General features: G+C 42.9%; 1 pseudogene; it reads left to right on the top strand.

Moving 5' to 3' along the window:
• Positions 1-62,662: 62,662 nt before the first annotated feature.
• Positions 62,663-62,780, top strand: LOC126103404 (5S ribosomal RNA; annotated as a pseudogene).
• Positions 62,781-72,089: the final 9,309 nt, after the last annotated feature.

The following is a 72,089-nucleotide window of genomic DNA, read 5'->3' as shown; positions in this document are numbered from 1 at the left end:
CATACTACACCGCCTTGGCCCATCATCAGGCACTCGCTCCATCGACGACTGACATCACCAACGACATATCAAGATTGCAGATCAAACAGCATAGTGTGTCAGGAACCAATGTTTGCATACTGTGCGACATCCCTCCGGCTAGAGTGAGGATCCCCATACCAGCCACCATGCGCCGTGCATTATTTGACGAAATTCACAATTTGACTCGCAGGTGTGTCCAACTGATGATACTGCTGATGGCTAAACGATTGATGTGGCCTACCATCAAATGGGACTGCTTTACCTGGGCGCAGGCCTGTCTGCCATGCCAACAGAATACATTAACCGTAATCGACCGAGTCTCTTGCTGGGTCGAGACAGTACCTGCCAAACACATCCCAGTTGAATCCACCACCTGCGAATCCATCGATGTGTGGGTATCCCCTTTTGGCTGCTCTGAGGCAATCACTACCGACCAAGATGCCAATTTGAGTCGACTCTCTCTGAAGCCCTATGTCATCTCTGCAACACAAAATGAAATCGAGGGATGGTGTACCATCCGCAAGATGGTGGAATGCTGCCACCGAAAGCTTAAGACTGCACTCATGTGCATCACGCCGGCCAGAGTGGCCGAGCGGTTCTAGGCGCTTCAGTCTGGATCCGCGCGACCGCTACGGTCACAGGTTCGAATCCTGCCTCGGGCATGGATGTGTGTGATGTCCTTAGGTTAGTTATGTTTAAGTAGTTCTAAGTTCTAGGGGACTGATGACCTCAGAAGTCAAGTCCAATAGTGCTCAGAGCCATTTGAACCATTTGAAACATGTGCCTCACGGACAGCTCGATGGAGGCATTACCCTGGGTCTAGCTCGGGATGGGCACAGCTGTTAATGAAGATCTATAGGCCTCTCTGGTGGATGTACTGTATGGGGAATTTTCACCCTTCTGCCAAACTTCATACGACCAATAACTACATCTGCTGTTCAGAATCTCCCAGCTGTGGTATGTGGCTTGAAACAACACATAAACAACTCTCAAATTCCATCCTCGACAGCACACATTACACCAAAAATGTTCGTTCACAAACCACTGTGAATTTTTGATGCTCCGTGATGACACCATTCGCTCATCATTACAGCATCCTTACATGGGACGATTCGGATTCGCCAGACGAGGACCACAGATCTTAGACATCGCCTTCAAGGACAAACCGACTAATCTACAGACTTAAGTCAGTGTGGACATTGTGGGAACCTGCCAACACCGACGTGGAGAACAGAGTTACGCCACTACCTGACAATGACAAAACTGCTCGCTGAACCAGTAGTACTCACTATCGCCGTTCAAGAACCCCAGCCGCAGGACCTGCGCGTGAAAATAATCGATGCTCACTTCATTCAGAGTACGCTAACAACTTCATCAATCCACCTACTCTCACACGACCATCGCCGAACCTCTAACGTCGACTACGCGGCTCTATTATCGCACCTGTCTTCGAAGAGTCTCCGCACCTACCCCTTCCCCCGACATAATATTGTTGCTCAGAAGAAGATATTAATGTTTTTAAGCTAGCAATATTAAACTCGTTGTTATTGAACTAATGTGTGTATTGTCTCTGTTTGTATGTCTGTGAAGGAAAACAACCCAAGAGGCGTCGACTACTCCTATAAAACTGCAGCCGGATTTACGCAGCTTGTGTAATCAAATACCAAATATGGTTTATTACGTACTATGCCTCAACAGAACAAATAGTCCTGTCACGGAAAAGCCACGTATTACACTACCATCTGCTACTACTATACCATAACCTCAAAGCTGAAGGCAGTTCGTATAATGAAATTATTATTATTCAAGTAATTATAGTATGAAGAAGCAGAGCAGTGTGTAGTGTTTCCTTTCCTCGGGGCTCTGCCGTGAAAATACAACATATAAAATCTGATTGGGTATTGAACTTTGATGGAATAAGTTACGGATAAGGCGGACTTCGTATTACTGATTGAGATAGTGCTGTAATTTGACCGTGAATGGCAGACCGGGTCAGCAACACTACAAAAAGCGACTCTAAGGAGATAGCATCAGAAATAAGCTGAAATTTACCTTATAATTCTGTCAGAAACGTAGTATCTACTATAATACAGTCTTCGTGGCTGTGTCTCGAATACTTCTTAATTTTCTTGTAGGATGTCCTTTTTTCATTATTCGCTGGTCCTCTTGTTCTCTGTCTGATGAAAATTTCTTGAAGTTCTCACTGTCTGTATTAATTTATAAATTGGGCGATAACCATTGCGAATCACTACTGAAATAACTTGAAGACGCCGTGTGTTCGTTTCGTAATATAGTTTTAATTTTTGCTTAAAATCATTCTTTAACACAGCGCCGAAAAAATACACGTCTTGAACGTATGAAGACAAGATAACAAGAGAGTAATGAACTAGTTGTTAAAACAAGCACCTACGCAATGGTAAAAAAAAATCAAAATTACTTATGAAAATCTGTCGCTGGCGCAGCGCTCATCTGCACGAGCGATCGTAAATCACATCTTTGTTCTGGCGGAGGCGCGGTAGTCAAAGTACCGTTACAATGCCTCCTCTACTGACACGCTACGCAAGCGAGCGTGGCAGTATAGAAAATTCACATACATGTATATGAGAAACTAAGAATTTTACATATTACCAAAAATATTTCTGAGCACAATGCTCTTTGCATATCAGTCTTTGTATACAGTCTTCTTGGTGCGTATCTTCTTTAGGAGTCGTAACATTAATGTATTTGCACTACGGCGTATTATCGTTGGTTAGTACAGCGTTTGAATTCAGTTCACGCGATTCGTGTTTACAATGGAATTAATTCGAACAATAAATGTTTCTATTATATTGATCCAATGTCTTTAAACGTAGTATCGGCCTCTGAGTGTGTGTGTACTGCCTGGATCTCTTGCATGCGACTTGAAGAAAATCCAAAGTTTGTTCATCGTATCAAAACGAAATTGTGATCTCCAGCTGTCGAATTTTGGTGGCGTCCACCGGGGAATAAATGGTCAATGAGGGCAAAGGAAACACCTCACTGTCTACGACAGGTGATGAGCTTGTCCTTTACAGCAACCTGAAGACCTGCCGGCTTCCACTACACCGTACACTTCAAGGCATATTGACACTACGTAAATATTTCTAGACCAGTGTTCTGTCACGTTGGTTTCTTCTTTGCATTTTCAGTTCCATTTATATGAATCATGTGCTACATGCACAAGTCCTTTGCAGTTCATTAACATCTCCTTAAAATACGTTTCTTGACATAATAAGTACATGAATATACAAATATTTATAATAAATCATTACATGGGATATTTACATTGTTGTCATATAGTACATATACAGAATTAAATGAAAAATATAGTAAATTTTTACGTTACATTCAATATCATTGTGCTGACATGTGAATTACATTACATTCAGATTGAAATATACATTTTATTTATTTTATTTGTTAGTTCATTCTTTTTCCTTTCTTTCGTTTTTTATTCCTTTCCCTTTCGTTACACTTGCAACATTTTAAAATAACTGTGGCAACTCTCTGGAATATTCAATTCATTTTGCTTCCAGGAATAAAATTTACACATATGTCAAGCTTCAAGATAGTCTTCTGTAGGAGGATAGGTTCATGGGATGGTTGCTAACTACTTCATAAATACTAGTGAAGTCATCTCCTACAGTGGACTACACAAAATAAAATATGATAGACAAAATACATGTTAATATAATGTAAGATTTCCTATACCTAATACCGTTTCTGAGTGTGGTGTCCCCACTATTGCCATTTCTAAGAGTAGTACCCCCCTAAATGTCTTAGGATCCTACAAGTATGTACATCAGTGTGGTAAGTGTATATATACCTAGTTTAAGACAATCACGTTCCTATAAAGTTTGTGTAATTCATCTCCTTCCTGTCATGAGTATCAAGAAATATAAATAAATGTGGTACTTAATAAATAAATAAATCTTATTAGTTCTTGTCAGATAATTGCTGCTGCATTCCATGGTGTATATCTTCCCGGCGGGGTCAGGGATTTTCTCTGCCTCGTGATGACTGGGTGTTGTGTGCTGTCCTTAGGTTAGTTAGGTTTAAGTAGTTCTAAGTTCTAGGGGACTGATGACCATAGATGTTAAGTCCCATAGTTCTCAGAGTCATTTGTACCTCATTCATGGTGTATATCCATTCTGTACTTACATTGTGGTACCTGTAAAATTCTATTCATAAATAAATATGTGTGTATGTCTCTCCATACTGTCATATAATCACAAATTATATGGTGTCAAATACACTCCTGGAAATGGAAAAAAGAACACATTGACACCGGTGTGTCAGACCCACCATACTTGCTCCGGACACTGCGAGAGGGCTGTACAAGCAATGATCACACGCACGGCACTGCGGACACACCAGGAACCGCGGTGTTGGCCGTCGAATGGCGCTAGCTAAGCAGCATTTGTGCACCGCCGCCGTCAGTGTCAGCCAGTTTGCCGTGGCATACGGAGCTCCATCGCAGTCTTTAACACTGGTAGCATGCCGCGACAGCGTGGACGTGAACCGTATGTGCAGTTGACGGACTTTGAGCGAGGGCGTATAGTGGGCATGCGGGAGGCCGGGTGGACGTACCGCCGAATTGCTCAACACGTGGGGCGTGAGGTCTCCACAGTACATCGATGTTGTCGCCAGTGGTCGGCGGAAGGTGCACGTGCCCGTCGACCTGGGACCAGACCGCAGCGACGCACGGATGCACGCCAAGACCGTAGGATCCTACGCAGTGCCGTAGGGGACCGCACCGCCACTTCCCAGCAAATTAGGGACACTGTTGCTCCTGGGGTATCGGCGAAGACCATTCGCAACCGTCTCCATGAAGCTGGGCTACGGTCCCGCACACCGTTAGGCCGTCTTCCGCTCACGCCCCAACATCGTGCAGCCCGCCACCAGTGGGGTCGCGACAGGCGTGAATGAAGGGACGAATGGAGACGTGTCGTCTTCAGCGATGAGAGTCGCTTCTGCCTTGGTGCCAATCATGGTCGTATGCGTGTTCGGCGCCGTGCAGGTGAGCGCCACAATCAGGACTGCATACGACCGAGGCACACAGGGCCAACACCCGGCATCATGGTGTGGGGAGCGATCTCCTACACTGGCCGTACAGCACTGGTGAGCGTCGAGGGGACACTGAATAGTGCACGGTACATCCAAACCGTCATCGAACCCATCGTTCTACCATTCCTAGACCGGCAAGGGAACTTGCTGTTCCAACACTGTACTAGTGCCGACATTGTGCATGCTCTGTTGCCTGTGTCTATGTGCCTGTGGTTCTGTCAGTGTGATCATGTGATGTATCTGAACCCAGGAATGTGTCAATAAAGTTTCCCCTTCCTGGGACAATGAATTCACGGTGTTCTTATTTCAATTTCCAGGAGTGTATTTCATTAACATGTATAAATTTTTCTAAGGGAGAGATGAGAGTGTGAGCCGCAACAAAGGACTGACGTTTAGTTCTCTCCTTATTCACCTTTCTATTTAATGGTGCATTAGTTCAGTACAGTAGATGAGCGTTAATTATACCATTAGATGACTGCTAAATATATTCTCTTAAATAATTCTTCTAATCTGAAGTGTCAAGCCTACATAACTCCGAAAATTTCATTACAAGTTCCCATTAGATTAGTGTTATAGTGTTATAGATTTAAATCTTCTGGTATATTTTCCATAGTGGCTGCTGTAAATAATTATTTCCACATAAATCTATACTTTCACCTTTAGTTATAAGAGTATGTAAGACATCACATAAGTTATTATCTCAGGCATACCAATCATTCAATAAATAATACTGCTTCCACTACTTTCATTCTGTATTCCATGAGTACATGTGATATGGCGTTCAAATCTAGTTTCTCTCCTCTCAACATATTCTCAATTACTCATAACATTCTCACCTATCCATTATTCATTCTTCACAAAAAACATATACTTATTCCTCAGCATTATATATATATATATATATATATATATATATATGTTATTTTGTGAAGTATATATATATATATATATATATATATATATATATATATATATATATATATATATATATACTTCACAAAATATATATATATATATATATTCCTATTATTCACCATCACTTACTTTTTTACTTCAACAATAACAATAATAATACCCTTTTTTCATTTGATATTCCATTTACCCCTCTCCAAATTACTATTTATCCTCTTATTAAACTAAAATTACATTCACTCATCTCATTCAGTCACTCACATCACTCATATCAACATTACTATTATCACATGCCTCCTAAAGAAAATAATGCTCTTCAGTTCTCTGCCTCCTCTAATGTGTATATGCCTCAATAGCAACTCCTCTTATAACCAAATATCTAATTAGCTATTGGATGGTTCACATTGCTTTCTAGACATACCTGCATTCATAAGATTGTAAGTATCTGTATAACTTCAATGTAGGCTCATCATAACTGTACATCATATTAATTATCTTCTTCTCATTAGCTGACATTTTACTGTATGTATTTTTTCAAATGTCTGCGTGGATGCAGACCTCTGGGTTCTAATGAATAACAGCCAGGGTGTGGAATATTTGCAATTCGGTATGGTCCAGAGTATAAGACCTGCCATTTCCTGTTTAAACGTTTTCCCTGTGTTAACTCTATTGTCAGTTGTTGTTGGTTTACAGTTAAATGACATTTCCCTTTTCCTAAATCTATGATTGCTTGATATTCATTCAAAAAGTCAATTCCTAATATGCAGTGCATAACTAATTTGTATACTACCAGAAAATTGTTATTGAGTGGTATATTTGAAAATGTGAAGTTAATGAGAACTTGAAATTTCACATTCTTTGATTTATTACTGGTGGCACTTATACTGTGACAATTCTGTACTGGCAATGTTTGTATGTCCATTATTCGTTTTAGTTCATTATATAAAGACATTGAAATGACACTTTCTGCTGCTCATGTATCTAACATTACTTCCACTTCATAACTACCAATCATAACTCGTGTTATAGCCTGAATAATCTTCTTTGCTTTACTGGTACTATTAAAATCTACATCCTGATATAATTATTTTTCTATTTTCTTGCAGCCATCATATCAGAGAAAACAAATCGTCGGTTCCGTTATGCTCTGCTCCCTAAAGACCGTAACTCGAGCGCTTTACTCGGTCGTCTTTCATTTTCCGGCAAATTCGTCTGTTGCTGCGGGTTGGTTTCATTGCCCAACTCAATAATATTTACATTTCTGTTGCGCGTCACCCAAGTATCAGCTGTTTGGTTGTTGACATTGCCTCGCGTCGCATTGGGAGTTCCGTTAGGTAGGAATTGAGGGTTGCTGTATTGCATGTGTCGTGGCGGTGGTCCATTGTGATTTCCCCGTGCATTATTTCGCCCATGAATGTAACTGATATTGTCATTACTGTTATTTCTGCAATACATGTTTGGATGTTGTTGTCTGTTGTTTCTCCGAAAATATCCTGGATGGTACCTGTTATCCTCTCTTCTTTGATCTCTGTAATTTCGGTTCTTTCTTCTGTTGTTATTTGGAATATAACTATTATTGTTCTGATTGTAATTACTGTTTGGCCAACCATTATAGTAATAATTACCGCTTCCTTGCCAATTCTGCGAGTTGTTTCTCCTAATATTGAATGGATTTGTCCCAGTGTAGTGTGAATTGTTTCTTTGAGTGTTTTGTTGTGGTATCGGAGACGGATTCCAATAGCCTCTGTCATTTCTGTTATTGTGCATACGCGAATTTCTTGGATGGATCAGATACAATTGACTGAAATTCCTGATCTCATCTCAGTAAACAACATCTATCTCATCAACATAACTGAAAAAATTCTTTATGCTGTCCTCGGACACTCCTATTAATTTATCACGGTATGGAAATGGTAAGTGGCTTTTAAGTGTTCTAACTACGTCTGGTAAATCTGCTGGTTTTGTCCAATATAATGTTTTGTCTAGGTAGCGTTCAAAGTACTGACGGAAAATTTCTTTCTTCGGGTTGTAAATTTGTTTTAAACTTTGCTATTCTGTGATCGACCAGAATTCCTCAAGAAATGCTTTTTCAAACTGTTCAAATGTTAAACATCGTCTTTTCATTGCTGCTCCCCACTTAGCTGCTCTTCCACGTAACAAATTTGTAACATATCGAATTTTATCAGCTTCTAACCAATGTCTCGGGAAAATACCGTCAAAAGAGCGGATGAAAACAATCAGATGCACTTTGTCTTTCTCATCACATGAAAATGTCTGAAAGTATCCATGTCGTACTAATGTTTCATCAGCTACTCCCGATGGTATTATGAGTCCTTCATTTTGTGTCAAACTGTGCATAGTATGTGGTGATGTCTGATAGTAATTTTGATCTTGTGGAAGCATTGAAAATGGTTCATTGGCATTGTATCACTCATTGGTAATTCTATTTTCGGATGTGTGCTGGGCCTAGCATTTTTCGGATTCTCGTTTGTGTTTTGGTTGCCTGTTATGGGTTTTGGTATCACTGACAAATTTGGTATTACAATTTCTTTAAGTCTACGCACCTCTTTCTGAATATTACCTGTTTCTCCCTTTATTGTTCCTTTGCCTTATCTGAAATGATCTATGTCATTGTCTCAAACTTCTCGTCTAAATAATCATCACATAATTTGCATTCATGTACAAGTTTCTCTGCTAGAGTTGTGTCATTCTTTAAAGATGCTGCATCTGCTCTGTCTTCAAGTTTTTCTAACTTTTCCTGTAAGGATTTCTGCTCCAGTGTTACATCATTTAATCTGTCTGAAAGGTCTGTAATCTTCTGGTCTAAGTGTTCTTGGTTTGTTTTTACGGAATTGTGTGACTGTCGTAATTCGTCAACTTCGGTACTGGTTTTCTGTTATTCAAACACTACTGTTAACAATTTCTCATTACATCGTCGTAAGTCAGTTCTTGTCTCGTCGCTGAATTCCACAAATACCTTTTCTTGTTTCGTAACCTTGTATGATAAGTTAGTAAATTTCCTTCCTAGACTACTGGTGGTTTCTGTCAAGTCGACAATTTGTCTCGATTGTTTTTCAAAATTTTGTTTTATGTCCCGTGTCAGTTCATCGAATTTAGTGTCAAATTTCCCAATGTCACGTTTTACATTGTCATTTTTCTCGTCTAAAGTGTCAAATCTTTTGTATAAAGTGTCAAATTGTCTGTTTTGGTCAACAAGTAACTTCAGAATCTGGTTGAGCATGTCAGAGTCCTGTGTCTTAGTTTCGTCATTTTTTCGTGTCTGATTGATGTCTGGTTCTGAAGTTGACGTTGTCAATGTCGCGTTTTGTCGCGTAGTACTCACTCTCCATCCGCCTGTATATCTGTTTAAATGTAGGGGTTGTTGTCTTAATCGATCCGGTAAAATTATGTCTTCAACATCCTCACTATTAAGTTCAATATTCATTTGACTGTCGGACATGTTTTGCAATCTGTCACTTTCACTAAGCTCGTCAGCGGAAACAATTTCTAAGCGTCTAGCGTTCATATTGCGATTTTCGTAATTAATTGAAAATAAAATTTTCCAATGGCAAAAAAATTTTAAAATATGATCTGTTGAAATCTGAAATTTCTCTTATGGAAATAGATATCTATAGATGATTATTAATTAGAAATTGAATTATTAAACTCGTACTGAAATTTCCCTCTCACATATAAATGACTGTGAATATGCTCTTCACATATCATTTGCAACAAAAGTAAATCAATTTTAACTACGATTTGGAAAAATAATTTCAAAATAAAGGGATCGGAATAAAGGAAGTACAAATGGTTGCTTGAAACTGGAAAAAAAATGTAAATTTCTGTAGTCACAATATTTTTTTTTTGTTCTTCAGTCTTATGTTGCAAATGTAGCGTCAGATATAGTTTTCAATCCAAAATTTTTTCTTTCGCGACCATGCAAATTATTTTATGGAACGTTATACTTCTCCTTTTTTTTAACAAATTAATTTCCTCAGCATGAAAAGGAAAATTAACATTAATTAATAAAAGGTCAAACAATATTGTTGTAAATTTCATGCACGTAACGTTACAATTGAAATGAATGAAAATTAGTCCAAATTCATTTTATAATGCTAATAAGTGATTAAAATTAGTTAAAATGTCCAAAATTTATAATAATTGCACTTGTTTCAAATCCAAAGATTGTAAGTCCTGTCACCAGGACGCCAATCGTAGTGTTTCCTTTCCTCGGGGTTCTGCCGTGAAAATACAAAATAAAAAATCTGACTGGGTTTTGAATTTTGATGGAATAAGTTACGGATAAGGCAGACTTCGTATTACTGATTGAGATAGTGCTGTAATTTGACCATGAATGGCAGACCGGGTCGGCAACACTACAAAAAGCGACTCTAAGGAGATAGCATCAGAAATAAGCTGGAATTTACCTCATAATTCTGTCAGAAACGTAGTATCTATTATAATATAGTCTTAGTGGCTGTGTCTGGAGTACTCCTTAATTTTCTAGTAGGATGTCTTTTTTCATTATTCGCTGGTCCTCTTGTTCTCCGTCTGATGAAAATTTCTTGAAGTTCTCACTGTCTGTATTAATTTATAAATTGGGCGATAACCATTGCGAATCACTACTGAAATAACTTGAAGACGGCGTGTGTTCGTTTCGTAATATAGTTTTAATTTTTGCTTAAAATCATTCTTTAACACAGCGCCGAAAAAATACACGTCTTGAACGTATGAAGACAAGATAACAAGAGAGTAATGAACTAGTTGTTAAAACAAGCATCTATGCAAAAGTAAAAAATAATCAAAATTACTTATGAAAATCTGTCGCTGGCGCAGCGCTCTTCTGCATGCGCGATCGTAAATCACATCTTTGCTCTGGCGGAGGTGCGGTAGTCAAAGTACCGTTACAAGTGTTACCCCACGAAAGGAATTTTGTTATGTTGACCGTGTTGTACCTAACGGAGGTGGCTTGTCGGAAGTGAAAGTCAGAATTACGTAAATATTCAAACAGTAACAAACAATATTTTATCTATCTACACTGTTCAAAGAATAAGGAAAATGGTCGCCAGCCTAGTTTGGCAAGAGAATGACTGACATTCTTGTTTAAGAAAATAGGTATGAGAAACTTCAACGGACAAACACAACCTGTACTTTGCCACACTCGAGTGCAATGAACTCTGGCACATGAATACAGCGTGTTCATGTTAAGGTTGGAGTTAACAGATCAGAACAAACTACTGGCATAAATATAATAGATAAGAATACACACTATTACTTTTCACATATTTTCCTAGCTGACATAAAATTGTAAATGTTGTTCAGCGCAAAATTATGAACTGATCTCTCAACTAAATAGAAATCTAGAATCTATCTAGAATGAAAGTCAATTGGAATTCACTAACAGGTTACTTCTCACTGTCTTTTGAATAAAGAAATTATTGTTTTCATAAATAGTGGTCTTTCTATTAATTGTTATTTATCATGAGCATAAATGATAACCTGCGGATCCTATTACGCTATTAATATTCACTTTCAATAGCCAAAAGAAACAAGTGCTATGCAAACATGAGTATATAACTTTCCATATTGCAGTGTTCCACTTTTACTACAGTAAGACACAAAATTAACATATTTGTAAGATACTGACTCACCTTCTGCGATTTACAACAGGCAGTAATGTGATCATTTACTAAGCAAAACTTTATAAGCCTCAGTCTTAAGAACGTTTAATTTTGTTGGCAACAACATATTAATAAGCAGTTTAATAGGAAAATTATTTTCAGCAGGCATCATTGACTTTAACTCACTCTCTTGCCACATTAACCTCAACTTTCTTTTTACTATGTTCAAGAGGTAAAATTAGCAAAACACTGGGCTTTAATGTTCTTTCATTAAGGACACTCGGTGATCACTTTAGTTCAAACAGAGAGGAACCTGAGAGGTGTTATGATAAGGAAAAAAATCAAGGTAGCTACATAAATTCAGTTATAAATTACCTTGTATTTGAGCACACTAACACATCCAATAAGCTGATCCTTCACTGTACATTTTATAGTGTTCTGTTACAGTGATTGCGCAATGTGGTGACAACTGCATGTTGGTAGGTGGATCTGCAGGTAGAATTGCTGGACTCTGTCATTTCTTGGTGGCGATGATAGATACCATTTCTTGGTGGCGACGATAGATACCAATTTCAGAAAAATTCCAGCCCTTCATCCATTCATCCGAGACATTTGAATGCGTCAGGAGAAGCCTCTCTCGGAACCAGCACAATATACAACTTTTACATGGGCAGTTCACAGTTTGGTAGCTCGTCCCCGACTCACTCTTCGTTCCACCTTTTCTACCTACGCCAACCACAATTTGCGCGGGCTACTCAGTTCCGCTCCGTAGGGGAACCACAACACCTTTTACATGTGACATAACTAAGAACTCTAAGTGAAGGTCAGCAGTTTACATAACAGTAAACAAACATTTTAAATAAAACAGAACCTTTGCACATATTAAAATTTCTATAAAAAATTATTTAATCAAAGTTACAATTATATACAGTAAGTTTTGTCTCCCTCCAAATGAGACAAAGAATTTAAATGATAGATACACTACATTGCATAGAATCAACCATAACATCAAAGTTTTCTACACAAAAAAGAATAAACACTGTCATGATATCGATTCAATCCAACATTTAAAGAGGCTGAACGATGCAATATTAAATAATACAACAGGCAAAATAAATCAGTAGGGCATTAGAGATATGGTGTAACACTCCCACAGCGTACGTAATTTCATGCACGTAGACAAGTTACTCTCGTGCTGTAGAAGCAGCTGCCGAAAAAAATTATCGAAATGTAAGAGAAAGAAAACTTGTATAGGATCTTCTCGAATTGGAATACTGCCATTCCCATTTAGACGTACGATAATTCTCTGCGAGTGAAATGAGTTCGTTTACCAGAGAAAACTTTCTGTATGCTTTTGTCTGTGTTCTACAGAAAACATCGACCACCAAATGAAGGGCTTATTTCAATAGCGGTACAAGTCCATTACCTACACTTTTCTGTCTATAATGCTTCTGATATTAATGATCCAAACAAGCAGAATGAAAGGTACGTCTCCAGCAAGAAGTCATATGCTTGGATATTTCTGGTGTCTCAACTGTAGATTTTTCAGCGCTCATTTAACTTTAGGACTCTGTATCTCAAGATGAACGAAAATGGACTTGTACCACTACTGAAATAACCCTTTGAATGTTCGAAGTCCTGCATAAGCTTGTCATACGAGACAGTTCATCACAGAATCCATTGATCAAAAATAAATACGAGAAACTACCATTGGAATGCAACAGACTGTATTATGACTGTTACTAAACTCCACATTATCATTACATATCGCCCGTGAATCTCAAAAAACACAAATTATACAATATCGCGGCTAACAATGACTGTTTCATTGCGCACTCCATACACGTCATCTCGTTATCCTGTCTTGCATTAAAGTCCCGTCAGATCACAATTTTCTTACTTTTCTTTGGCCACCGTGGAGCAACGCTAAGTCAAGGAATAAATATTTCGCTCGCGCAGGCTAAACGCGCCACCTCATGATATATACACTCCTGGAAGTCCCACAGCCACACTTCCAAAGTGAAGGAAATTTTGTGCACCGTCGCCGTCAGTGACAGCCAGTTTGCCGTGGCATACGGAGCTCCATCTCAGACCCACCATACTTGCTCCGGACACTGCGAGAGGGCTGTACAAGCAATGATCACACGCACGGCACAGAGGACACACCAGGAACCGCGGTGTTGGCCGTCGAATGGCGCTAGCTAAGCAGCATTTGTGCACCGCCGCCGTCAGTGTCAGCCAGTTTGCCGTGGCATACGGAGCTCCATCGCAGTCTTTAACACTGGTAGCATGCCGCGACAGCGTGGACGTGAACCGTATGTGCAGTTGACGGACTTTGAGCGAGGGCGTATAGTGGGCATGCGGGAGGCCGGGTGGACGTACCGCCGAATTGCTCAACACGTGGGGCGTGAGGTCTCCAAAGTACATCGATGTTGTCGCCAGTGGTCGGCGGAAGGTGCACGTGCCCGTCGACCTGGGACCGGACCGCAGCGACGCACGGATGCACGCCAAGACCGTAGGATCCTACGCAGTGCCGTAGGGGACCGCACCGCCACTTCCCAGCAAATTAGGGACTCTGTTGCTCCTGGGGTATCGGCGAGGACCATTCGCAACCGTCTCCATGAAGCTGGGCTACGGTCCCGCACACCGTTAGGCCGTCTTCCGCTCACGCCCCAACATCGTGCAGCCCGCCTCCAGTGGTGTCGCGACAGGCGTGAATGGAGGGACGAATGGAGACGTGTCGTCTTCAGCGATGAGAGTCGCTTCTGCCTTGGTGCCAATCATGGTCGTATGCGTGTTCGGCGCCGTGCAGGTGAGCGCCACAATCAGGACTGCATACGACCGAGGCACACAGGGCCAACACCCGGCATCATGGTGTGGAGAGCGATCTCCTACACTGGCCGTACACCACTGGTGATCGTCGAGGGGACACTGAATAGTGCACGGTACATCCAAACCGTCATCGAACCCATCGTTCTACCATTCCTAGACCGGCAAGGGAACTTGCTGTTCAAACAGGACAATGCACGTCCGCATGTATCCCGTGCCACCCAACGTGCTCTAGAAGGTGTAAGTCAACTACCCTGGCCAGCAAGATCTCCGGATCTGTCCCCCATTGAGCATGTTTGGGACTGGATGAAGCGTCGTCTCACGCAGTCTGCACGTCCAGCACGAACGCTGGTCCAACTGAGGCGCCAGGTGGAAATGGCATGGCAAGCCGTTCCACAGGACTACATCCAGCATCTCTACTATCGTTCTTATTTCAATTTCCAGGAGTGTATCAATGTCAGAAATGAGAGAGCCGCAGCTCCCAAGTGTTAACATCTGTGGGGCCCGAGACCAAAGACAACTCAGCTTCGACCCTCGCATTGTGTAGAATTCTTAAATGTGCTCTCTTCTAATAAAGTGAGGTCTATTCATTTGCGGGTCGACTGACTTCTTGGTCCGAGGAGACCAACCACTACTCCTTAGAAATGATATTTCAGTGGTATTGGTTGTGTAGATCCCAGACACATTGTTTTTGATAGCAACAATGGACACTCATGTGATAGTATAATTAAGTGGGGCGGCGTTAATTTACTTGGAGCGTTACTTCCAATAACCTGTGCTTTGGGTTTCACAGTAAACGATTTAACAACAATTCGTTCACAGCCCACCCCTTAAAATGTGGAAGATCGATAAAAGTTACTTTCTGTAACAAGATCCACACCTCCACTGTAGTCCACAGTCCCTCCCTATCTTTCGAGTCGAAATAAAGCTATTATCTGCTGCAGGAATAATGCTGCTGAAGTTGCTGATGATTCTCTTCTTTCTGAAGTCTTGAATTCTCCGTTCTCCTGTTGTCTCAGTATATCTTGTTGATAAATCTCCAGATTTTACTTTTGTCTCGCCAGGCCTCCTATTCTGTTGATAATTTGAAATCTCGGTGTCTCTTCACAAAATTTGGTGCTTCATGGCAACAATGGCGACATGATAAACTTCTGACAAGATCTTCGATCTACATGCATCTAAACTGCAAACACTTGCTCAATACTTTATCTCTTTTCTCCACGTAACGCCATCCACCTATTACCACAAAGAAAATGATTTATTCCGCAATATACCACTCCTTCTCTCGACTAATAGTCTGCCTCGTCTTCCCATATGTCTTTATACCTTACTCGGCTGTTAGCAGCCATCCGTATCAGGTTTCCGATGCGCCTCTGCTCATTTCACAGTCCATCCCTTACTACAAAGGAAAGAACTTCTTTCCGCAAAATAAAGCTTATTTCTCCACCAATAAAACGACAGGTACATTTTAGCATCCTGTCTTCAAGTGCCTTGCTCCGCGATTTAATAGCACGGTACATGAGGTTTCACCCAACAACACAAAGCACTTTCTATTACATCGACGTTACACAAAAACAACAAAACATGAACAACATACACTGACGTTATGCTGAGGTGACAAAAGTAACAGAGCATCGATATGCACATATACATATGGCAGTAGCATTCTGTCCACAAGGTATAATGGGGTAGTACACTGGAGGATCTGTCATTTGTACCTAGGTTTTCATCTGAAATGGTCTCCGATGTGATTATGGCCGCACGATGGGAATGCGGAATGGTATTGGAACTACATGCAAGGGACATTCCATTTGGGAAATCGGCAGGAAATTCAATATTCCGAGACACACAGTGTCAAGAATGTGCTAAGAATAGCAGATTTCACGCATCACCTCTTACGTAGGACATCGCAGTAGCCTGTAACGCCGGAAATGCATATCCTCCTATTTCCATCTATTGCACTGCAAATTTTTTTCCTTATTTTGTTACCTGAAGATATAAGATTTCTGTGTCTTTGTATATTGTAATTGTTTTACTATTTGTATTTATATTCATTTATGTCGATGTATAATTGGTTTGTTTTGTGAATATTATTTGTATTTATACGCTGGGTCTGGCCTAGGGAAAACTATACTATCGAACGAATACATCGATAGGTCGTGTGGAGAACGAAAGTGTTTAGGATATTTGGTAGTGTTAACTCTGCCGCGTGGAGTGCGGGCTGAGCAGAGGGAGTCTGGCTGGAGTAGCGAGTGGAGCAGGTGTGTTGTGTGACGCTCCCGCGAGTTGCCGCGCTTTCGGGGTTGGGCAGCATGTAATTGCGCTCGACTTGCTATGATAGTTTCTGACACGGTGTCGCGGACGGGAAGCATTAGCTGGCGCACATCAAGAGCCCGTTTCGCCTGGTGACCGTGTCGAGAAGCACATTGGAAGCGAGTATTCGTGATCGCCTTACTGGCGTATCACCTGGCGTGATGGTATGGGTTGCCATTGGTTACACGTCTCCGTCACCTCTTGTTCGCACTGACGGAACTGTGAACAGTGGACGTTACATTTCAGATGTGTTACGACCCATCGCTCTACCCTTCATTCGATCCCTGCGAAACACTACATTTCAGCCGGATAACGCACGGCCGCATGTTGCAGGCCGTGTACGGGTCTTTCTGGATACAGAAAATGTTCGACTGCTGCCCTGGCCAGCACATTCTCCAGATCTCTCATCAACTGAAAAAGATTGGTCAATGGTGGCCGAGCAACTGGCTCGTCACATTAAGCCAGTCACTACTTTTGATAAAATGTGGAATTGTGTTGAAGCTGCATGGGCAGCTGTACCTGTACACGCCATCCAAGCTGTTTGACTCAATGCCCTGGCGTATTAGGGCCGTTATTACGGCCAGAGGTGGTTGTTCTGAGTAGAGGGACAAGGTTCGTGCAGCACAAGTTGCATTCTTGCCAAATTTATTCAAGAAGGTGGCAATGACGTCATCCAAGATGGCGGCATGTAGACTTGGCTACATCGCATGACGTCATCCAAGATGGCGGATTTTGGCGGGAGAATAGGTCAATTGTGCTACGTCCACTAACCTAACCTCAAGGAAAAATGGCAGGAATTTTTAATTTTGGCACAAAAATAATCCAATTGTGCTCCGTCCACTAACTTAAGCCACCAGAATAAAAAATGGCGGGAAGTTTGAATTCCAACAGGATAATGCATGCAAGGACCGTACTTTTCTTTTTATTATTATCGATTATCATTCATTAACATTCATTATTATTTATTATTATTTATTATCATTCCTTATCATTTATTATTATAGGCCTACCTCAACTGGAAAATGGCTCCAAATTCAAATTGCAACACGATAATGGCTGCAAAACATTACTTTTGTTAATTATTATTCATTAATATTTATTAACATTCATTATCATTTATTGTCATTTATTATCATTCATTATCCTTTATTATCATTCATTATCCTTTATTATTATTATATTTATTATTATTATTTATTATTATAGACCTACACCCACTAGAAAATTGCGCTAAATTCAAATTCCAACACGATAACGTCTCGAAAACTGTACTTCTATCTATTATTATCATTTATTATTTATTCAAGATGTTTGATTTTCTCGGCGCGAAAGCCATTTTCCTTACATCCATAACATAATGAATGATAATAAATGACAATGAATGATAATGAATGTTAATAAAGTCGGAAACGTGATGGTACGCATTTCTCCTCCTTACACGAGGCATCACAACAACGTTTCACCAGGCAACGCCGATCAACTGCTGTTTGTGTATGAGAAAAATGTTCAAATGTGTGTGAAATCTTATGGGACTTAACTGCTAAGGTCATCAGTCCCTAAGCTTACACACTACTTAACCTAAATTATCCTAAGGACAAACACACACACCCATGCCCGAGGGAGGACTCGAACCTCCGCCGGGATCAGCCGCACAGTCCATGACTGCAGCCCCTCAGACCGTTCGGCTAATCCCGCGCGGCTTTGTATGAGAAACTTTCCTCATGTCAACACGTTGTAGGTGTCGCCACCGGCGCCAACCTTGTGTGAATGCTCTGAAAAGCTTATCATTTGCATATCAGAGCATCTTCTTCCTGTCGGTTAAATTTCGCGTCTGTAGCACGTCATGTTCGTGGTGTAGCAATTTTAATGGCCAGTAATGTATAACAGCGTGAACTGTAACGTAAAAATCACGCTTTTTTGCCTCACTCTGCAAATTAGCTTTACGTCTGTCGATTTTGTTCTCTTACGAAGAGCATGGCAAGTTCTCTCTGTAGGGAAATCCCGCATCCAGTATAACATCTGGTCCATTGCTCAGTAACATCGTATTTTATTCACTAAATACCAGTGCGTAACTGTATCAGATGCCTTGTGTAACATTTCCTGGAAAAGTTTAGTGCAAAATATAAGTGAATCGTGTCGTATTGATGTAAACAACAGACAAGGAATCTAGGAATTTAATTTGAGTGTGCAAGTAGCTGTACAAGTCGCATCTCTAATGTAACCAAACCCAAGAATACTAAAAGAAAATTATTTCTTTTTTAATGTAGAGACTATGGTCTTCTTTGTGATCTTTCTGCTTTTAGTCTTATCGCCGCGCGTATTGTATTATCTTCTGTATTATTTTGCTTGGTTCATAAAAGGTCTGTACCTCTTGAAATTATGTATTTGTTATCTTTAAAATCTAACTTATGATTGTTAACGCGAAACGTGATTTCACTTATGTAACAAGTAACATCCTCTCTCTGAGTATTGGCAGCATTAATTTCAGATGGAGATTTTCATTGCAGACAGCTATTATTGCCTGGCTTACTAATTTGTTTAAATATGGCCGATGTGGCCAGCTCATTCACAGAAAAAGTACGTTGGTAGCCACGACGAGATATCATGCAAGAAATACTATTAATACATTTCCCAAAATCTCAGCAAATTTTAGGTGCTCCAGACTGCAGATGGCCGAGTGTGCTCCAGCATTGCCGTAGCTGACATCTTCTGTCAAAAGTATTAAACGCTCTCTTTAGATTCAAGCAAAACCTACATTACATCGGCAACACATATAAATGACCATATTTTCCCTGTAAATAAGAGAACATTACGCTCTTGACTGAAAAATTGCTGTTATACCGAGAGGGCAACGTCTCAGAGCATTGCTAGCCACGTTTTAGGAAATACTATTTACTGTGAGATGAACAACATTACATTAGGAGTTCATATAAAAGTACTGTAATTCCATCTCTCTTATAATTATGCGGGCATAAACTGTTGACACTTTGTGTATAAAAGTCCGCAGCTGCAAATAATGTTAAACTATTTCACGAATATAATTTCACATTATTACATCCCCCCCCGCCCCCATGAAGCATGTACCACGCCGTTGGTGGGGAAGCTTGTGTGCCTCAGCGATACAGATAGTTGTACCGTCGGTGTAACCACAATGGAGGGGTATCTCTTGAGAGGCCAGACAAACGTGTGATTCCTGAAGAGGGGCAGCAGCCTTTTCAGTAGTTGCAAGGGCAACAGTCTGGATGATTGACTGATCCTGGCCTTGTAACACTAACAAAAACGGCCTTGCTGTGCTGGAACTGCGAACGGCTGAAAGCAAGGGGAAACTACAGCCGTAATTTTCCCGAGGGCATGCAGCTTCACTGTATGGTTAAATGATGATGGCGTCCTCTTCGGTAAAATTTTCCGTAGGTAAAATAGTCCCCCATTCGGATCTCCGGGCGGGGACTACTCAGGAGGACGTAGTTATCAGGAGAAAGAAAACTGGCGCTCTACGTATCAGAGCATGGAATGTCAGATCCCTTAATCGGGCAGGCAGGTTGAAAATTTAAAAAAAGGGAAGTGGGTAGGTTAAAGTTCGATATATTGGGAATTAGTAAAGTTTGGTGGCAGGAGGAACAAGACTTCTGGTCAAGTGAATAAAGGCTCATAAATACAAACTCGAATAGGGGTACTGCAGGAGTAGGTTTAATAATGAATAGGAAAATAGGACTGCGGGTAAGCTACTACAAACAGCATAGTGAACGAATTATTGTGGCCAAGATAGATACGAAGCCCACGCCTACCACATTAGTACAAGTTTCTATGCCAACTAGCTCAGCAGGTGAAAGTATTGATGAAATTTATGATGAGATAAAAGAAATTATTCAGGTATTGAAGGGAGACGAAAATTTAATAGTCATGGGTGACTGGAATTCGATAGTAGGAAAAGGAAGAGAAGGAAAGTAGTAGCTGAATATGGAATGGGAGTAACATCGAGTATAGATTTAAGTGACAGGAAGTCGTTTCTGATAGTATTTGTATGGGCTGTAGCCATGTATGGAAGTGAAACAAAGACAATAAATAGTTTAAACAAGAAGAGAATAGAAGCTTTCGAAATGTGGTGCTACAGAAGAATGCTGTAGATTAGATGGGTAGATCACATAACTAATGAGGAGGTATTGAATAGAATTGGGGAGAAGAGAAATATGTAGCACAACCTGACTAGAAGGAGGGATCGGTTGGTAGGACACGTTCTGAGGCATCAAAGGATCACAAATTTAGCATTTGAGGGCAGCGTGGAGGGTAAAAATCGTAGACGGAGAGCAAGAGATGGATACACTAATCAGATTCAGAAGGATGTAGGTTGCAGCAGGTACTGGGAGATGAATAAGCTTGCACAGCATAGAGTAGCAAGGAGAGCTGCATCAAACCAGTCCCTGGACTGAAGACCACAATAGCAACAATACCATTATTACATTAGTAAAATGCTTTTTAAGATTACACTTCCTGAAATCAAAGAATACTGCATCAACTTTGCGCTGTGGTTTATGGCTCTCTTGAGTGAAGTATGTTTTACAAGATCTCTGCTTGTGGGATCCTGGTTAATTTTTGTACATGGGATTTTCTTTCTCCAAGAAGCTATAATACGTGTGAAATGGACAAATTATGTCCCAGTGAGTTTCTAGGAAAACACTAACATGGAAGGATTTGATACCAAGTTGTTCAACGCATTCACTGTTTAATTTCAAACATATACTTCAAGCATACAGTAAACACGAATGTAATTAAACAATTAATGAAAAGAATGTAGCTTTACATCATCAGTCAATCTAGGATTTGCTCTACCAATCGCAAGATTATGTAGTGTGACTAATTAATAACATCAAAATCGAGATTCACAGGTCGACTAATGGACAGAATGAAACTGTATCAAATTTTTTTAATTTAAAAACAAATTAAATTCAGTTACCATGTGGAACCAGCCCCTCAAGCAGAACTAATAGAATAAAAGGTTCCACCATTTAAGAAAACTACCGTGTCAAATTCACAACAACTATTAGCATTTTATCAACAATATTGCCTTAGAGACATAACATCATTGTATAATTATGCCTGGGACTGTAAAACAACTGATCAACACAAAATAAGACCTTATACAAGAACATCAAACAGTACACGAAGCTGTAAAAGCCTCATTCAATCAATCATTAAACTTACAAAAATTTTTGCCTTTAAAGTTCGTCGTCATACAATTGTGATATGCAAAGATTCTATGGGACGTGTCATATATGTGATGTTAGAGAGCTTTGCCAATGTATGTTTGTAACTTATGTAAAGAAATATGTGAAATACATAATTTACTAAACCCTTTTTACCCTCCAAGTTGCCATCCAATACTAAATTGGTGCCCTTGATACCTCAGAACATGTCCTACCAACCGATTCCTTCTTCTAGTCAAGTTATGCCACAAATTTTTCTCTCCAATTCTATTCAATACCCCCTCATTAGTTATGTGATCTACCCGTCTAATCTTCAGCATTCTTCTGCAGCACCACATTTCAAAAGCTTCTATTCTCTTCTTGTCCAAACTATTTATCGTCCATGTTTCACTTCCATACATGGCTACACTCCGTACAAATACTTTCAGAAACGACTTGACATTTAAATCTATACTCGATGTTAGCAAACTTCTCTTCTACAGAAACGCTTTCCTTGCCATTGCCAATCTACATTTTATATCCCCTCTACTTCGACCATCAACAGTTATTTTGCTCCCCAAATAGCAAAACTCCTTTACTACTTTACGTGTCTCATTTCCTATTCTCATTCCCTCAGCATCACCCTACTTAATTCGACTACATTCCATTATCCTCGTTTTGCTTTTGTTGATGTTCTTCATATATCCTCCTTTCAAGACACTGTCCATTCCGTTCAACTGCTCTTCCAAGTCCGTTGCTGTCTCTGACATAATTACAATGTCATCGGCGAACCTCAACGTTTTTTTTCTTCTCCATGGACTTTAATACCTACACCGAATTTTTCTTTTGTTTCCTTTACTGCTTGCTCAATATACAGATTGAATAACATCGGGGAGAGTCTACAACCCTGTCTCACTTCCTTCCCAACCACTGCTTCCCTTTCATGTCCCTCGACTCTTATAACTGCCATCTGGTTTCTGTGCAAATTGTAAATAGCCTTTCGCTCCCCGTATTTTACCCCCTGCCACCTTCAGAATTTGAAAGAGAGGAGGCCTATTCCAGTCAACGTTGTCAAAAGTTTTCTCTAAGTCTACAAATGCAAGAAACATAGGTTTGCCTTTCCTTAAACTTTCTTCTAAGATAAGTCGTAGGGTCAGTATTGCCTCACGTGTTCCAACATTTCTGCGTAATCCAAACTGATCTTCGCCGAGGTCGGCTTGTACCAATTTTTCCATTCGTCTATAAAGAATTCGCGTTAGTATTTTGCAGCTGTGACTTATTAAACTGATAGTTCGGTAATTTTCACATCTGTCAACACCTGCTTTCTTTGGAATTGGAATTATTATATTCTTCTTGAAGTCTGAGGATATTTCGCCTGTCTCATACATATTGCTCTCCAGATGGTAGAGTTTAGTGGCTCTTTCAAAGCCGTCAGTAGTTCTAATGGAATGTTGTCGGCTCCCGGGGCCTTGTTTCGACTCACGTCATTCAGTGCTCTGTCAAACTCTTCACGCAGTATCGTATCTCCCATTTCATCTTCATCTACATCCTCTTCCATTTCCATAATATTGTTCTCAAGTACACCGCCCTTGTATAGACCCTCTGTATACTCCTTCCACCTTTCTGCTTCCCTTTCTTTGCTTAGAACTGGGTTTCCATCTGAGCTCTTGATATTCATGCAAGTGGCTTTTTTTTTCTCCAAAGGTCTCTTTAATTTTCCTGCAGGCAGTATTTATCTTACCGCTAGTGAGCTAAGCCACTACATCCTTACGTTTGTCTTCTAGCCATCCCTGCTTAGCCATTTTGTACTTCCTGTCGGTCTCATTTTTTAGACTTTTGTATTCCCTTTTGCCTGCTTCATTTACTGCGTTTTTATATTTTCTCCTTTCATCAATTAAATTCAATATTTCTTCTGTTACCCAAGGATTTCTACTAGCCCTCGTCTTTTTACCTACTTGATCCTCTGCTGCCTTCACTCCTTCATCTGTCAGAGCTACCCATTCTTCTTCTACTGTATTTCTTTCCCCCATTCCTGTCAATTGTTCCCTTATGCTCTCCCTGAAACTCTGTACTACCTCTGGTTTAGTCAGTTTATCCAGGTCCCATCTCCTTAAATTCCCACCTTTTCGCAGTTTCTGCTGTTTTAATCTACAGTTCATAACCAATAGATTGTGGTCAGAGTCCACATCTTCCCCTGGAAATGTTTTAAAATTTAAAACCTGGATCCTAAATCTCTGTTTAACCATTATGTGATCTATCTGATACCTTGTAGTATCTCCAGGATTCTTCCATGTATACAACCTTCTTTTATATTCTTGAACCAAGTGTTAGCTATGATTAAGTTATGCTCTGCGCAAAATTCTACCAGGTGGCTTCCTCTTTCATTTCTTAGCCCCAATCCATACTCACCTACTATGTTTCCTTCTCTCCCTTTTCCTACTGTCGAATTCCAGTCACCCATGACTATTAAATTTTCGTCTCCCTTCACTACCTGAATAATTTCTTTTATCTCTTCATACATTTCATCATCATCTGCAGAGCTAGTAGGCATATAAACTTGTACTACTGTAGTAGGCATGGGCTTCGTGTCTATCTTGGCCACAATAATGCGTTCACTATGCTGTTGGTAGTAGCTTACGTGCACTCCTATTTTTTTTATTTATTATTAAACCTACTCCTGCATTACCCCTATTTGATTTTGTATTTGTGATCCTGTATTCGCCTGACCAAAAGTCTTGTTCCTCCTGCCACCGAACTTCACTAATTCCATCTATAGCTAACTATAACCTATCCATTTCCCTTTTTAAATTTTCTAACCTACCTTCCCCATTAAGGGATCTGACATTCCACGCTCCCATCCGTAGAACACCAGTTTTCTTTCTCCTGATAACGACGTCCTCTTGAGTAGTCCCCACCCGGAGATCCGAATGGGGGACCATTTTACCTCCGGAATATTTTACCCAAGAGGACGCCATAATCATTTAACCATACAGTAAAGCTGCATGCTCTCGGGAAAAATTACGGCTGTAGTTTCGCCTTGCTTTCAGTCGTTCGCAGTACCAGCACAGCAAGGCCGTTTTGGTTAGTGTTGCAAGGCCAGATCAGTGAATCATCCAGACTGTTGCCCCTGCAACTACTGAAAAGGCTGCTGCCCCTCTTCAGGAACCACACGTTTGTCTGGCCTCTCAACTGATACCCCTCCGTTGTGGTTGCACCTACGGTACACCCATGTGTATCGCTGAGGCACACAAGCCTCGCCATCAACGGCAAGGTCCATGTTTCATGGGGATATTTTCCTTAGATTAATTAAATGAAAATGTTCCGTGTATATACGACGGAAAATGAGAAACTCTTTGCCCCCTTCTCTTTTGTTAGCCAAATTACGGCTGTGAATGCGAAGTCAACATTTCCTTTCCCAGTGTTGCTGTTACTTGTTAAAGATGGCGGCTGTGCTTCACACGTACACAGCGTTAGAGCAACGAAGTGTGATTCGTTTTATTTGGAGGAAGGAGTGAACGCCCATCGTGATCTACAGGGAAATACAGGCAACATATGGGGAAAACAGTTTTGCTTTGAGAACAGGGAGGCGGTGGTGTTGTGAATTCAACAAAGGCCATGAAGTTTTGTGTGAAAATGTGCGGTTGGGGACTCAGCGTCTGTCTCTGACTGACGACAACATTTCTCAAATGGCTCTGAGCACTATGCAGCTCAACTTCGGAGGTCATCAGTCGCCTAGAACTTAGAACTAATTAAACCTAACTAACCTAAGGACATCACACACATCCATACCCGAGGCAGGAATCGAACCTGCGACCGTAGCGGTCGCTCGGTTCCAGACTGTAGCGCCTAGAACCGCACGGCCACTCCGGCCGGCCAACATTTCTCACGTGGATGCAATGGTGTAAGCCGATCGGCGTTTGCACATCTCGGCCTTTTTCTGGGAGCTTGGCATATCATATCGGAGAGCTTAAACCATCGTTCAAGGGTTCTAAAGATACCGGAAGGTTTCATTACGGAGGGTGCCTAAGCAGTTGGATGATATGATGAAAGGCAAGCGAATGAGGTCCCCACTGAATCATGCGGAACGGTCTTACATGTGTGTGACCGGTTCTGCTCTATCTTCCTACCACATTACGCAAGGATGCTCTGTGAGTGTTTTAGGAATTTTACATAAGTGTGACTGGTTCTGCTCTATCTATCAAGCACAGTTGCGCAAGGATGCTCTGTGTGTGTTTTCGGGATTCATGTTGAACCTACAGCTTGTAAGGTTGGAAGACACCAGTTCACCATGCAGAGCTCAGAAGAATGCAGCAGTATGGGCAAATCGGACATTGATGCCAATGTTGGTTCCACTACACTCCCTGTATAGGAAACGTTAACGCTAACAGAAATTAGTGTACGGGTTCAGACGTACTATACGTTAGCAAAAATGAAAATCTTAGATTTTCGTTATTCAGGTTGATATTTTAATCTAAGTACGAATTTATGACATATCAATCATAATTTTAATATGTACAGGATGATAAAATATTTACATTGGGTGTTCACAACTATTAAGCGAAATTGCTAAGTATTCTAAGGATCTTTAATAGTAAGATGGTTGACGATGGGGGTCGATAAAATACAAACAAATTAAGTACAGTTGGGGCCAGAGATATCAAATGGCTCTGAGCACTCTGGGACTCAACATCTTAGGTCATAAGTCCCCTAGAGCTTAGAACTACTTAAACCTAACTAACCTAAGGACATCACACACACCCATGCCCGAGGCAGGATTCGAACCTGCGACCGTAGCAGTCCCGCGGTTTCGGACTGCAGCGCCAGGCCAGAGATATCAATTAAGCTAAAAGGCACAATAAAAATAATCAAATAATGGATGAGGATTGGTAAAAAGCAGTCAGAAAGAAGTACATAAGTAAAACAGTTCAGTAACTTCAGAGTACAAAGTATTCTATAGTGGCTGATCATTTCCTTTCGTTAAATCGGATATCTCTCGTTATTGCTTCAATTAAGCTGGACGATCATGAATAAGTTTAACTAAAGTTCGTGGCTGAATGTACGAAAAAAAAAAACTGGAGAAGAGGAGACGAACGCAGTTCTGAGTGTCAACTGAATATCACTTGCTGGTGTAGCCCGAGCGCGTGTGATTACCTTTCGTCGTTGGCGGCAGTGGCTGCTATAAGCACGAGCTGTGAACCTGAGAATCTATTCTAAATCACTATAGACTGCTAAACACCAGTCTGATACCTTTCCTGCGTCTTTGGCGAAGCCGACACTCCTAGTTGTTTCCTATTTACGTCAATCGGCATGATACACGCTATTTGGCTGGAATAGCGCATACGTCATTCCCCTCAAATCGCTCGCAAGCGTTAACTGTCAGTGCTCGGTGCAATTCCCCAGACTAGGAGACTTTGCAGTTTGGCCCCTTAACAGTTCAGAGGAGCCCGTGAACAAGTGTTCACATAATTACTCTGGCCATCGTCTCAGTATGGCGCGAGTCGCCTTGCTCAAACACTCGACTATTTTCTGCAAGAGAAACAGCGAATTTCTCTGTCTGTTTTCCTGTATCAAAGCTGGTGGCCACGCTCTTTCTTTCTGGCCAATCAGAGCATTCGTACTTGTTATAAATCCACCCACTAATGTTTCTGTAGCCCATCACAGGCGTCGTTTCTTTCGTAGGGCAGAGTTTAATTTCTGCTATGGAATACTCTTTCAAATTCTAAAGGTGGCAGGGGTAAAATACAGTGAGCGAAAGGCTATTTACAATTTGTACAGAAACCAGATGGCAGTTATAAGAGTCGAGGGGCATGAAAGGGAAGCAGTGGTTGGGAAGGGAGTGAGACAGGGTTGTAGCCTGTATATTGAGCAAGCAGTAAAGGAAACAAAAGAAAAATTCGGAGTAGGTATTAAAATCCATGGAGAAGAAATAAAAACTTTGAGGTTCACCGATGACATTGTAATTCTGTCAGAGACAACAAAGGACTTGGAAGAGCAGTTGAAAGGAACGGACAGTGTCTTGAAGGGAGGATATAAGATGAACATCAACAAAAGCAAAACGAGGATAATGGAATGTAGTTGAATTAAGTCGGGTGATGCTGAGGGAATTAGATTAGGAAATGAGACACTTAAAGTAGTAAAGGAGTTTTGCTATTTGGGGAGCAAAATAACTGATGATGGTCGAAGTAGTGAGGATATAAAATGTAGACTGGAAATGGCAAGGAAAGCGTTTCTGAAGAAGAGAAATTTGTTAACATCGAGTATACATTTAAGTGTCAGGAAGTCATTTCTGAAAGTATTTGTATGGAGTGTAGCCATGTATGGAAGTGAAACATGGACGATAAATAGTTTGGACAGGAAGAGAATAGAAGCTTTCGAAATGTGATGCTGCAGAAGAATGCTGAAGATTAGATGGGTACATCACATAACTAATGAGGAGGTATTGAACAGATTTGGGGAGGATTTTCTGGCAAAACTTGACGAGAAGAAGGGACCGGTTGGTAGGACATGTTCTGAGGCATCAAGGGATCACAAATTTAGCATTGGAGGGCAGTGTGGAGGGTAAAAATCGTAGAGGGAGACCAAGAGATGAATACACTAAGCAGATTCAGAAGGATGTAGGTTGCAGTAAGTACTGGGAGATGAAGAAACTTGCACAGGATAGGGTAGCATGGAGAGCTGCATCAAACCAGTCTCAGGACTGAAGACCACAACAACAACATGGAATACTGAGAGAAACAGCTTCTCTCCACGTGAGTTCGTACGCAAGTGGCTGCCGTGAGTCACCAATGTTTTGAGTTGGATTTCTCCGGACGTTTATCTGCCACCTACAGCCTTCTTCCTGTAGAAAGGATTTCTGCAGGGTCGTTGTTAAAGTCAGGGACAAAGGCAGCTTTTGCCGGCGGCCTACACAGTGTCACCAGCGTCTCATTGTGTCTACTGGGTATCCTGTTGTGAAGGTTTCAGTCTATATGGGACGGGCATTGCCATCGTAAAATTCTGCTCTACTCAGAACTGCGTCTCATAGCTCGGTTTTGGGAAATTGGTAACGTGCAGTTAAGAGTGTGAGTGTGATTGGTTTATAGTCATGAAATGCTGGTTTGTTTATTCGATTTGCCTATCAATAAAACTCGTACATTTTCAGGTAACTATGTCGTGTGATACATCGAGTTAACCAGAATTGTTTCAGGAATTCAATGTAAGGTGTGTTACTTGTATGACACCTGTAACCTCCCCCTCACTTACCGATCTTAATGACAGTGAAAAATGAAACCGCGTGTACCTAATGGGAGTTTTGGAAAAGCAATCGTCCCCGAAGTTAACCTGTCGGTAAAGAGGGAGGAAAGGGTTACATCTAAATGAAAGGAAAGGTGCTAATGAAACTGGTGGTAATTAATTTTGAAAAGGGGTAATGTTAATAAAGAAAGTAAATGTGCAGCCGTTACGTTAACAATTAACTAGCGGTAATGAGGTATTTGAGATTTGGGGGAAATCACGGTCGCCAGTCCTAAGGACAATTACTATAGTAACTGAAAAAGAAAGGTTATTACACATATAATTAGCACTAGAAGCGTGGCAACTGAAGGTTGACACGTGTAGTGTGAAACCTGAAAATTTGTCAGAAGTAATAAATTTCGCTACACCCTGACTTAATTTAGCAAAAGAATTAATAAATCCGGAAAATCGAAAGTTAATTTAGTGACTGAAGTTAATAGTGAGCTTTCTTTCTGAAGCACATCGAAATTCAGTAAAATATGGTTAGTCTTGGACTACCTCAACAATCATTTCAAAGGCTACTTGAATCTACGCAATTTAGAAAGAAGTGATTTAACTTTGAACTTGAATTAAATGATTCTGAACAATTAACAATAGTAAAATTTAGTACGTACCAAGCTGAGCTGCAGTCACAGGTAAGCTAAAATACGGTAACAAAGCTCGCACTCTTAATTCGTGCTTGTGTAATCTGAATATTGTAGCCAGCTATTAATGCCATAATTGAACTTTGAAATTAAAGCAGTGAAAACGAGTTAGCTATATTACTTTAATGCTGGCGTTTGAATTTCAACGACACTCGGGTTCATTTCGGAAAAGGAAGGGACTCTGCTTGGTAATGCAATTGGGACAATGAGCAACAAAAGTTCATGCTAAGTTGCTGTAATTATAGTGACGAAAATGGAACAGTTTGAAAAGCTGAGGTCTGCCATACAGTTCTAAAACTTTACGTGCGTCCAGTCTTCCTTGTCGGTTGATTGAAGGTTTGAAGCCGTCGGTCGAGGAGGTGGTGACAGTCACTCATTGTCGGCCGTCGCTGTTGCAGAAGCTGGATGTTGGCGCGCCTTCTTCTCGACACGGTCACCAGACGAAACGGGCTCTTGATGTGCGCTAGTTAATGTTTCCCGCCCGCGACACCATATCAGAAACTATCATCGCAAGTCGAGCGCAATTACATGCTGCCAAACCCCGAAAGCGCGGCAACTCGCGGGAGCGTCACACAACACACCTGCTCCACTCGCTACTCCCGCCACACTCCTTCTTCCGCTCAGCCCGCGCTCCACGCGGCAGAGTTACACTACCAAAGATCCTACACACTTTGATTCTTCACACGACCTATCGACGTAATCGTTCGATAGCAGTTTTCCCTAGGCAAGACCCAGCGTAAAAATACAAATAATATTTACGAAACAAACCAATTATACATCGACATAAATGTATAAATATATATATACAAACAGTAAAACAATTACAATATACAAAGAGACAGAAATGTCATATCTTGAGATAACAAAGCAAGGAAAAAAAAATAGTACAATAGATGGAAATAGGAGGCTATGCATTTCCGGCGTTACACGTGCCCCACATTGTCTGAGGATGTTCGTGTAACGTAAACAGACTCAGAAAATGTCCCAAAAAAGAAACAGCGGAAATGCATACGCTCAAAACATCAAAAAAATTTAGCATTCGTCTAATTAACCATAAACCAATTTTTAGACAATAATAATTGAGTGGAGACACTCCTAATCTTATTCCACTCTGTCATCTTGCACAAAATAAAACAGGTTGACAACATATCAAAATTCATAGAAAACGTAGAAAATGGTTTAGCTATTCCAAAATCATTAATATTCGTAACACTATCAGAAATGGAATACTATTTGCAAAATTGATCAGAGTACATGGTAAAAAAAACAGGTATATCAAAATACGCAAACTTATAATTAATTATATAGAATACACATTTTTATGGAACCTTTCCATAATTAATTTTCTCGTCATGTCCAATTAACGCTAAACAAGAAAATAATATACAGCAGATCGAAAAAAACATAAATATTGACAGAAGAATTCTTTCACATCAGCTGTCCAGGAAGAAAAGCAAATCCACATTCCGTACTCGCGAGTACAAAGAATGCCGACAGCGGCACAAAAGCCGACAGCGACACAAGTGCCGACAGCTGCTCCACCTCGCCAATATTGTTGCGCCCGCCTGTGCGGCACGCTTGATCTCACTCGCCTGTGTAACGGCATTTGCAGAACGTCCGTTTCACTGAATTCTTTCGGAAAAACTCACTCCCGAGTAATCTCAAGGAGTCCATAAACACTATCACAGTGGATAACTCAACACTGTCCATCATCACACGCATGTACTAGCCTGAAACTTAAAACAGCGTCTAAGTACATCGGCAAGGACTAATAAAAACACACATTCATGAAATATTACAGCAAGTTACAATATCATATTTACATTTCTTAATCTACTGTGACTCAGCTGAAAACTTAAACTAGCAGCTTGGATTTTTCAGATGATTACTAATCAGTTACTCTTAAATCATTTAGTCAAAATTAATTACTTATTAATTACAACTTCTTTAATGACCTCTAGGGCAGGCAAAAGCATCGTAACATGGCACATCCTTAAATCCTACACTCTATATTTACATACTGTACAAGTTACCCATTGTGTGGTATTAATCGATCCTAGGTTGGTACAGTTTCAAGTCTACAATATTCCGTATACCTAATCGTTTTCCAGAGCTTGGATACTCTAAGCAATAAGCATTTGTGTGAGGTATACCAATGACTTTATATGGTCCATTATAAACAAACTTAAATTTAGAGATTTAATTGTCTATCTCGCTCGATTTCTCATGAGCTTTTACAAGTACTAAGTCTCCGATTGCAAACTTAGCAAAGCGCGCTTTAGCGTCATGACGACGTATGCGAGCATCGGCTTTTAGCTTCATTACTTCTCGCAAACGATCTTTTTTCACACCAATACTAATGTCAATCCGTGGGGGGAATTTGATTATCTCTTCCACTAAACTTTTACTTCTGTCATCCAACAGGATTTCCTCTGGAGAAAATCCCGTCGATTCATGTCTCAAGGTGTTCATAATTCTCTCAAATACTGCTACGTATTTGCCCCATGCCCTATGATTGTGATGGCAATAGGTACGGCAAAGTCGGCCTAGCTCGCGCATATACCTCTCAGCGGGATTTCCAGCCGGACAGTAAGCTGAAATATGGATCACTTTGACCCCTATAATCTCTTAGTTCGTCGTATAAGCGACCGAACTGCCTTAACCAGACCTCATCCCTCTCTGCATCCCCTCGCTCGATGACGGACATGTTATCCGACATCTGATCTTCTCTCAACAATTGCGAATCATTCTTAAACTCAATCTCCAGTTCCGCTGTGGGTATTACAGCTGCCACTTTATAATCTATTTCCGGAACACTACTTAAATTGTTCTCACTGACAGTGAATGTACTACCTACTGCCGTGTATACAGCTGATCTACTACTTGTGGGCGCACTCCTTTCTCCTAACACTGGCACACACTCCCGCCGTTGATTATTCCACACGGAATTTTCATAATGACGATACCTGGGTTTTCTCCTGTTATTGGGCCGCCAAAATTTCTCCACGCCCGCTCGGCCCCTCACCGGCGCGGCTAATGGTTTCCCTGTCTCGTCCCAGCAGATACGCTCCCCGGATGCTGCTGAGGCGGCTGATCACACCCTCTGGCGTTATTACTATTCTGTGAAGCCCGTATCACGTTAGTATGATACTGGTTTCTGTCATTCCTGTTTTTATTTGCATTGTACCGATTGTTATTACGGTCCGAACCATTATTGTTATTGCTGCCATGGTTGCGGTATGCATTATTTCCATGGTTATCATTGTTGTGGTTGCTGTGGTACTCGTTGTTGTTACCACGGCCTCTACCACTGTCGCGAGTATTGCGCCAATTGTCCTCGTCCTCAACTCTGTCCAGGAAATCATTGATTGTCCTGTGATTGCTTCCTACGTAGCGTTTTGTGTCATCTGGAAGCTTCCTGTAGAGTTCCCAGACTATTTCGGATTCCGTGCGGCGATCACGCAAATATTCCAACTTGCGGATCCAGCCCTCACAAAACTCCTTCATCGAGCCGCGCGAATTCGCATCGAAAGGCCTCGATACGACAAATTCGCGCCAAACACTTTGCTGTTTTTGCTCTGACCAGTATTCAGCCAGAAACAAATTTTTAAACTCGTCAAAAGTCAGGTTCGTAATGTTGAGGTTTAAGCCCCAACGCTTGGCATCACCAGCCAGCACATCAATAACCGCATTAATTTTTCTCTCATTAGTCCATGATCTGGGTAAAACTCTTTCACAATTCTTAATGAAATCCGTCGCGTGTATACCGCCTTTTTTCAAGGGGTCGAACCGCTCCTCTTTCGTCAACAATTCCGAACTATGTGCACAGATTGGCACATAGCTCTGTTTTTCGTCAAGTTTCTTTTCTAATTCCGGCACTCTCGTAATTACTTGGCAAGTGGTTATCGCAAGGGTTTCCACTTCCCTCTTTTTCTCTTCGCAGGTATTAGCCTGCTCCCTCACTTTAGTGTCTACTTCGGACACTAAAGCCTTTAAAGTTTCCACCTTCTGTTGATCCTCTTTTTTCACTAATTGAATTTGTTCCGTCACCTTATTCTCGATGATCGGAGCAACTGCTTCTCCTACACTTTTCTCGATACTGCTAATTTCGGAATCAAAACGAGTATTTATGCTCGCAATTTCCGCCTGAACGCCTATCATTTCATGTTTAAGATTACCGATTTCGGTGTTAATTACAACAATATCTTCTTTGTTTTATCAACTTTTGTGTTAACAACTCCAACATTGTTGTTAACAACGTTAATAGCTTTGTTCTGATTGTCTAGCATCCGTTCAATTTTTTCAGACTGAGCTTCTTGCTTGGCAGACTGAGCTTCTTGCTTGGCAGACAGAGCTTTAATTTCTGCCGATTGACTCTTGATTTCATTAATCAAAACATTCAATAAATCAGTTAAATTCCCGGAAACTACCGGTTTTACTTCCGTAGCTGGTTCCTCTATATATGTTCCCCCGTATTCATCATCAAGGGGTACAGATTTGATTTTCGCTTCCGATTCCGAAACATTTTTTAAAGTTTGGAATTCCATTTCTGCTCTTTGTTGCGTTTCGGCGGTCGCGTCTTTCATGCTAGCCGCCTGCCCCTGAACAATGGGAACCGCCGTGCGCGTTTCCCACTGTTCGACCGATTGTTCCGTATCCAAGTCTACCAAATTTTGGTAATTGTTGCCTTCACTCATTTTAATAATTTTCAATATAAATGACAAATCTCAAATATAATTAGGATTACTCCCACTACTTATTCTCGCTGACGTAACGGCCTGTACGTAACCAGTACTTTGTTACGAGATTTGTACAATGCAAAATTCGTGTTCAGAACAACGTCAAATCCGAAGATTGTCCTGTCACCAGGTCTGCCACGTGTAACCTCCCCCTCACTTACCGACCTTAATGACAGTGAAAAATGAAACCGCGTGTACCTAATGGGAGTTTTGGAAAAGCAATCGTCCCCGAAGTTAACCTGTCGGTAAAGAGGGAGGAAAGGGTTACATCTAAATGAAAGGAAACGTGCTAATGAAACTGGTGGAAATTAATTTTGAAAAGGGGTAAAGTTAATAAAGAAAGTAAATGTGCAGCCGTTACATTAACAATTAACTAGCGGTAATGAGGTATTTGAGATTTGGGGGAAATCACGGTCGCCAGTCCTAAGGACAATTACTATAGTAACTGAAAAAGAAAGGTTATTACACATATAATTAGCACTAGAAGCGTGGCAACTGAAGGTTGACACGTGTAGTGTGAAAACTGAAAATTTGTCAGAAGTAATAAATTTCGCTACACCCTGACATAATTTAGCAAAAGAATTAATAAAACCGGAAAATCGAAAGTTAATTTAGTGACTGAAGTTAATAGTGAGCTTTCTTTCTGAAGCACATCGAAATTCAGTAAAATACGGTTAGTCTTGGACTACCTCAACAATCATTTCAAAAGCTACTTGAATCTACGCAATTTAGAAAGAAGTGATTTAACTTTGAACTTGAATTAAATGATTCTGAACAATTAACAATAGTAAAATTTAGTACGTACCAAGCTGAGCTGCAGTCACAGGTAAGCTAAAATACGGTAACAAAGCTCGCACTCTTAATTCGTGCTTGTGTAATCTGAATATTGTAGCCAGCTATTAATGCTATAATTGAACTTTGAAATTAAAGCAGTGAAAACGAGTTAGCTATATTACTTTAATGCTGGCGTTTGAATTTCAACGACACTCGGGTTCATTTCGGAAAAGGAAGGGACTCTGCTTGGTAATGCAATTGGGACAATGAGCAACAAAAGTTCATGCTAAGTTGCTGTAATTATAGTGACGAAAATGGAACAGTTTGAAAAGCTGAGGTCTGCCATACAGTTCTAAAACTTTACGTGCGTCCAGTCTTCCTTGTCGGTTGATTGAAGGTTTGAAGCCGTCGGTCGAGGAGGTGGTGACAGTCACTCATTGTCGGCCGTCGCTGTTGCAGAAGCTGGATGTTGGCGCGCCTTCTTCTCGACACGGTCACCAGACGAAACGGGCTCTTGATGTGCGCTAGTTAATGTTTCCCGCCCGCGACACCATATCAGAAACTATCATCGCAAGTCGAGCGCAATTACATGCTGCCAAACCCCGAAAGCGCGGCAACTCGCGGGAGCGTCACACAACACACCTGCTCCACTCGCTACTCCCGCCACACTCCTTCTTCCGCTCAGCCCGCGCTCCACGCGGCAGAGTTACACTACCAAAGATCCTACACACTTTGATTCTTCACACGACCTATCGACGTAATCGTTCGATAGCAGTTTTCCCTAGGCAAGACCCAGCGTAAAAATACAAATAATATTTACGAAACAAACCAATTATACATCGACATAAATGTATAAATATATATATACAAACAGTAAAACAATTACAATATACAAAGAGACAGAAATGTCATATCTTGAGGTAACAAAGCAAGGAAAAAAAAATAGTACAATAGATGGAAATAGGAGGCTATGCATTTCCGGCGTTACACACCTTACAGAAGATGAAGGTTTCTTGGACCACAGTGTTACTGGCGCTAAATGTGGATAATGCATTTCACCCCACAATCCAAGCAGCAGACCATGGCGTGGAAACATCCAGGTTCGCCTTCTGAAATAGCCATGGACTGGTTCTGTTGGATTTCATGCCACCATGTGCAGCCAACAATGCCGACAGTTATTGCTTCACACTGCAAGTGTCAGGGTTGCCAATCGGTGGAAGCGTCGAGGGATTCTCGATGTGGACGACGTGATTCTGCTCCACGACAATGCGATACCATATGTTGCAATCAGAACTGCGGAGAAGCGCTTGGAATTTTAGTGGAAAATTCTGGACACCCACCATACATTCACACCTTGCCCCTCATGATTTACACGTTTTCGGACCGCTGAATAAGTTCGTGGCAGGACAGAGAGTCAGAAGTAAAAATGAAACCAACACAGCAGTCCGACAGTGGTTCCATAATCATCTGTAGGAATTCTACCGCAGGGTCAAATCCTGTAAAAGGAGTAACATTCTACGACAGTTGTGGAAAGTAGGCACGTTATCAGTGTTCAAAATGCCTCTGAGCACTATGGGACTAAATATCTGACGTCATCAGTCGCTCAGAGCTTAGAACTAGTTAAACCTAACTAACCTATGGAAATCACACACACCCATGCCCGATACAGGATTCGAACCTGCGACTATAGCAGTCGCGCGGTTTCGGAATGAAGCGCCTAGAACCGCTGGGCCACCGCTGTCGGCTTATGATGTGTATACTATATGCACAATTCCCTGTATAGTAGTGTTCTATGTAGCTTTTCCTATAACATGACTGTTTGTTCTGCTTCTTTAAGGCAACTGCCAGCCGCGGTAGTCTCGCGGTTCAGGCGCTCAGTCCGGAACCGCGGGACTGCTACGGTCGCAGGTTCGAATCCTGCCTCGGGCATGGATGAGTGTGATGTCCTTAGGTTAGTTAGGTTTAAGTAGTTCTAAGTTCTAGGGGACTGATGACCACAGTAGTTAAGTCCCATAGTGCTCAGAGCCATTTGAACCATTTTTTTCAAGGCAACTTCTTGGAGCATGAAAAACAAACAAGTTTCTAATAGAATGAGATTTTCACTCTGCAGCGGAGTGTGCGCTGATATGAAACTTCCTGGCAGATTAAAACTGTGTACCCGACCGAGACTCGAACTCGGGACCTTTGCCTTTCGCGGGCAAGTGCTCTACCATCTTTTTTTTTTTTTTTTTTTTTTTTTTTTTTTTTTTTTTTTTTTTTGTCGATCGTTGTGTTTGGTCATTGCGGACGTTTCATGACATCCGTTCAAGTTCGTTTGTTGATCATTCAACTCAGTTTTTTATTACAGAGGCCAACCTGCTCTGTGACCGAACACGCTGAGTTACCGTGCTGGCTACATTACTTACATTCTGTTAGAATTTAAGACTATCTGACACTAAAATTGCCCGAGGCAGGATTCGAACCTGCGACCGTAGCGGTCGTGCGGTTCCAGACTGTAGCCCCTTTAACCGCTCGGCCATTCAAAAAAATGTTTCAAATGGCTCTGAGCACTATGGGACTCAACTGCTGAGGTCATTAGTCCCCTAGAACTTAGAACTAGTTAAACCTAACTAACCTAAGGACATCACAAACATCCATGCCCGAGGCAGGATTCGAACCTGCGACCGTAGCGGTCTTGCGGTTCCAGACTGCAGCGCCTTTAACCGCACGGCCACTTCGGCCGGCTCTCGGCCATTCCGGCCGGCCATTAAAACTGTGTGCCCGACCGAGACTCGAATTCGGGACCTTTGCCTTTCGCGGGCAAGTGCTCTACCATCTGAGCTACCGAAGCACGACTCACGCCCGGTACTCACATACTGGCAGAAGTAAAGCTGTGAGTACCGGGCGTGAGTCGTGATTCGGTAGCTCAGATGGTAGAGCACTTGCGCGCGAAAGGCAAAGGTCCCGAGTTCGAGTCTCGGTTGGGCACACAGTTTTAATCTGCCAGGAAGTTTCAGGTTTCTAATATTACAGAAAATATTAAAGGCCCAAGAACAGTTTTCAACCACAATGAAAAACAACTTAACTTTGCCAATTACTTACGTGTACCAGCGTCAACGGCAACAGACGGAATGTATCTGGGACAGTTACACACAGCAAAGTGTGTCGCCCGATGTCTGTGTGTCCCTTCCGGATCGCATTTCTGTGGAGTGGCATGCGCAACCCTCTCAGCAAACTAAGTGTGGACGACTAACGCATGCAAGGCAGCATCACGCAAGCAAGAGCATTAACAACAAGGGTGGCAGGCAGGCCTAGGATACAAAAACTGAGTCGAGATACAAGAGGGAAAACTCACCTTAATTGCACAGAGGGGCAGGCCAAATCTGAAATGCAGTCTGAATATTCAATTTTCTTTAGAAAAACCTTCCAACAGGCCCTACACTTATGCCTGACACAAATTTAAGCAATCGCCCGAAATATTTTGGACTTACTATCATGAAAGCTCGAACACTATAAAATCCAATTAGTGTGCTGACCAGCGATATACAGGGTGGACCATTGATCGTGACCGGGCCATATCTCACGAAATAAGCATGAAAAGAAAAAAACTACAAACGACGATACTTGTCTAGCTTGAAGGGGGAAAACAGATGGCGCTATGGTTGGCCCGCTAGATGGCGCTGCCATACATCAAACGGATATCAACTGCATTTTTTAAAATAGGAACCCTCTTTTTTTATTACATATTCGTGCAGTACGTAAAGAAATATGAGTGTTTTAGTTGGACCACTTTTTTCGCTTTGTAATAGATGGCACTGTAGTAGTCACAAACATATGGCTCACAATTTTAGACGAACAGTTGGTAACAGGTAGGTTTCATAAATGAAAATTCAGAACGTAGGTACGTTTCAACATTTTATTTCGGTTCTACCAATGTGATACATGTACCTTTGTGAACTTATCATTTCTGAGAACGCATGCTGTTAAACTGATTACCTGTAAATACCACATTAATGAAGTAAATGCTCAAAATGATGTCCGTCAACCTCAATGCATTTGGCAATACGTGTAACGAAATTCCACTCAACAGCGAGTAGTTCGCCTTCCGTAACGTTCGCACATGCATTGACAATGCGCTGACGGATGTTGTCAGGCGTTGTCGGGGGATCACGATAGCAAATATCCTTCAACTTTCCCCACAGCAAGAAATCTGGGGACGACAGATCCGCTGAACGTGCGGGCTATGGTATGGTGCTTCGACGACCAATCCTCCTGTCATGAAATATGATATTCAATACCGCTTCAACCGCACACGAACTATGTGCCGGACATCCATCAGGTTGGAAGTACATCGCTATTCTGTCATGCAGTGAAACATCTTCTAGTGACATCGGTAGAATATTACGTAGTAAATCAGCATACATTGCACCATTTAGATTGCCATTGATAAAATGGGGGCCAGTTATCCTTCCTCCTATAATGCCGCACCATACATTAATCCGTCAAGGTCGCTGATGTTCCACTTGCCGCAGCCATCGTGGATTTTCCGTTGTCCAATTGTGCGTATTATGCCGGTTTACGTTACCGCTGTTGGTGAATGACACTTCGTCGCTAAATAGAACGCGTGCAAAAAATCTGTCATCGTCCCTTAATTTCTCTTGTGCCCAGTGGCAAAACTGTACACGACGTTCAAAGTCGTCGCCATGCAATTCGTGGTGAATAGAAATATGGTATGGGTGCAATCGATGTGATGTAGCATTCTCAACACTGACGTTTTTCAGATTCGCGATTCTCGCGCAATTTGTCTGCTACTGATGTGCGGATTAGCCGCAACAACAGCTAAAACGTCTACTTGGACATCATAATTTGTTACAGTTCGTGTTTAAATGACGTAACTATCCGGCGAACGGTCCGGACACTTCGATGATGTCGCCCAGGATACCGAGCATCATACATAGCACACACCTGTTGGGCATTTTGATCACAATAGCCGTACATCAACGTACGATATCGACCTTTTCCGCAATTGGTAAACGGTGCATTTTAACACAGGTAATGTACCACGAAGCAAACACCGTCCGCACTGGCGGAATGTTACGTGATCCCACGTAATTATATTTTTGTGACTATTACAGCGCCATCTGTCACAAAGTAAAAGATATGGTCCAAGTAAAACATTCATATTTCTTTACGTACTAGACGAATATGTAATAAAAATGGGGGTTCCTATTTTAAAAAAACGCAGTTGATATCCGTTTGACCTTCGGCAGCGCCATCTCGCGGGTCAACCATACCGCCATCTGGTTTCCCCCTTCAAGCAAGACGAGTTTCGTTGTTTGTAGTTTTTTTGTTTGATGGTTATTTCGTGTGATATTTGGCCCGGTCACGATCAATGGACCACCTGTAGTTGCACTGGTCGCGGACGTGATTTAAGGTTACAGCTACAGCACAGTGATCTGTGAAACAGTGAGTATGACGACCATCGCTAACAGCTGTACACATAAAGAATCACAGAGATAAAAGCGACCAAGTCTGCTGCTGCACCTGGTGACAGTGGAATAGTGACAGATGCATGCATCGCATATTTGCGAAGAGTGCACCAAATCATCTAGTTAGTCCCTTAATGAAATTAAAATTAGGCGGCTGAGCCACAGGACGAAAAATACACTCCTGGAAATGGAAAATAGAACTCATTGACACCGGTGTGTCAGACCCACCATACTTGCTCCGGACACTGCGAAAGGGCTGTACAAGCAATGATCACACGCACGGCACAGCGGACACACCAGGAACCGCGATGTTGGCCGTCGAATGGCGCTAGCTGCGCAGCATTTGTGAACCGCCGCCGTCAGTGTCAGCCAGTTTGCCGTGGCATACGCAGTCTTTAACACTGGTAGCATGCCGCGACAGCGTGGACGTGAACCGTATGTGCAGTTGACGGACTTTGAGCGAGGGCGTATAGTGGGCATGCGGGAGGCCGGGTGGACGTACCGCCGAATTGCTCAACACGTGGGGCGTGAGGTCTCCACAGTACATCGATGTTGTCGCCAGTGGTCGGCGGAAGGTGCACGTGCCCGTCGACCTGGGACCGGACCGCAGCGACGCACGGATGCACGCCAAGACCGTAGGATCCTACGCAGTGCCGTAGGGGACCGCACCGCCACTTCCCAGCAAATTAGGGACACTGTTGCTCCTGGGGTATCGGCGAGGACCATTCGCAACCGTCTCCATGAAGCTGGGCTACGGTCCCGCACACCGTTAGGCCGTCTTCCGCTCACGCCCCAACATCGTGCAGCCCGCCGCCAGTGGTGTCGCGACAGGCGTGAATGGAGGGACGAATGGAGACGTGTCGTCTTCAGCGATGAGAGTCGCTTCTGCCTTGGTGCCAATCATGGTCGTATGCGTGTTTGGCGCCGTGCAGGTGAGCGCCACAATCAGGACTGCATACGACCGAGGCACACAGGGCCAACACCCTGTGCACGGTACATCCAAACCGTCATCGAACCCATTGTTCTACCATTCCTAGACCGGCAAGGGAACTTGCTATTCCAACAGGACAATGCACGTCCGCATGTATCCCGTGCCACCCAACGTGCTCTAGAAGGTGTAAATCAACTACCCTGGCCAGCAAGATCTCCGGATCTGTCCCCCATTGAGCATGTTTGGGACTGGATGAATCGTCGTCTCACTCGGTCTGCACGTCCAGCAAGAACGCTGGTCCAACTGAGGCGCCAGGTGGAAATGGCATGGCAAGCCGTTCCACAGGACTACATCCAGCATCTCTACGATCGTCTCCATGGGAGAATAGCAGCCTGCATTGCTGCGAAAGGTGGATATACACTGTACTAGTGCCGACATTGTGCATGCTCTGTTGCCTGTGTCTATGTGCCTGTGGTTCTGTCAGTGTGATCATGTGATGTATCTGACCCCAGGAATGTGTCAATAAAGTTTCCCCTTCCTGGGACAATGAATTCACGGTGTTCTTATTTCAATTTCCAGGAGTGTACATATAAAACCTCCGCGTAACAAAAGTTTCGATGGAGTTTTACGAAGTAAATAAACTACATCTTCTTTACCAAAACACGCACGATCTGTGGAGCGACCAGATTCTGAAGCGGTATAAAGAAGAATTAAAGTAAGGTCACAATCAGTAAGGCTATTCCTTGGCCGTCATCAAGAACTTCGAAATCAGTCAGTGGTATTTCCTCTCTGTAAAATAACGCAGTACTAACAGATAGTTCAGGAGCCACGTTAAAGAAAGTAGAAAAGCCGAGAATAGAGAAATGGTCAAATAACACTTCTTGCGAAAATGTCACATCCGCACTTGAACCGTAAATAAATTGTCGCAGCTCCGCAAGTCTAAGCTAGAAACTAATTCTGGTCACATTCAGGGTAAGAAAGGTATAGGGACCGTTAACAGCTCATGGCAGAATCAACGGATGAATCTGAATGTAAAGAAGTGGATTCCTCTCTTTCACCCTCTTTCTGTTTTTTTAATTTTTTGTTTCGCTGTGCTGCGGGCTCAGGTTGAAAATGCTGTTTGTTGTGCCTGTGCGGGAAGCCGACTGCCGCAGGTGGCAGCGTAGAGGGTTCGAGCGGAAATTCAGTAGCAAGTACAGAGAATACACCCCACGGCGCGGCTCCTGGGAACCAACAGAAACGAAAACTGACGGTACGTCTTTTACCGTCAGCAAATGTTCTGCTGGCACACACGTGCCGATCTGGTTCTGATCAGCACGCGTCCTGTGGCGTGCTTTCCCCATCCGAGGCTGCAGAAAAAGGATGGGAATACGTTACAGACTCAGAGATGGCCGGGAAGTCCGTCGATACAGTACGGAGATACGGAAAAGGCCGATCTTCATGTGAGGTATAGGGCCCCGGGAGACAAATCGGAGGAGGTGCTGGACGTTTTCGAATACTGAACAGCAGTTGACATATTATCATCTGGTTTGAACTCGGGGAGGTGAGGGGCCTCCTCCAACGGAATCTTAGCACTGGAGCTGAGAAGGGAAGAGGAACTGTGGTGTCACAGCCAGACACCACACTTGCTAGGTGGTAACCTTTAATTCGGCCGCGGTCCGTTAGTATACGTCGGACCCGCGTGTCGCCACTATCAGTGATTGCAGACCGAGCGCCGCCACACGGCAGGTCTAGAGAGACTTCCTAGCACTCGCCCCAGTGGTACAACCGACTTTGCTAGCTATGGTTCACTGACAAAATACGCTCTCATTTGCCGAGACGATAGTTAGCCTAGCATTCAGCTACGTCATTTGCTACGACCTAGCAAGGCGCCATTACCAGTTACTATGAGATTATGAATAATGTACCCTCAAGAGCGATGTTCACCATTTATGGATTAAAGTTAAGTATTCCAGCAGCTACGTACGTTTTTTGCTAATGTCTAATTTCCTTGTCCTGTTCCAGACCTCACGCCAGCCTGCGTGAACTAAAACGCGTGCCTTTCGGCTTCCTCTCAAAACCGGTGTTGGTTCTCCTGCCAACCCACAACAGGAACCATCTGACTCCTAACATCTTGCATCCGTCTACGCTTAAGAGAGGTGGTGGTGAAGCGGAAGCTACAGTGGCGAAGTCCCTAAAGGCGGAATTGCGCTACGCTCGCGTTGCGCCTCAGAAACTTAGTTAGCCATTTAAGGACACATTTGCGGGATGGGCGTGGATATATTGCAAAAACGTTGATGTATATTCAGACTATAAATAAAGAATTAGGTAAAAATATTAATTTGTATAAGCGGTTGTATCGATTGTGGCGTGCAATCGCTGAAAAATTTGAAAAATTACGCAGTTCAGTTGTCTTGTGGAGAAGACGAAAACTTTTTTGTTCTGGTAGATGTCCAAATAGGATCCATATCTACCATCGCTGTAGATAATTATTTGGCACACCTCCATTATTCTATTTTATTGAGACGCACTCTCACTAGGCGCACTCATAGTTACACACAGCAACAGAATTAATGTGAGTGTATGTAATTACCGGCCGGTGTGGCCGAGCGGTTCTAAGCGCTTCAGTCCGGAACCGCGCTGCTGCTGCTGCAGTCGCAGGTTCGAATCCTGCCTCGGGCATGGATATGTGTGATGTCCTTAGGTTAGTTAGGTTTAAGTAGTTCTAAGTCTAGGGGATTGATGACCTCAGATGTTTAGTCCCATAGTGCTTAGAGCCATTTTAACCATTTTTTTTTGGTATGTAATTTAATTTAGTATAGTAATTTGTGAATACAGTGATATTCTTTAATCTTGTGTTTCATTTATGTTGCAAGTTATAGTTCCAATGTAACGGCGTCTTGGCATAGCTAAAGGTTCTGTGTTACAATTATCATCAATGGTCCAGCACGAAACAAAACTTTGGAATTATTCAATGTGCGAAAACCGATGAAGATATATTTTCAGAAAAATCACTCACGGTCAAACTTATATTGAACAGACCTTACGCAAAAAGCCATTGTCAAGCGCCCAAAGTTTGTGTTAACATACTCTGATCACATACTATTATCATTATCTGTTATTGTTTGTCTGGTGCCTGATATTCACAAAGTAGACAGGAAAAGCCACGATAAAATCAAATACACAGTGACTGTCAGTTTGGGAGCCAAGTCAGCTAAAGTTAACCTTCTACGTTGTTGATAAGTTGATCATACAACAGTGACACAACGCTGTGCGGAGGTGTCCAGTCTAATTATATACAAAAGGGTCCGTTCTTGCCCTACGTAAATAACATGTACCCAGTAACCACACACCTGCAAATGAGAAGGCATATTCCATTTGACCACCGTGTCCGAGGATCGACACTATAAACACTATAAACACTATACACTATAAACTTGCAAACGATGTTGAGCGGAACAGCGTTCCTGCTGTATATTCTCCATGTCCCCAAACGGAAGCAGGACGGTCTTGAGGAAAATCAACTTCGGGCGGAACGTTGAACACCCTAATATTCGTATATTCCACCTCCGCGTTCGCCAGAATAGATCACTGGCTGGCCGTTGTGGCCGAGTGGTTCTAGACACTTAAGTCCGGAACCGCGCGACTGCTACGGTCGCAGGTTCGAATCCTGCCTTGGGCATGCATGTGTGTGGTGTCCTTAGGTTAGTCAGGTTTAAGTAGTTCTAAGTTCTAGGGGACTGATGACCTCAGATGTGAAGTCCCATAGTGCTCAGAGCTATTTGAACCAATAGATCACTTTTAGAGCCACCGCGATAGCCCGAAGCGGATCTAGAAACTTGACATAAAACAAATACGATTCAGAATCGAAGTAAGCCGTGTTCTGAAGTTACCTTGAACGTATCTACGAGTCAATCACTAATTTCCAACGCACTTAGCTGCACATGCCGCGTGGAATTGTCAAAACTACAACGGACGGTAGCTGTGCGTGGAATGTTCCTGGGAGCCATGGACCACATCACGGTGCAAGACACGTCGCATCGAAATTGAGTCACAAATACAAGACGCCGAGAGGCAAACAACGATGTAACACATACGACTCCCACGAGACTGAAGACAAATAAGCAAGTTCTCGCAGTGCTACGATAGAGGCGTGAACGTACAGTACCTACCCGCCAGACGTGCGAAGTCGGAATGTCACTAGGCCACCAACTGGACTAAAATCACAACGCGCATGAGCTCGAAAACTTTGACGCTAGTTCTCTCACAAACGGTCGGGCATCTATGGATAATCCGAGACAATTGTTCGCTTATTTTGGCCCCTCTTACGCTGAACGCCCGCCCCCCCCCCCCTCCCATGAACCATAGAACTTGCTGTTGGTGGGGAGGCTTGCGTGCCTCAGCGATACAGATGGCTGTACCGTAGGTGCAACCACAACGGAGGGGTATCTGTTGAGAGGCCAGACAAACGTGTGGTTCCTGAAGATGGGCAGCAGCCTTTTCAGTAGTTGCAGGGGCAACAGTCTGGATGATTGACTGACCTGGCCTTGCAATACTAACCCAAATGGCCTTGCTGTGCTGGTACTGCGAACCGCTGAAAGCAAGGCGAAACTACAGCCGTAATTTTTCCCGAGGGCATGCAGCTTTAATGTATGAATAAATGATGAAGTCGTCCTCTTGGATAAAATATTCCGGAGGTAAAATAGCCCCCTTTCGGATCTCCGGGTGGGGACTACTCAAGAGGACGTCGTTATCAGGAGAAAGAAAACTGGCGTTCTACGGATCGGAGCGTGAAATGTCAGATCCCTTAATCGGACAGGTAGGTTAGAAAATTTAGAAAGGGAAATGGATAGGTTAAAATTGCATATAGTGGGAATTAGTGAAGTTCGGTGGCAGGAGGAACAAGACTTTTGGTCAGGTGAATAGAGGGTTATAAATACAAAATCAAGTAGGGGTAATGAAGGAGTAGGTTTCATAATGAATAAAAAATAGGAATGCGGGTAAGCTACTACAAACAGCACAGCGAACGCATTATTGTGGCCAAGATAGACACGAAGCCCACGCCTACAACACTAGTACAAGCCTATATGCCAACTAGCTCTGCAAATGACGAAGAAATTGAAGAAATGTTTGGTGAAATAAAAGAAATTATTCAGATAGTGAAGGGAGACGAAAATTTAATAGTCATGGGTGACTGGAATTCGGTAGTAGGAAAAGGGAGAGATGGAAACGTAGTAGAAAATATGGATTGGGGATACGACATGAAAGAGGAAGCCGTCTGGTAGAATTTTGCGCAGAGCATAACTTAATCATAGCTAACACTTGGTTAAACAATCATCAAAGAAGGTTGTATACATGGAAGAACCCGGGAGATACTAAAAGGTATCAGATAGATTATATAATGGTAAGACAGAGATTTAGGAAGCAGGTTTTAAATTGTAAGACATTTCCAGGGGAAGATGTGGTCTCTGACCACAATCTATCGGTTATGAACGGTAGATTAAAACTGAAGAAACTGCAAAAAGGTGGGAATTTAAGGAGATGGGACCTGGATAAACTGACTAAACCAGAGATTGTACAGAGTTTCAGGGAGAGCATAAGGGAACAATGGACAGGAATGGGGGAAAGAAGTACAGTAGAAGAGGAATGGGTAGCTCTGAGGGATGAAGTAGTGAAGGCAGGAGAGGATCAAGTAAGTGAAAAGACGAGGGCTAGTAGAAATCCTTGGGCGACAGAAGAAATATTGAATTTAATTGACGAAAGGAGAAAACATAAAAACGCAGTAAATGAAGCAGGCAAAAACGAATACCAACGTCTCAAAAATGAGATCGACAGGAAGTGCAAAATTGCTAAGCAGGCATGGCTAGAGGACAAATGTAAGGATATAGAGGTTTATCTCACTAGAGGTAAGATAGATACTGCCTACAGGAAAATTAAAGAGACCTTTGGAGAAAAGAGAATGACTTACATTAATATCAAGAGCTCAGATGGAAACCCAGTTCTAAGCAAAGAAGGGAAAGCAGAAAGGTGGAAAGAGTATATAGAGGGTCTATACAAGGGCGATGTGCTTGAAGACAATATTATGGAAATGGAAGAGGATGTAGATGAAGATGAAATGGGAGATATGATACCTCGTGAAGAGTTTGACAGACCACTGAGTGCTGAAAGACCTGTGTCGAAACAAGGCCCCGGGAGTAGACAACATTCCATTAGAACTGCTGACGGCCTTGGGAGAGCCAGTCCTGACAATACTCTACCATCTGGTGAGCAAAATGTATGAGACAGGCGAAATACCCTCAGACTTGAAGAAGAATATAATAATTCCAATCCCAAAGAAAGCAGGCGTTGACAGATGTGAAAATTACCGAACAATCAGTTTAATAAGTCACGGCTGCAAAATACTAACGCGAATTCTTTACAGACGAATGGAAAAACTGGTAGAAGCCGACCAGTTTGGATTCCGTAGAAATATGGTGACACGTGAGGCAATACTGACCCCACGACTTATTTTAGAAGGTCAGGAAGTCGTTTCTGAAAGTATATGTATGGAGTGTAGCCATGTATAGAAGTGAAACATGGACGATAAATAGTTTGGACATGAAGAGAATAGAAGCTTCCGAAATGTGGTGGTACAGAAGAATGCTGAAGATTAGATGGGTAGATCACATAACGAATGAGGAGGTACTGAATAGGATTGGGGAGAAGAGGAGTTTGTGGCACAACTTGACTAGAAGAAGAGATCGGTTGGTGGGACATCTTCTGAGGCATCAAGGGATCACAAATTTAGTATTGGAGGGCAGCATGGAGGGTAAAAATCATAGAGGGAGACCAAGAGATGAATACACTAAGCAGATTCAGAGGGATGTAGGTTGGAGTAGGTACTGGGAGATGAAGAAGCTTGCGCAGGATAGAGTAGCGTGGAGAGCTGCATCAAACCAGTCTCAGGACTGAAGACCACAACAACAATACACTGAAAAAGTTTCTCGGAGATCGTGTTATGGCACTTGTTGGGTTCTCCTTGTGAGCAGCACCTCGCACCTGTTGCTAAGGCGCAGGGACCAGTCGTACGTCCGTTTCCCGTTTTTTCTGTCTGCACGGAGATATGCGAACCAAACACTGTTGTCACCCGTGAGTGAGGACAAACCGATCATAGTTTGAGAATCAGAGAATGCTGTAGCAACGGTGTTTCACGGGATTTCAACGGCACCTTTGAGGCTCCAAAGTTGCAGAAGGTTACGTCAGCAGCTTACCTGTCACACAGGTTAAAAGGGAAATCTTTCGTAGCTGATTTGAAAATAATGCAAGTAGTTATACAGTACCAGAGCTTTTTGAGGCTCTTCTGCACCGCCCACCATGCTATCTTCAGCATCACGAAACCAAGAAACTACTTTCTACACGATTTTCATCAAATGATAATAATACTTTTCAATTTTCCTTTCCTAATGATCAATATGGAAGATCGAAAATTACATTCACAGAAAAGTGTGGTAAATAACGGGAAAACAGAACCAACGTGTAAAGGAGAAACATAATCTAAAAACCACACGCATGTATCTCAACATATGAAACAAACGTGGGCTGGCCTATAGAACAAAGTTTATTCACACTCACCACACATAATCTAACAGCTATAATGAAGGAATCTCTTTTACATATGTGCAAGCTGCTACCACTTAGTGCACGCGATCTAGAATAAAAGAACACAAAAGATAAGAAACAGAAGAAAGATCCATTTGAAATATGTTGCTGACCGGATCAAATTTGTATTCCACTCAATAACAGCCAAATACAGACGGGAAGACCGGCGCAGCACCTGCTACCCCAGCATATATCCCAAAGTCAACAAGCCAAAGAATGCCGTGCAGATGGTCAATTATTTTGCATGATTCCAGTGGAAAGTGATGTTTCTAGATTAGTCCAGAGATGGAGCCAAGACCTTAACTACTCCAAACCAAGACAGCCGGTACGGTAGCTCAGCGTGTTCGGTTATTGGGCCGATTTTCCCCTGTAATAAAAAAAAAACTGAGTGGAGGAATCAACGATCAACTTGAACAGATGTCATGTCACGTCCGCCAAGACCAAACGAAACTAACAATGCTGAACAAAAAAAAAAAAAGAGAAAAAATGGGATAGCGTCTTTCATTAAGAATCAAATTATCCTCAGTCTCGGATTAGAAACCCGTCGCCGTTTAAATTTTAATTAACCATCTTCATCGGTGGCTGAGGACTTCTCGCAGAGGAAGACACCCTCATTCTGCCCAGGGCCTGGTCAAAGAGGACGGAGAAGCGGAGAGAGTTTAAGGGAACTCTTTTGCCGTTGCGGTGGGAAATAGCCCATAAAGGCGGAAGAATAAGCAGTCATTAACGGCATGAGGATGCAGAAGGCAATGGAAACCACTGTATTAAAAACACACGATGTGTACCCACAAAACATGTTGCCTGTAAATCAAAAAGTTTCAAGACGATCTCTGCATTGGCGAAAGATTTAGGAATAGTCCCTCATTGGTATCTGCCAAGTGGGAGGTGACCATGAGAAAAAGACTGAACAACCAACGAAAGGATAACGTTCTACTAGTCAGGGCGTGAAAACTCAGAAGCTTGAACATGGTAGAGAAGCTAGAAGACCTGAAAAGGAAAATGCCAAGGCTCAGTCTAGAGGTAGCAGGGGTCAGTGAAGTGAAATGAAAAGAAGACAAGGATTCCTGCTCAGACGAGTATAGGATAATGTCACAGAAGCAGAAAATGGTATAACAGGAGTAGGATTCGTTATGAATAGGGAGGTAGGCACAGGGTGTGTTACTGTGAACAGTTCAGTGACCGGGTTGTTCTAATCAGAATCGACAGCAGACCAACACCGACAACGATAGTTCAGGTATACATCCCGACGTCGTAAGCTGAAGATGAACAGATAGAGAAAGTGTATGAGGATATTGAAAGGGTAATGCAGAATGTAAACGGGGACGAAAATCTAATAGTCATGGGTGACTGGAATGCAATTGTAGGGGAAGGAGTAGAAGAAAAGGTTACAGGCGAATATGGGCTTGGGACAAGGAATGAAAGAGGAGAAAGACTAATTGAGTTCTGTAACAAGTTTCAGCTAGTAATAGTGAATACCCTGTTCAGGAATCACAAGAGGAGGAGGTATACTTGGAAAAGGCCGGGAGATACGGGAAGATTTCAATTAGATTACAACATGGTCAGACGGAGATTCCGAAAGCAGATACTGTATTTTAAGGCGTACCCAGAAGTCTCAGATCACAATGTAGTAGTGGTAGGCTGAAATTTAAGATGTTAGTCGGAAAGAATCAATACACATAGTAGCGGGATACGAAATTACTAAGGAATCACGAGATACACTTGAAGTTTCTCTAAAGCTATAGATACAAGAAGAAGAAATAGGGGATCAAGTATTAGAATCAGAATAGAAAAGAGCTTTGGAGGACTTAAGATCGAATAAAGCAGAAAGGATCGATCAAACGTCACCAGAATTTCTAAAATCACTGGTGAAATGGCAACAAAAAGAATATTCACGTTTATGTGCGGAATCTATGAATTTGGCGACATACCATCTGACTTTCGGAAAAATATTCTCCACAAAAATTCCGAAGAATGGAAGAGCTGACAAGTGAGAGAATTATTGTACAATCAGCTTAACAGCTCGTGCATCAAAGTTGCAAGAATAATATACGAAAGAATGGAAAGGAAAATTGAGTATGTGTTAAATGACGATCAGTTTGTCTTTAGGAAAGGTAAAGGCACCAGAGAGACATTGTGCGTGATAATGGAAGCAAGACCGAAGAAGAATCAACACATGTTCATAGGATTTCTCGACCTGGAAAGCGTTAGACAATGTAAAATGAAGATGTTCGAAATTCTGAGAAAAATAGTGGTAAGGTATAGGCAGAGTCTGATAATGTACAATATGTACAGGAGACAAGAGGGAACAGTAAAAGGGAAGACCAAGAACGAAGTGCTCTCATTAAAACTGATGTAAGACAGGAATGTAGTGTTACGCCCCTAGTGTTCAATCTGTACATCCAAGAAGGAATAACTGAAATAAAAGAGAGGTTCGATTCGCGGATGCATTGCTATCCTGAGTGAAAGAGAACAAGAATTACACGATCTCCTGAACGGAATGAACAATCTAATCAATACAGAATATGGATTGAAAGTAAATCGAAGAAGGACGAAATAATAAGAAGGAATTTTACTACGTAGTTGATTGATGAAAGGAGGAAGTACAAACATGTTCCGGGAAAATCAGGAATACAGAAATACAAGTCGCTGAGGAATGAAACAAATAGGAAGTGCAGGGAAGCTAAGACGAAATGGCTGCATGAAAAACGTGAAGACATCGAAAAAGATATGATTGTCGGAAGAACAGACTCAGCATACAGGAAAGTCAAAACAACCTTTGGTGACATTAAAAGCAACGGTGGTAACATTAAGAGTGCAACGGGAATTCCACTGTTAAATGCTGAGGAGAGAGCAGATAGGTGGAAAGAATGCATTCAAAGCCTCTGTGAGTGTGAAGATTTGTGTGATGTGATAGAAGAAGAAACAGGAGTCGATTTAGAAGAGATAGGGGATCCAGTATTAGAATCGGAATTTAAAAGAGCTTTGGAGGACTTACGGTCAAATAAGGCAGAAGGGATAGATAACATTCCATCAGAATTTCTAAAATCATTGGGGGAAGTGGCAACAAAACGACTATTCACGTTGGTGTGTAGACTATATGAGTCTAGCGATATACCATCTGACTTTCGGAAAAGCATCATCCACACAATTCCGAAGACGGCAAGAGCTGACAAGTGCGAGAATTATAGCACAATCAGCTTAACAGCTCATGCATCGAAGCTGCTTACAAGAATAATATACAGAAGAATGGAAAGAAAATTGAGAATGCGCTAGGTGACGATCAGTTTGGCTTTAGGAAAAGTAAAGGGACGAGAGAGGCAATTCTGACTTTATGGCTAATAATGGAAGCAAGGCTAAAGAAAAATCAAGACACTTTCATAGGATTTGTCGACCTGGAAAAAGCGTTCGACAATATAAAATGGTGCAAGCTGTTCGAGATTCTGAAAAAAGTAGGGGTAAGCCATAGGGAGAGACGGGTCATATACAATATGTACAACAACCAAGAGGGAATAATAAGAGTGGACGATCAAGAACGAAGTGCTCGTATTAAGAAGGGTGTAAGACAAGGCTGTAGCCTTTCGCCCCTGCTCTTCAATCTGTACATCGAGGAAGCAATGATGGAAATAAAAGAGAGGTTCAGCAGTGGAATTAAAATACAAGGTGAAAGGATATCAATGATACGATTCGCTGATGACATTGCTATCCTGAGTGACAGTGAAGAAGAATTAAATGATGTGCTGAACGGAATGAACAGTCTAATGAGTACACAGTATGGTTTGAGAGTAAATCGGAGAAAGACGAAGGTAATGAGAAGTAGTAGAAATGAGAACAGCGAGAAACTTAACATCAGGATTGATGGTCACGAAGTCAATGAAGTTAAGGAATTCTGCTACCTAGGCAGTAAAATAACCAATGACGGACGGAGCAAGGAGGACATCAAAAGCAGACTCGCTATGGCAAAAAAGGAATTTCTGACCAAGAGAAGTCTACTAATATCAAATACCGGCCTTAATTTGAGGAACAAATTTCTGAGGATGTACGTCTGGAGTACAGCATTGTATGGTAGTGAAACATGGACTGTGGGAAAACCGGAACAGAAGAGAATCGAAGCATTTGAGATGTGGTGCTATAGACGAATGTAGAAAATTAGGTGGACTGATAAGGTAAGGAATGAGGAGGTTCTACGCAGAATCGGAGAGGAAAGGAATATGTGGAAAACACTGATAAGGAGAAGGGGCAGGATGATAGGTCATCTGCTAAGACATGAGGGAATGACTTCCATGGTACTAGAGGGAGCTGTAGTGGGCAAAAACTGTACAGGAAGACAGAGATTGGAATACGTGAAGCAAATAATTGAGGACGTAGGTTGCAAGTGCTACTCTGAGATGAAGAGGTCAGTACAGGAAAGGAATTCGTGGCGGGCCGCATCAAACCAGTCAGTAGACTGATGACCAAAAAAAAAAAGGCAGCGTAATAACCAAAGACGGACGGAGCAAGGAGGACATGAAAAGAAAAGCAGACAATTGCTTGCAAAAAGGGCCTTCCTGACCAAGAGAAGCCTACTAGTATCAAATGTAGGCCTTAATTTGAGGAAGAAATTTCTGAGAATCTATGTTTGGATCACAGCATTGTATTGTATGAAACATGGACTGTGGGAACGGAACAGAAATGAACTGAAGCGTTAGAGATGTGGTGCTACAGACGAATGCTGAAAATTTAGTGTACTGATAAGGTAAGGAATGGGACCCGCCAGGGTAGCCGAGAGCACTAACGCGCTGCTTCCTGGACTCGGGTAGGCGCTCTGGCCCCAGATCGAATCCGCCCAGCGGATTAACGACGAGGGACAGTGCGCCGGGCAGCCTGGATGTGGGTTTTAGGCAGTTTTCCACATCTCGCTAGGTGAGTACCGGCTGGTCCCCACGTTCCGCCTCAGTTACACGCGTCGCACACATTTGAAACAAGTTTGCACTATTTCACGCTTTACAGTAGACGCAGACAGTTGGGGTACACTGATTCTGTCCTGGGGATACTGGTGGCGGCAGAAAGGGCATCCGGCCATCCCTCAAACTAACACTTCCTGATCCGTTGTAACCACGCCGAACCTGCGATCGCTGCGGGACTATGGCGTCAGCGAAAGATAGAAAGAAAGAGAAGTTAAGGAATGAGGAGGTTCTGCACAGAATCGGAGAGGAAAGGAACATATGGAAAACACTGGTGAGGAGAAGGGACAGGACGATAGGACATCTGTTAAGACATGAGGGAATGACGTACATGGTACTAGAGGGAGGTGTAGGGGGCAAAAACTGTAGAGGAAGAGAGAGTAGCATACATCCAGCAAGTAATTGAGGACGTAGGTCGCTAGTGCTACTCTGGAATGAAGAGGCTTGCATAGGAGAGGAATTCGTGGCGCGCCGCAATAAAACAATCATAAGACTGATGACAAAAAAATCTAAACATATTTCAGTACTTATGAGACAACCCACAAGCTTAAACAAAGCAAAAGAACTATATTTTAAGTGTTACCTATTTAGCACTGCAACAGTTGTTAGTAATACTCCAGACAAGATATAAAGATAATATTAACATTTCTGGATTTGTTACGCAACATTGAATGCGGAGGATGAGACAGCTTTGAAGGTCTAAATTTTTTGAATTAGATCAAGTTCTATCATTATAATTACAATCATATTCATGTTTGGCTTAGTTTAATATTACGCTAATTTCAGTGGTACTGGACCGTTTCCTGGAGTGGGTCAAGTGATTACTGGTGGTGGTGGTGGTTAGTGTTTAACGTCCCGTCGACAACGAAGTCATTAGAGACGGAGCGCAAGCTCGGGTTAGGTTAGGATTGGGAAGGAAATCGGCCGTACCCTTTCAAAGGAACCATCCCAGCATTTACCTGAAGCGATTCAGGGAAATCACGGAAAACCTAAATCGGGATGCCCGGAGACGGGATTGAACAAGTGATTACTGAATGTCACTATAGAGGGTGTCCCAGCTATCTTGTCCACCCAAAATATCTCTGGAACAATAACAGCTATTGGAAAACGACTTTCACCGGTATCAATGTAGGGCTGGGGCCCATGAATGTACATATTTGGAAACATTCTAAAACGAAAGCATATGTGTTTTTTTAACACAAACTTATGTTTTTTTAAATGGACCTCCTATATTTTTTCTTCAGCAAATCCACAGCATGACAAAGCACATACACAATGGCGTTGATTGCATCGCAATATTCCCATTACATCCCGAGATATTAAGACGCGAAGCTGACGCTTGAAACACCCGACATGCGCTGCTAGCGCACGTCCTGAGGCTCAGGCGTGAACCCCATGCTGCCCGTAATCGCAGCGGACCGTATTATTCGTTTCGGACCTCTTGATAAGTATGGAGGTGTGATTACACATGTCAATCACATCGCGATTACTGGCAGCATGGGGTTCACGCCTGAGCCTCAGGACGTGCGCTAGCAGCGCATGTCGGATGTTTCAAGCGTCAACTTCGCGTCTCAATATCTCGGGATGTAATGGGAATATTGCGATGCAATCAACGCCATTGTGTATGTGCTTTGTCATGCTCTGGATTGCTGAAGAAAAAATATAGGATGTCCATTTAAAAAAAACATAAGTTTGTGTTAAAAAACACATATGCTTTCGTTTTAGAATGTTTCCAAATATGTACATTCATGGGCCCCAGCCCTACATTGATACCGGTGAAAGTCGTTTTCCAATAGCTGTTATTGTTCCAGAGATATTTTGGGTGGACAAGATAGCTGGGACACCCAGTATAATGCATGCCCTGAAGCTTCATGCGAATGAGTAATAATAATAATAATAATAATAATAATAATGCGAGCGACGTTCAGTAAGTAATGGAACACATATTTTCTGCCCCAATTTTGACTGAAAAAATGCTAAATTCTTTGTGGGATTTCATAGAATATTCTCGCTCATGGAGTTCCAATCGGCAGCGTTGTTATATTTAGTCTTGAAAGTTGGCCTCTGTAAGGGAGATTTGTTCGAAGCAGAGAGCTGTCACTGAATTTCCCATGACAGAAAGCCAGTTCATCGCTGATATTCATAGGCGCTTGCAGAATGTCTTGGGGGACCTGGCAGTGAACAAAAGCACGGTGAGCCGCTGGGCGGGATGCTTGTCATCGCAATAACGTTGAGCAAAACCTGCCCGATCTCCCGAGTGCCGGCAGGCGGCAGACAGGTGTGACTCCTGGAATGTGGGACGTGCTGACACTCTCATTCCAGGTGACCGTCGAACCGCAATCAAACACGGCGCTGCTCAACTCCTCGTCTCTGATTGTATTGCTGACGTACTCGTCCACCAGTTGGGGTGCCCAAAGGTGTACACCCACTGGGTTCCTCAAACACTAACTGTAGTATGAGATTTTCACTCTGCAGCGGAGTGTGCGCTGATATGAAACATCCTGGCAGATTAAAACTGTGTGCCCGACCGAGACTCGAACTCGGGACCTTTGCCTTTCGCGGGCAAGTGCTCTACCATCTGAGCTACCGAAGGACGACTCACGCCCGGTCTGACAGCTTTACTTCTAGCAGTACCTCGTCTCCTACCTTCCAAACTTTACAGAAGGTCTCCTGCGAACCTGCAGAACTAGCACACCTGGAAGAAAGGATATTGCAGAGACATGGCTTAGCCACAGCCTCGGCGTTGTTTCTAGAGCACTTGCCCACGAAAGGCAAAGGTCCCGAGTTCGAGTCTCGGTCGGGCACACAGTTTTAATCTGCCAGGAAGTTTCATATCAGCGCACACTCCGCTGCAGAGTGAAAATGTCATTCTGGAAACATCCCCCCGGCTGAGGCTAAGCCATGTCTCCGCAGTATCCTTTCGTTCAGGAGTGCTAGTTTGCAAGGTTCGCAGGAGAGCTTCTGTAAATTTTGGAAGGTAGGAGACGAGGTACTGGCAGAACTACAGATGCGAGGACGGGGCGTGAGTCGTGCATGGGTAGCTCAGTTAGTAGAGCATTTGCCCGCGAAAGACAAAGGTCCCGAGTTCGAGTCTCGGTCCGGCACACAGTTTTAATCTGCCAGGAATTTTCACTAACTGAAGAAGTTAAAGAGCATCTGTTTGGCCCAATGAGGGATGCATGGCGCTGGAAGCAGTACGTGGATGAGGAGGAGGTTACTGATGCAGCGAGACCTCTGCTGTGACAGCGACAAGTAGAGTGGTACCATGCAGGCAAATAAACTCACCCAGTAAGGTGGCATAAGACCTTCGCATTGAACGGAGACGATATTGAAAAACAGGGTTTTATAGCCAAAAGAATCGGGAATAATATGGTGTACAGGGATCGTGAATAAAACCCACCTGCTTTCAGAAAAAAATGTATTGCATTACTTGTTTAACGCCCCTTGTAATAATAATAATAATAATAATAATAATAATAATAATAACAATAATGGTTTCTCAAGCGTGTCACTAAAATTCCGCATTAACAATTTAACATTCAAATGATAATTAAATCCAAACCCTTAGCTGCCGACAGGTGTTGTTGATATACATCAATGGGGACAGCTGAAAATGTGTGCTCCGACCAGGACTCGAACCCGGGATCTCCTGATTACATGGCAGAAGCACTATCCGTCTCTTATTTTTAAATTTTGTTTCGTAATGTTCGCTGCGTTTGGTCTGGGCGGACTTCATAGGACATCTGTTCAAGTTGATCGTTGATTCCTTTACTCAGTTTTTTTTATTACAGAGGACCAGCGCCTCTCTGAGCGAACACGCTGAGCTACGGTGCCTGCGTCCATCTGAGCCACGGGGGGCACAGAGGATAGATAGTGCGACTGCACGAACTTCTCCGTAGCACGCTTCCAGTGAGAACCACATTCACAACTGTTCCCACAACCTACATTCGTAGTGTTCCTAAGAGGTATTTTCCCATACACTCATTACTCGCGCGTGTCCCGGTCGGGGCACACATTTTCAGCTGTCCCCATTGATGTATATCAACAAAACCTGTCGGTAGCTAAAGGTTTCGATTTAATTATCATTTCATTCTAGAAAAGCTGCACGGTCATCAGTGGTATCTGTTCTTTCGGGAACAGATACCATCTTCAATTAATTTGACACTGCTCGTATGAAATGCTGAACTTAAGCCAGTAATTTTAATTAAGCACTTGATTACGTCTGGAACTGATTGTTCCCAGCAAATTCTAGCAAATCTCAAGGATCAATTAAAACTGAAACTGATGATAAAGTATACACAAGAGTTGAAACTTAAATAGTGGCGACTATTTATTCACAACCGATACAAAAGAGTTACATGTTTGCACCTGTTACTGTCCTTCAACGTAGTCACCAGCGTTGTGTAGAACCCGTTGCCAGCGATGTGGAAGGCGTAGAATACCGTTAGCAGAGCCTGTTCTGTTGATGGTGCGAATGGAGCGGTCTACTCCCTGCCGAATCTCTGGAACAGTTCTGAAGCGAATGTCACGAAGTGGTCCAGGCAGCCGGAGTGCCCGAGCGGTTCTAGGCGCTACTGTCTGGAACCGGGTCACCGCTACGATCACAGGTTCGAATCTTGCCCCGGGACTGGATGTGTGTGATGTCCTTAGGTTAGTTAGGTTTAAGTAGTTCTAAGTTCTAGGGGACTGATGATCTCAGACGTTCTCATAGCCATTTTGAACCACGAAGTGTTCCCTTCATCTTCGAATTCAAATCAATGTCACAAGGACTTAAGTTGTATTACTGTTCGTTTTCGGAGCATCACCTGAGACTAGCTTTGCGAAAGAAGTGGCAACACTCTCTTCGCAACCCACCGATGATTTTGCACGAAAATGTGTGGGCCCATACAGCGCAAGCTGTGGCTGCTCTGTTCGGTCGATGGGACTGGGAAGTACTGTACCATTCACCATACTCCCCGGACTTAAGTCATTGCGAGTTTTATTTGATTCCGAAGATGAAGGAACCACTTTGTGGCATGCGCTTCAGAACTGTTCCCGAGATTCGACAGGCAGTAGATCGCTCCATTTGCACCGTCAACAGAACAGGCTCTGCTAACGGTATTCTAAGCCTTCGTCATGGCTGGCAACGGGTCCTACACAACGCTGGTTACTACTTTGAAGGAAAGTATCAGGTGCAAACATGTAACTCTTCTGTATCGGTTCTGAATAAATACTTGCCACTATTTAAGTTCCAACCCTCGTATTTCACATGTGATGGTGCTAAATCGGTTTAGAATAGCGCGTGGCGGGAAGTAAAAGCAGACTTGACGTTAAAATGAAACAGACTCATTATGTAGGAGATATGAAATGTTCAGATGGTTCAAATGGCTCTGAGCACTATGGGACTCAACATCTTAGGTCATAAGTACCCTAGAACTTAGAACTTCTTAAACCTAACTAACCTAAGGACATCACACACACCCACGCCCGAGGCAGGATTCTAACCAGCGACCGTAGCAGTCCCGCGGTTCCGGACTGCAACGCCAGAACCGCTAGACCACCGCTGCCGTCATCTGAAATGTACTTGCGAGATCTTTTTAAAAATAGGAACGTCTCTGAGATAAAACTAAGTTAAAGGTTCAGTTAGATTAAATCACGGGGAAACCTAGAGGAACCGGCCGGAGTGGCTGAGCGATTCTAGGCGCTATAGTCTGGAACCACGCGACCGGCCTCGGGCATGGCTGTGTGTGACGTCCTTAGGTTAGTCAGGTTTAAGTAGTTCTAAGTTCTAGAGGACTGATGACATCAGAAGTTAAGTCCCGTAGTGCTCAGAGCCATTTGAACCATTTTTTGAACCAAACCTAGAGGAAATATATGTCCAGCATTGGATGTCAAAGGATTGACCAGTATCTTGAAGATAAATAATCGTAAATAAATAAGTAAACGTGTAAAAACTATTATACTGTTCATATTACTATGCTGAAACTCGAAAACCTGAACATCATGTAGCATGACTCAGAGATAGGTAACTGAAATGAGCATTAGAAATTCAATTTTTCATTTTCTCGGATGGGTTACGTGCATGTTTCCAAAGGAAACACAATCTCAAAGTTGTATGGAGACGCAGTAGGCGCCAGAGGGTGCATGGATCCACTGTATCTGCACTGCCGTAGGCGACCAAAAAGCTAGTTAGTACACGGGTACGGAGCTGTGGAGAACTCGGGAGGAAAACACGTGTGGCTGCTCCCGCATTTCGGCGACGCGCGTTCGTTGTTTCCGGGGCGAATTCCGCGCCGGCGAGATGAGTGAATTTGTGCCAAAGTTGTCGTCTCGCCGCCCGGAGCGGGGGAACGAACAAACAGTGCATACGTAATTAGAGGCGTCGCCTTCCATTCGGCAGCTGGCGGCTCTTTTGTGCAGGTGCTGCCAGCTGGCGGGAGCTCCGCGATAAACCGCACTGTAGGGGTGGCGAACCGGTGACTATTGTCCTCACTCCGAAAGGGGACCGCGAGAAGGCGCACAGCTTCTAATCAAACACACAGGTTTGTTTTCCGCATGCAAAGAGACCTTGTCTGGTATGTGTAAAACACGACCTCCGCTGCTTACCAACACACGTGACCTGCATTATAATGTAATAGAGGAAGTCACTATAGTTACAAGAACATCTACGAAATACACTCCTGGAAATGGAAAAAAGAACACATTGACACCGGTGTGTCAGACCCACCATACTTGCTCCGGACACTGCGAGAGGGCTGTACAAGCAATGATCACACGCACGGCACAGCGGACACAACAGGAACCGCGGTGTTGGCCGTCGAATGGCGCTAGCTGCGCAGCATTTGTGCACCGCCGCCGTCAGTGTCAGCCAGTTTGCCGTGGCATACGGAGCTCCATCGCAGTCTTTAACACTGGTAGCATGCCGCGACAGCGTGGACGTGAACCGTATGTGCAGTTGACGGACTTTGAGCGAGGGCGTATAGTGGGCATGCGGGAGGCCGGGTGGACGTACCGCCGAATTGCTCAACACGTGGCGCGTGAGGTCTCCACAGTACATCGATGTTGTCGCCAGTGGTCGGCGGAAGGTGCACGTGCCCGTCGACCTGGGACCGGACCGCAGCGACGCACGGATGCACGCCAAGACCGTAGGATCCTACGCAGTGCCGTAGGGGACCGCAACGCCACTTCCCAGCAAATTAGGGACACTGTTGCTCCTGGGGTATCGACGAGGACCATTCGCAACCGTCTCCATGAAGCTGGGCTACGGTCCCGCACACCGTTAGGCCGTCTTCCGCTCACGCCCCAACATCGTGCAGCCCGCCTCCAGTGGTGTCGCGACAGGCGTGAATGGAGGGACGAATGGAGACGTGTCGTCTTCAGCGATGAGAGTCGCTTCTGCCTTGGTGCCAATGATGGTCGTATGCGTGTTTGGCGCCGTGCAGGTGAGCGCCACAATCAGGACTGCATACGACCGAGGCACACAGGGCCAACACCCGGCATCATGGTGTGGGGAGCGATCTCCTACACTGGCCGTACACCACTGGTGATCGTCGAGGGGACACTGAATAGTGCACGGTACATCCAAACCGTCATCGAACCCATCGTTCTACCATTCCTAGACCGGCAAGGGAACTTTCTGTTCCAACAGGACAATGCACGTCCGCATGTATCCCGTGCCACCCAACGTGTTCTAGAAGGTGTAAGTCAACTACCCTGGCCAGCAAGATCTCCGGATCTGTCCCCCATTGAGCATGTTTGGGACTGGATGAAGCGTCGTCTCACGCGGTCTGCACGTCCAGCACGAACGCTGGTCCAACTGAGGCGCCAGGTGGAAATGGCATGGCAAGCCGTTCCACAGGACTACATCCAGCATCTCTACGATCGTCTCCATGGGATAATAGCAGCCTGCATTGCTGCGAAAGGTGGATATACACTGTACTAGTGCCGACATTGTACATGCTCTGTGGCCTGTGTCTATGTGCCTGTGGTTCTGTCAGTGTGATCATGTGATGTATCTGACCCCAGGAATGTGTCAATAAAGTTTCCCCTTCCTGGGACAATGAATTCACGGTGTTCTTATTTCAATTTCCAGGAGTGTATTTACATCACTTACACACACGTAGGAAGTTGCAGAGAGATATGTTACGCACGGAAATAGATTTGTTTCCTTATCTCATCCCCTCGACTAGCAATGGCGGTTATCGTTGAAACAAAATGTTTCCGGATACATCGGTTTCCTTTTTCAACACCGGTCTAATCTGACTGTTAAAGCCGCTCGAAATGACCAGTTTCTGAAATCACCGATTTCGGTTTTTAAATCCTATTGTTTCCATTTACGGCAACGGCCTTGCCGCAGTGGATACACCGGTTCCCGTGAGATCACCGAAGTTAAGCGCTGTCGGGCGTGGCTGCCACTTGGATGGGTGACCATCCGGGCCGCCACGAGCTGTTGCCAGTTTTCGGGATGCACTCAGCCTCGTGATGCCAACTGTGGAGCTACTCGACCGAATAGTAGCGGCTCCGGTCAAAGAAAACCATCATAACGACCGGGAGAGCGATGAGCTGACCACACGCCCCTCCTAACCGCATCCTCCACTGAGGATGACACGGCGCTCGGATGGACCCGATGGGCCACTTGTGGCCTGAAGACTGCGTGCTATTATTGTTTCCTATTATGAAAGCAGAATTCGAACTAAGATGAAAAAATAGTGACAGTTTCAAGGTACATAGAGTCAAATTATTAAATTAAATAGGCATCGTGCGCAGAATTTCTCGCATAGTGGTAAGTGGTTGAATACTACAACAAATCACCAGTATTCTCCCATTGATTCTGATTTTTTGAAGCTCTGTTCAAAAATCATGTAATAGGGGATCATACCACTATCTGTGCCAGAGCTAAAGAGCGACAGCTGAGAGATTGAGGACCTCTATTTTTCGTGTCAATTTGTCGGTTTTCGAGGGCTAAAAGCAGATAAAGGCATATTATGTACAAGCTGGCATCGGATCAGTTACTTTCTAATATTATCATAAACTACACTCCTGGAAATGGAAAAAAGTACACATTGACACCGGTGTGTCAGACCCACCATACTTGCTCCGGACACTGCGAGAGGGCTGTACAAGCAATGATCACACGCACGGCACAGCGGACACAACAGGAACCGCGGTGTTGGCCGTCGAATGGCGCTAGCTGCGCAGCATTTGTGCACCGCCGCCGTCAGTGTCAGCCAGTTTGCCGTGGCATACGGAGCTCCATCGCAGTCTTTAACACTGGTAGCATGCCGCGACAGCGTGGACGTGAACCGTATGTGCAGTTGACGGACTTTGAGCGAGGGCGTATAGTGGGCATGCGGGAGGCCGGGTGGACGTACCGCCGAATTGCTCAACACGTGGGGCGTGAGGTCTCCACAGTACATCGATGTTGTCGCCAGTGGTCGGCGGAAGGTGCACATGCCCGTCGACCTGGGACCGGACCGCAGCGACGCACGGATGCACGCCAAGACCGTAGGATCCTACGCAGTGCCGTAGGGGACCGCAACGCCACTTCCCAGCAAATTAGGGACACTGTTGCTCCTGGGGTATCGACGAGGACCATTCGCAACCGTCTCCATGAAGCTGGGCTACGGTCCCGCACACCGTTAGGCCGTCTTCCGCTCACGCCCCAACATCGTGCAGCCCGCCTCCAGTGGTGTCGCGACAGGCGTGAATGGAGGGACGAATGGAGACGTGTCGTATTCAGCGATGAGAGTCGCTTCTGCCTTGGTGCCAATGATGGTCGTATGCGTGTTTGGCGTGGGGGGCGATCTCCTACACTGGCCGTACACCACTGGTGATCGTCGAGGGGACACTGAATAGTGCACGGTACATCCAAACCGTCATCGAACCCATCGTTCTACCATTCCTAGACCGGCAAGGGAACTTTCTGTTCCAACAGGACAATGCACGTCCGCATGTATCCCGTGCCACCCAACGTGCTCTAGAAGGTGTAAGTCAACTACCCTGGCCAGCAAGATCTCCGGATCTGTCCCCCATTGAGCATGTTTGGGACTGGATGAAGCGTCGTCTCACGCGGTCTGCACGTCCAGCACGAACGCTGGTCCAACTGAGGCGCCAGGTGGAAATGGCATGGCAAGCCGTTCCACAGGACTACATCCAGCATCTCTACGATAGTCTCCATGGGAGAATAGCAGCCTGCATTGCTGCGAAAGGTTGATATACACTGTACTAGTGCCGACATTGTGCATGCTCTGTTTGTTGCCTGTGTCTATGTGCCTGTGGTTCTGTCAGTGTGATCATGTGATGTATCTGACCCCAGGTATGTGTCAATATAGTTTCCCCTTCCTGGGACAATGAATTCACGGTGTTCTTATTTCAATTTCCAGGAGTGTATGAGTGGTCTTACATTGGAGCCAATGTAGCCCCTGAGTGCTGGCAACCCATATTACACCACAGATTACGAGGTTGTCTATGCCCAAGGCGCACCAAAAGCCCAATGGTAGACACCGGCTATTTACATACAAGAGAATGGAAACAGACATTCCGAGCACTATTTCCTGCAGGGGGAGCTCGAGCCACGGCCTGCAGGAAGTATCACTACGCCAAAACCTCATTGGCTGGAGACAGCTATCTAGGGGCTAGAACCAGCCCTGAAGTTTATTTCACGCCGGATGCCGACCTCGTGTGCTGCGACCGTTGAGTATTACGTCTTCATCTCGGAATTGGACTGTTACTCGTGTGTGAGTGTGTTATCACGAACCTTTGTGGAAAATTAGAAGTGAACTTTTGTTTGCCTCAATTAGGATTCTTTTGCTGTCCTCGTTATTGTTACCTATCGTTTGTATGTTCAGTCATTAACCTTGTGAACTTAGATCAATAAAAGTTGTGTTTGTAAAAAATTGCGAATTTTCAGTCACAAGAAATGGATTCTCAAGTTTGAAGTTTTCTCCTCACATGATGTCACATGTTTGTTGTAGCTCCTGCCATGTTTAATCTTCTAAATCAAATGTAGCTCTGTGCTTCTTTGACACCGCCCTTTGTAAAATACTTCCAGACTAGGGATGATGCCATTCTGTAGCACAACTGATGTCCGACAACGACAGTGAGAAACTACCAGGTAAATGAGATGGGGGCAAGTGTTGCATACTGCACGTGCACGTACAATCTAAGAGTCCACGCCTCATGGTAACAGGTGCGTTATTGTCTCGGCAACGCTGTACTAATTCTTACGCAATGTGTTTGTTCCTCTTTTCTGTCGGCATTGTTATAAATAGCTTTGATCGTTTTTCTCATTTTCCACAACAATACAATTTTGTAAAGCAATGGAAATTTTATGAATAAAAATTTACTGTTTAAAAAAGGTGAGAAACCAAAAATTTCACCATTGCTGCCAAGAATAGCTGATATTTCATTTTTTCAATCGGTTGTAGTAACAAATTAAAAACACCTGTTACAGTCGAAGCAAGAAAGAAAATCGAAGAATTCCGGTTATTCAGAGTTAAAATACCGGTATCGGTTTTAAACGCTCAGTTTTTGCGTCCCTACACTGTCCCAGAGTGGCGGTGGGTGGCCTATAAGGGGCTGTGGCGGGACAAAATTTCCGCTTTTCAGCCAAATAGATTAAAAACCAGCAAAGATGAAACAGTATTACATAGGGCGAAAAATTTGAACATGATCCAACTGACAAATTCAGCAAAAAGATAAATGTGACATACCATCGACAAAAACTTTCTAAAAGACGTTGAAGATAGGAAACGATCTTTTAAGGTGAAACTCTGTACTTCCACTAAGAGCTGAAAGATCTGGGGAGGGATGTTTAGAGGAGAGAAAAACTTTGGTCTCCCTGAAAGGTTCTGCGGACAAGTAAAGATGAAGTATAACTGAGGAGGTAGGCCAAGTTGTAATATTATTGGGATTTCCGTCGTATGAAAGCAGTGAGTACCCTTGGAAAGGCATTCACCTATCTGTATATTAAATGATCAACTTATGAGATGAGATCTATTCTTTGAAAGACATTTGTTTTATATAATTTACGTAACTGTAAAGATGCGCATCTAGCACGGACGCTAATATATCGATTGCGCAGGCAAAGAAACATTTTAACAGAAGCTGAACTGTCGTTCCGCTTCGATCTAAGTAAAAGATGACAGTAAAAACCTTTTGTAGATCTTCAGATTTTATTGTTTTTCTGCTTGTGTTGTGAAAACGTAGAAGACGGTCTACTTTAAGCTATAAAAGTGAGCGGTCTTGCCAGCGTGCAGACAACATTATTAATTAACAAAATTCAAGTAATTTATGTTCGAAACTGTAAATCGGCAAGTTATTGTTATGAAGGTGTTGACCAGTGCAAGAATTGTCTTTAACGAAGGAGAAAAGTAATGACTGTAATTTGTGACAAAAACGTAAACCAAGGAGACAGCACAGGGCAGGCTGAAATCTGATCGCACCATACAGTTAGAAAAGTACTTATGTAAGTTATATTGTTTATAAATAAGCCTAATTTGCTAGTGAGAATTGTTTGAATATATTTTGTGTTTACCAGATTTCTTATTCTGTTCTTTTCCTTTATACTTTTTTAACCTCCATGCCATATTATTTTTATAAATGTCAAACAGCCTTTACTACAGAAGAGAATACTGCGGCATCCTGGTCGTGTACAGAAGGCCGCCCCTTGTCTTCTATACAACTCATAGCTGCCCCATTTATTAATGATTTCATTTGCAAATGCAATTTTTTTTACTGATCATTGTTAAAGGTCCCACCCCCCATGAACCATGGACCTTGCCGTTGGTGGGGAGGCTTGCGTGCCTCAGCGATACAGATGGCCGTACCGTAGGTGCAACCACAACGGAGGGGTATCTGTTGAGAGGCCAGACAAACATGTGGTTCCTGAAGAGGGGCAGCAGCCTTTTCAGTAGTTGCAGGGGCAACAGTCTGGATGATTGACTGATCTGGCCTTGTAACATTAGCCAAAACGGCCTTGCTGTGCTGGTACTGCGAACGGCTGAAAGCAAGGGGAAACTACAGCCGTAACTTTTCCCGAGGACATGCAGCTCTACTGTATGATTAAATGATGATGGCGTCCTCTTGAGTAAAATATTCCGGAGGTAAAATAGTCCCCCATTCGGATCTCCGGGCGGGGACTACTCGAGAGGACGTCGTTATCAGGAGAAAGAAAACTGGCGTTCTACGGATCGGAGCGTGGAATGTCAGATCCCTTAATCGGGCAGGTAGGTTAGAAAATTTAAAAAGGGAGATGGATAGGTTAAAGTTAGATATAGTGGGAATTAGTGAAGTTCGGTGGCAGGAGGAACAAGACTTTTGGTCAGGTGATTACAGGGTTATAAATACAAAATCAAATAGGGGTAATGCAGGAGTAGGTTTAATAATGAATAAAAAAATAGGAGTGCGGGTTAGCTACTACAAACAGCATAGTGAACGCATTATTGTGGCCAAGATAGACACAAAGCCCATGCCTACTACAGTAGTACAAGTTTATATGCCAACTAGCTCTGCAGATGATGAAGAAATAGATAAAATGTGTGACGAGTAAAAGAAATTATTCAGGTAGTGAAGGGAGACGAAAATTTAATAGTCATGGGTGACTGGAATTCGTCAGTAGGAAAAGGGAGAGAAGGAAACATAGTAGGTGAATATGGATTGGGGGGAAGGAATGAAAGAGGAAGCCACCTTGTAGAATTTTGCACAGAGCATAACTTAATCATAGCTAACACTTGGTTCAAGAATCATGAAAGGAGGCTGTATACATGGAAGATGCCTGGAGATACTGACAGGTTTCAGATAGATTATATAATGGTAAGACAGAGATTTAGGAACCAGGTTTTAAATTGTAAGACATTTCCTGGGGCAGATGTAGATTCTGACCACAATCTATTGGTTATGAACTGCAGATTGAAACTGAAGAAACTGCAAAAAGGTGGGAATTTAAGGAGATGGGACCTGGATAAACTGAAAGAACCAGAGGTTGTAGAGAGTTTCAGGGAGAGCATTAGGGAACAATTGACTGGAATGGGGGAAAGAAACACAGTAGAAGAAGAATGGGTAGCTCTGAGGGATGAAGTAGTGAAGGCAGCAGACGATCAAGTAGGTAAAAAGACGCGGGCTAATAGAAATCCTTGGGTAACAGAAGAAATATTGAATTTAATTGATGAAAGGAGAAAATATAAAAATGCAGTAAATGAAGCAGGCAAAAAGGAATACAAACGTCTCAAAAATGAAATCGACAGGAAGTGCAAATTGGCTAAGCAGGGATGGCTAGAGGACAAATGTAAGGATGTAGAGGCTTGTCTCACTAGGGGTAAGATAGATACTGCCTACAGGAAAATTAAAGAGACCTTTGGAGAGAAGAGAACCACTTGTATGAATATCAAGAGCTCAGATGGCAACCCAGTTCTAAGCAAAGAAGGGAAAGCAGAAAGGTGGAAGGAGTATATAGAGGGTTTATACAAGGGCGATGTACTTGAGGACAATATTATGGAAATGGAAGAGGATGTAGATGAAGATGAAATGGGAGATAAGATACTGCGTGAAGAGTTTGACAGAGCACTGAAAGACCTGAGTCAAAACAAGGCCCCGGGAGTAGACAACATTCCATTAGAACTACTGATGGCCTCGGGAGAGCCAGTTCTGACAAAACTCTACCATCTGGTGAGCACGATGTATGAGACAGGCGAAATACCCTCAGACTTTAAGAAGAATATAATAATTCCAATCCCAAAGAAAGCAGGTGTTGACAGATGTGAAAGTTACCGAACTATCAGTTTAATAAGTCACAGCTGCAAAATACTAACGCGAATTCTTTACAGACGAATGGAAAAACTGGTAGAAGCCGACCTCGGTGAAGATCATTTGGATTCCGTAGAAATGTTGGAACACGTGAGGCAATACTGACCTTACGACTTGTCTTGGAAGAAAGATTAAGAAAAGGCAAACCTACATTTCTAGCATTTGTAGACTTAGAGAAAGCTTTTGACAATGTTGACTGGAATACTCTCTTTCAAATTCTGAAGGTGGCAGGGGTAAAATACAGGGAGCGAAAGGCTATTTACAATTTGTACAGAAACCAGATGGCAGTTATAAAAGTCGAGGGGCATGAAAGGGAAGCAGTGGTTGGGAAAGGGGTGAGACAGGGTTGTAGCCTCTCCCCGATGTTATTCAATCTGTATATTGAGAAAGCAGTAAAGGAAACAAAAGAAAAATTCGGAGTAGGTATTAAAATTCATGGAGAAGAAGTAAAAACTTTGAGGTTCGCCGATGACATTGTAATTCTGTCAGAGACAGCAAAGGACTTGGAAGAGCAGTTGAACGGAATGGACAGTGTCTTGAAAGGAGGATATCAGATGAACATCAACAAAAGCAAAACGAGGATAATGGAATGTAGTCAAATTAAGTCGGGTGATGCTGAGGGAATTAGATTAGGAAATGAGACACTTAAAGTAGTAAAGGAGTTTTGCTATTTAGGGAGTAAAATAACCGATGATGGTCGAAGTAGAGAGGATATAAAATGTAGACTGGCAATGGCAAGGAAAGCGTTTCTCAAGAAGAGAAATTTGTTAACATCGAATATAGATTTAGGTGTCAGGAAGTCGTTTCTGAAAGTATTTGTATGGAGTGTAGCCATGTATGGAAGTGAGACATGGACGATAACTAGTTTGGACAAGAAGAGAATAGAAGCTTTCGAAATGTGGTGCTACAGAAGAATGCTGAAAATAAGGTGGGTAGATCACGTAACTAATGAGGAGGTATTGAATAGGATTGGGGAGAAGAGAAGTTTGTGGCACAACTTGACTAGAAGAAGGGATCGGTTGGTAGGACATGTTCTGAGGCATCGAGGGATCACAAATTTAGCATTGGAGGGCAGCGTGGAGGGTAAAAATCGTAGAGGGAGACCAAGAGATGAATACACTAAGCAGATTCAGAAGGATGTAGGTTGCAGTAGGTACTGGCAGATGAAGAAGCTTGCACAGGATAGAGTAGCATGGAGAGCTGCATCAAACCAGTCTCAGGACTGAAGACCACAACAACAACAGGTAATTATAAAATTCATACTGATTACGTAAAGAAATCGGGGTTGTTCTTTTCCAAATAATAGAAGTCTTTGCGTAATCAAAAAACTAGCCTCCTTCTGACAACGATCAGGAGCCGACCAGAAGACGGACGTCTTCGACCGCTTTCGTGTCTCCTGTGGCAAAGCTGTGCCAAACTGGGAACACGTCATTCTAGTATGAAACACAGATTTGAATTGAAAGAATTGAAATTTTTTTTATCATACTAGAAAGTGTTGCTGCGGGCTGTAAGAAAGTAGGAGGAATGTGTGCAGGTAAGTAAAGTAAAGATGGAAGTTCTTGGGGAAGATCAAGAGCGAGGCGAGGAAAGGGCAGCCTTTATGTCAGATGCGATAGATAAAGAAGTGTTATGGCGGGGGGTTGGCATAAAATATTGTCCAAAATTGTGCTGAATGCTTTCTTCGAAAATAAGTTTGAACAGTTAATCCAGAAACCCAATCGAATCGTATATTGTTGCGAAAAAACTCCGCTTTTTTATAGTCATCCGTCTTCTGACTATCTTGAAGCAGCCGGTCAATAAATCCTTTTCTGTGGCAGCCTTTTCATCTCAGAGTAGCACTTGCAACCTACGTCCTCAATTATTAGCTGGATGTCTTCCAATCTCTGTCTTCCTCTACAGCTTATCCCCTCTACAGCTCCTTCTAATGCCATGGAAGTCTTTCCCTCATGTCGTAACAGGTGTCCTTTCATCCTGTCCCTTCTCCTTATCAGTGTTATCCACATATTCCTTTCCTCTCCGATTCTGCGCACAACGTCCTCATTCCTTACCTTACCAGTCCACCTAATTTTCAACAACCGTCTGGAGCACCATATTTCAAATGCTTCGATTCTCTTTTGTTCCGGTTTTCCCACAGTCCATGTCTCACTAACATACAATGCCGTGCTACAAACATACCTTCTCAGAAATTTCTTCCTCAAATTAAGGCCTATGTTTGATACAAGGAGACTTCTCTTGGCCAGGAATGCCCTTTTCGCCAGTGATAATCTGCTTTTCATGTCCTTTCTCCGTCAGTCATTGGTTATTTCGCTGCCTATGTAGTAGAATTCCTTAACTTTCATCTACTTTCTCGCTGTTTACTTTCGTCTTTCTTCGACTTACTCTCAGTCCATATTCTCTACTCATTAGACTGTTCATTACATTAATCAGATGATGTAATTCTTTTTCACTTTCAATCAGGTTAACAATGTCATCAGCGAATCGTATCACTGATATCCTTTCATCTTGAGTTTTAATCCCACTCCTGAACCTTTCTTTTACTTACATCATTACATCTCCGATGTACAGACTGAACAGTAGGGGCGAAAGACTACACCCTTTTTAATCCGTGTACCTCGTTCTTTGTCGTCCTCTCTTATTATTCCCTCTTGACTCTTGTACGTATTGTGTATTACCCGTCTCTCCCTACAGCTTACCCCTATTTTTTTCTCACAATTTCGAATATATTGCACCATTTTACATTCTCGAACGCTTTTTTCAGGTCGGAAAATCCTATGAACGTGTCCTGATTTTTCTTTAGTCTTGCTTCCATTATCAACCGCACGCAACGTCAGAATTGCCTCACTGGTTCCTCTAACTTTCCTGAATCGAAACTGATCATCTGATGTCCTCAATTTTCTTTTCCGCTCTTCTGCATATTATTCTTGTCGGCAGCTCGAATGCATGAGCTGTTAAGCTGATTGTG

The sequence above is a fragment of the Schistocerca cancellata genome, chromosome 1 (assembly GCF_023864275.1).
Source record: "Schistocerca cancellata isolate TAMUIC-IGC-003103 chromosome 1, iqSchCanc2.1, whole genome shotgun sequence".
NCBI lineage: Eukaryota > Metazoa > Arthropoda > Insecta > Orthoptera > Acrididae > Schistocerca > Schistocerca cancellata.
This window is presented reverse-complemented; position numbering and strand designations above follow the sequence as displayed.